The 72,089-nt window shown below is 31.0% G+C and overlaps 2 protein-coding genes across 2 annotated transcripts; both read left to right on the plus strand.

The window, feature by feature from the left end:
* The first annotated feature begins 14,572 nt into the window (after nucleotides 1–14,572).
* Nucleotides 14,573–16,525, plus strand: LOC135961440 (uncharacterized). The gene is made up of 2 exons (XM_065512940.1): nucleotides 14,573–16,017; nucleotides 16,082–16,525. The coding sequence occupies exon 1, from the start codon at nucleotides 14,573–14,575 to the stop codon at nucleotides 15,860–15,862; it is 1,290 nt and encodes a 429-aa protein (XP_065369012.1). The 3' UTR covers nucleotides 15,863–16,017; nucleotides 16,082–16,525.
* On the plus strand, nucleotides 15,906–53,234 carry LOC135961441 (uncharacterized). The gene is made up of 3 exons (XM_065512941.1): nucleotides 15,906–15,979; nucleotides 16,082–17,251; nucleotides 53,000–53,234. The coding sequence occupies exons 1-3, from the start codon at nucleotides 15,906–15,908 to the stop codon at nucleotides 53,232–53,234; spliced, it is 1,479 nt and encodes a 492-aa protein (XP_065369013.1).
* Nucleotides 53,235–72,089: the final 18,855 nt, after the last annotated feature.

The raw sequence follows: 72,089 nt of genomic DNA on the forward strand, positions 1-72,089 counted from the left end.
GATTTTGCAAAAATAAGAGTATCAGAAAAATAATTTGGTCTTTATGTTCCATTCATAGGGTACTATATTTTAAAATAATAAATAGTTCTTTCGAAATATTGTTGTCCAAAATATTGAGCGAAATAAGGGTATATCGTACGTGACATAAAACGGAACTCATTTTTAAGTACATGTAGAAATATGCGAAAAAATAAGAATCGTGAGAGTCGTTATGTTTTCTTTTAATTTCTTACACTAAACGAAATATTTTTCCTTTAAAATCCGTCATATTTAAATAAAAACAATCTTTGGATGATTTTATAATAAATAAAATTTCTCTTCTTTTTCTCTTATAATAAAACAATATATTGTTTTATTATAAGAGAAAACTATTTATAACACTGCATCCCCATCTAGAAAGCTCTTTAACTGTCAAAGTTCGAATATTCTAGATCATACGCCATCTGTGGTGTACTTTCTACAATGTTCTTTAACTGAATATATACAGCGTTGCCAACTTACGATCAAATCAACTGAAAGCTTTTATTTAACAATGCCCACAGAGATGTTACAGCCTGCTATTACAGCACTGTTATTTGAAAGCATTATGCTACTTATAAATCAGCCCTTAAAATCGTTATATTTGAATTCAAGTACAATTTCGTAACAATATATTCCCTAAATGTATGTATACAAAAACTAAAAAAAAATACATTCGGTTTCAATAAACAATTTGGCAATAGCAAAAAAACAATCAGAGTCAAATTCACTTCATACTACAAGCTAATTGGGAGCCTAGTTTTCGCCGCAACTTTAGCCTAAAACATACCTAAAATATTAAAAAATTAAATATAATCACTGATCTAAATACTTTCACATAGTAACATTTTATTATTTTCTTTTATTCAAATCATCTTGAAAAAAGTTTCAAGGGTTTTTGTGTTTTCAGTCGTTGTAGCGGTTCTCCTGGAATTGCCCATATGGACTCCGCTATCTATAATGATCCAGAATATATATACTTTATGGGGTCAACAATTTTTATCATTTCTTTTTTATCACTTCTAAGGATTTCGAATGTCGCGTTCCAGACCTTGTAAATTAATGTAGAATGGTCCATACTGTAATGATTTCATTACAATTTAATATTCTGTTTGCATTTTCTGAACAAATTTTAATTTATTTTGAAGATATTTCCAAATGTTTGTGATTTCCTTGTTTTACTGATTTTAGATATTATAATCGCCCTGTAAGGTGTGATTGTCAAAAACCTAAGTCTGTTGTCAAAAACCTAACTCTTGCAACAACAAAATACATACTAGTCACTGTATTTTGTGTTGTATCAAATCGGAGTGTCTCCTCTCATAATTCATAATTCTCTATGATCCGAAGTGTCTCGTCTCTATGGTTTTCACTATCATATCATTCTTCGTTTTATTGAGTTTGCTGTTTTGTGCTTGTGCTAAAATGTTCATAACAATTTGTAGGAGAAACTTTCCTTATATTAAATTTTGGTTCATAGCTTTTAAACTAAACATCCAACAGTTGTCCACTTTCATATCGTTAGTTTGGTGTGCAAATGCAAATGTATCTTTTCACAAATTTTACAGAAGACACAAAAGACGTTTTAAAATTCTATGTTTTAAAAAAGGCGTTTTATAAGTCAGTTCGATGTGATTTAGCATATCGAGGGCCTATATTCAAAACCCTTTATCTTTGATCTTCACGAAAATTACTTTTTGATGGTAAAATATTTAATAAAACATCCCTCATATATGGTATGAATTTTATAACAAATATGTATGTTTTTTTTTGCTGTTTTATTTGCATTTTTGTTATTTCTCTATCTTACACAAATAATTTCCAAAAAATTTATTTTCTAATATTTTTTTGAAATAATTCCTTCAATCAAACTTCAAACAAATTTACAAAAGCAAAATAAAAACATTTTTTCTATAACTTTTGTTTAATATTGTGTTATTATACGCTATCTTAAGTAAATCAATTTATCTTAAATAAATCACGTTAAAAACTGACAGATGGCATAAATGTAATCAAAACAATCAATTTTTATTAAAGTGCAAAACCCTCTTTCTGATTATTTCATACATACACATTGAATATTTTAGAAAAGCAAAACCCTCTATCTATCATAAAGTCCACAATAATGCAAAATTTTAAAAACCAATCAACAACCAATGTGAGATTAAGAAGGTGCTTTTAAAAAATATTGTAGAATTCCGATTTTTAATAACTCAAGTAATAAGCAAAAAAAAAAACAGTTTTTTGGCCTTCCTGAAAAGCTGTGTTTTTCAAGATAGAGGGTTTTGAATATAGGCCCTCGATATTTTCTATTACTTATTTAATTTTTATAGGTTTAAGTCTGTTATTTGATTTAAAGTCCCTATTGTCAATAAAGTTGCCCTCAAAAGGCTAAGGAGTAACATTTTTGTATCCATATTATCTTTATATTTTATACTTTTATTTCCTTGAAAAAATATAAAATGTTGCAATTTTGACAAGAAAAAGATGGACTTTTCGAATTAATTGTTTTTTGTTTTTTTTTACACAAGCAACTTAAAATTAAACTTTATATTTAACTGAACTTAAAATTTTATGGGAATGAAAAAGTAGTTTTAAACAAGATTGCATAAACTTTACTTTAACAAAATAGCTAGCTAAATTCTAATGTTTATACATATAAAATGTCGCATTAGCTTCTTGTTCTAAATTGAAATGTAAGTTAATTTCAATAATCTTTCGCAAACTTACTTTTATTGGCCTATTTGCCATCAAAATGACCCCATTCATAAAACTGACACAGCGCTAGTGTGTTAAATTGTTATTACTTTTACATTTGTCTGACTATAATATAAAAGAACATGTTTGTACATGTCTGCATTCCATTTTAAGTATGTATATGCATTAGACCGGCCCTTAAAAAATAGATTTGCTTTGGATGGGTCTTAATATGTTTATTAGTAGCTGGGAGGAATTAAAAATTTTCGATTCTACCTTTTCTAAATTTGCTAAGACTTGGAGTACTCATACAAAATTTTAAATTATTACAAAGTTCTAAATTCGCTTTCGTTTGTGTTTCATCAAGGATTAAAGTAAAAATCGATCAACTTCAAATTTGTAACCGCTTATCAAATTTGGACAATATTGGTCTCATAGTATTGCTAATGTAACCTAGTTTCTATATTGAATCAAAATCTATATCTCATAAAAGTATCTTCTATTTCCTGAAAATAAAATATAATTTTTTATGGACCTGCCTAATATGCATGAATATGTGTGTGTTTCTGCGCTTATAAATTATTAAACATTCATCTGTGTGATTATGTATGCTTAAGTATTTATTTCGTCTTCTTTTTTATTTTGTATGCCTTAAAGTATGCTACTAATTTTGTATGTCAGTGAATAAGCAAACTAAGGCGTTCGTGTGTGTATATAAAACTTCCGTTTACAGCCTGGATTTTGTTTTATAATCTTTTTTTCTTGTCTTTTCTGTGCTTTGGTTTTTTCTTTCTTCGTTTTACAACATTATGCATGTAACGAAAAAGTAGAAATAAAAAAGAACACCAAAAGTTTTACGATTTTATTACTTTAGAGATTTATTGAGATTAGTTTAGTAGGTCTTAAAATGAACGGCGATAGGAAAAGCCAGAGTGAGATAAAATATTTCTGCCAACCAAAAACACAACTTATAACACCGCCAACATTTGCCTCTATTTAAAACACCCACTGTTTTTTTTTCCTCCACGTGGCTCATTTAACATGGTAATCATGTTGCTGTTGTTTGTTGGTTGGTAATTTGTATGTAAAAATGTTAAGAAAATGATGTTTAATAACGTTTGGTGGCCTTCAATGTTTCATTTTTTTTTATAACAAAACGAATAAAAAAAATACAAAAATAAAAAAAATTAAATTGAAAAAGATATAACAAAATGTAAGACTAGATATTTTATTTCTACTAGTAGCATTTGAAAAAGCAACACATAAAAAACATTAATAAAAAGTGATAATACTGGCTAGTTCGAATTTTATGTACCCCCTGCATAATTTTGCTTTATGGAGTGTGGCATAGTATTTTTGGTTTATTTTATAGAAGACTTGTTAAGCTGAATATTTTTTTTTATAAAGAAAATGTTTCTTCTATTACCAAGCTTAGCAACAACTAAAATTACCCATTATAGTATTTGGGGGTAACATTTCAAAAAGGTCACTCAAAAGCTACAACTTCAACAGCATACAAAGTAAAAACAAACACAAGACTTCAGTTAGAAAATGAAATTAAACAAAAAATGTACCTGAAAAATGAACAAGAATCGTTGGTTAATGATAAAGTCATCAAACATATAAAGTAGATTTTTCATCATCTTCATCAACAGCATCCTTATCATCATCTGATGTTTCAAGTACAATCTTGAAGCATTTAGTGGTTTGTTTTTCCTTTTGTATATAAAACGTTTATAAAATCTTAATTTTTCAAGGATGTTTGTTTATTTTATGTTTTTTTTTTGTATTTGCTCTTGTTCCTCTTTGAACATAAAGTTTTTTTTAAAAAACAACATCACAATTTCGAGCAGCAGCAAATAGAAATTTATAAAAAAAAACATTAAAAATGTTTAACGATAAATTTAAGAAATTTTAAATTAATATTCTAGCAACATAAGAACGAGAGTATGCACAGAAACATTGTCTAATACATATTTAGAAATCTTAAAAATCCATAGATCCTCTAACATTCTAAAACACACATACTTAGAAATTTTGTATATTCTCATATACAAGTGTAAACAATTGAATCGTGTTTGTGTGGGTGGCAATTAGCGGAAGTTCAAAATAATATGTGGGCAAAACTGGGTGTAATGTTAAATGACTGTTTCGGAAATATTCAGTATTTAAACGTTTAATTACAGTAAGGGAGAAAAGAAAGCAAATTAATCTAAAGGGAACTTCCATTTTAAAATAGACAAAAGCTATGATTTAAACAGAACAAATCAACTACCAAATGGAAACTCTACATACAAAAATAATACATTCTCTCATGAAATAACCCATTAATGCCGAAAAAGAAAAATACCCAAAAATAGTGTAATTTTAGAAAAAATCTAGGAGAGCGATATTAAAAATCTTCTTTTGGATAAAAATAAAGTAAGAATCGAACTATCTAAAATAATTTTTTCTGCAATATTAGGTCATGCCTTGGTGGGGAACTAGTTGGCCAAAGTTGAGCAATTTTACAAAATCACAAAATTCGAAAATAAGTGACTCTAGTAAACGGGGGCAGTGGAAGTCCCCAATGCCCTCCTTTTGTCTAGTAGTCTTTTAAATTTGTTCTACATTTTCCTATTTTATATGAACAATTTTCGGTTAACCCTCCGGGTGAGAAGGTCCCTGGGTACCTTTTTTATTTTCAAACTGAAATTACTCCTTGATGGTCCATGGGAAGTATACCCGCCACCACATGTATTTCAAGGAAATTTTATCTAGAATCGTTTAAAAAAAATCAAAGCGATCCGACCAATAGTTTAGTTTTTATTGAGATTTAAATGTGTTTAAATCTGAAAAGGTGAAAAGGTACCTGGGGACCTTTTTCATTTTCAAACTGAAATTACTGCTTGATGGTCCATGGGAAGTATACCCGCCCCCACATGTATTCCAAGGAAAATTTATCTAGAATCGTTTAAAAAAAATCAAAGCGATCCGACCAATAGTTTAGTTTCTATTGAGATTTAAATGTGTTTAGTACGGGAACGTGTGAAAATATAAATGCCTTGAGTACTGTCTGTATAAAATTTTATCAAAATCGGACAACAGATTCGGCTGTCATTAATGGGCTAATATTCGGCTTTATATACAAATCTCCCTATATTTAGAAATATGTCTCTCTGTACGTATGATTAATATTTGCTGAATTTGATATCGAGTTAAATATTAATCATACGCAGGAGTATTAGACATTTTATATCTGTACGTATGGTTTATGTTTATTGAATTTTATATCATGTTAAATATTAATCATACGCAAGAGTCATGTTAATAGGACTCTTTACCAAAACTTAAATTTAGTTACAGGAAAATGTCAAAAAATTTTAAAAATTTGAAACTGTTTAAATAAAAATTGAAAGAAATTACCAAAAAAACGAGATACATTTTTTTTTAATTGAAAAGTATCCAATATGACCCTGTAGTGCGATTCATTAACTTTTATAGCGATAACACAGGGAAACAAAATCGAAAAAATTTTAGAGGCTTTTTAAAACACTGCACAATTTTGATGGATTGTAATTCTAGTTGTACAAATATGATTCAAATTTAAAATTTTATGCAGTGTTTTTTTTTTTTAATTTTAAGTTTCTCCACATAATTCATGATTACTCAAAAACCGTTAGTCTGATATTATTAAAATAAACTTAGAAAAATTTAAATTTACATAACCTTTGATGCTTTTATATATTGATTTTCAATCGGTTAAGTAGTTACGCAGTTATAACAACAAATTGAAGCAAAAAATAAATTTTGTTCGTGAAAATATCAAATTTTTTTGTTTTAAAAAATCATGAAAAATCGAAAACAGCAGAACTTGTTTAGACTTATTGCTGTATTGCAATGCTACATGTAATAGGAATGAAATGATATACCGATCATGAAAATCGATGAATTCTTTTTGAATTTATACACAATCAAGTGAATTAGCTCATTTTCACAAAATTTTAGTTTTTTGTTTGATATACATAAAATTGAGTAGTTAGAGTTCTTCTTTCGATTGATTGAATTTCGAAAACATTTTCAAAATAATGTGTACAAATTTTCACATTTATATAGCTTTTCAATCGGCTCAATAGTTTCGGAGATATAATATCAAACTGAAGCAAAAAATATATTTTTTACATGAAAATAGCAAATTTTTTTGTTTTAAAAAAATCAAGAAAAATCCAAAACGGCAGAAATTGTTCAGATTTATTACTTCAGCGAAAAGCCACATGTAATAGGAACAAAATGAGATATCGATCATAAAAATCGATGGATTATTTTCGAATTTATTCTTTCATTTTCACTAAATTTTAGTTTTTTGTTTGATATACATAAAATTGAGTATTTAATGTTCTTCTTTCGATTGATTGAATTTTGAAAACATTTTCCCAATGCTATGTATGAATTTTCACTTATATATTGCGTTTCAATCGCCTCAATAGTTTCAGAGTTATAATAACAAAAAAAAACATATATTTTTTACGTAAAATTGTACATTTTTTTGTTTTAAAAAATCATGAAAAATCGAAAACGGTAGAAATTGTTTAGACTTATTAGTTTATCGCAAAGCCACATGTAATAGGAACAAGATGAAATATCGATCATAAAAATCGATGGACTATTTTCGAATTTCTTCACAATCAAGTGAATTCGCTCATATCCGCAAAATTTTAAATTTTATCGATCGAAACTAATAGTTTTCGGACGGGCACGGTCTGAAATAAAAAGCAGGTGAGGAAAAACTTCTTAACCGCTTCATTCTAAATACGTTTTAACAGGCATTGTAACATGTGGCCGAGCGTTGTCATGATGGAATATTACGGTTTTATGTTTGGCCGCATATTCTGGGTGTTTTTCGGTTCCCTGTGATGGGTATGTAATGATCGATTGAAACAATATTTTTTTAAAAGGAATTTATTGGCAATCTTAAAGGATATTAAAGGATACACATTTTAAAGGACATTTTTGATATCTTTTAATCCTTACATGATAAAATAAAGATAATGCAAAATATTTCACAACTCTTCTTGTTCTTTTGACATAAAATTTGTTATTGCTGGATCAGCAGGAGTATTTTTAAATATTTTTTGAAAAATGTACTTCTTTGAAACTTTGAAGTCCTTTAAAAAGGAAATGAAAAACTGAAAACGCAGTTTTTCTCCAATTAATTTATAGTTTCAGACGTAAATAATCCGGTATAACGAACCGGATGATATCGGGTCATACAAAATCGTCTTTCAAAGGTCTCTCGGCATCAGTTCGTATTTTACCCAATTTCTCAGCTTTTGAATGAATCCTGCTGCTCGTAAAAGCTTTGAAATTGCTGCTTGAATAGTTCCCAATGATTTTGCAAGCGCTTATTGAGTTTGAAAACTATCTTCATGGAGTAGTGACTCCAATTTTTGGCCTTCAAACTTTTTGGCTGGTCTGGGCGATTTTTGTCGTCCGTGTCAAAACCACTTTTGAACCGCAGAAACTATCTCTCGCACATTGAAACCATTGGAACACATTCATTATAAGCTTTGGTTAGCAATCGGTGTGCTTCAGCGGCATTTTTTTCCAAATTAAAGTAGTAAAATAATTTATTAAAAACAAAGCCCGCTTTCAAGGAGTATGCCATCTATTGCAAATCCCGCATTACTTTTTGGGTTAGGTAGGCTGATGAAAACAAACTTGTTTTCAATGAATAAACTTGCAATAACTAAACAGTTTTTAATATTAAAAAAGTTTGGTCCTTCACTGTAACTATATTTCCTTGTAGATGCTAATGTGTATAAACAATTGTGTTTGAAAGTGGGAGTGAGTGTATACAATTTGTTGTATAAATACGAAATATATTGGGTTTAATTATACAATACAATACAATCATATACACACGTACATATGTATATTAGAAAGGCCCAAAATTGTATGGTCGAAACAAAATATCAAGCTTCAGGCCGCCGCCCTCCACTGGAATTGCTCTATGGACTGTAAAAATAAGTTTCGGAAAATATTAGGATGATTTGATAAATTTAAATGGTGATTCAACAGCTTCCTAGTATGGAGATTCATTTACAAGGAAGAAAAATATTTTTTTCAGTTTTTCCAAAAAAATTAATTAGTAAGTAATTAATTAATTTTGTACTTTAATGTAAAAGCATCGAAATGTATACAAGTTCAAAAGGGATTTTGACACGGTAGACGAAGATCGCCCAGGCTAGCCAAATAAATTTGAAGACCAAGAATTGGAGGCATTACTCCATGAAGATTGTTGTAGAACTCAACAAGAGCATGCCAAATCATTAGGAGCTACTCAAACAGAAATTTCAAAACGTTTGCGTGGAGCAGGATTCATTCAAAAAGCTTTTCCTCAGCCGCTTTATAGTCCTGACCTTGTCCCGCCCGACTGCTATTTGTTTCGATCAAATCAGAACGCTTTCTCTACGATACGCTTAAATTTGGAACAGAGTTTCCGAAATTGGCTTGATTCATTCTTGGCCTCACGTTCTATGTTGCCAGAAAGAGGGGAAAAATTCATAGTTAATTTATATTGTACAAATGTTTCAAAATAGAAGCTAAAAATTTTAAAAATCCCTCATTTTTAAATGATACACTCAATAGAAATCGAAATAAGTACCATTGTTTAACCGATTGCTCAATTTTCATTCGATTTCCGCTACGAATTCTCGTCATACGATTGCCCTTAAATTTTGAATCAGTTAGTTTTAGAGACTAAAGAGGGGCAGGTCTAATGTAAATTTGCTCATATACATATGTGCGAAATACACATACCATTATATACTTAATGTTAATCCCAGTGTATTAGGGTGTATGTTTGTGTGTTTTTTAATTGCATGGGTGTGCGAAAACTCATTTTTATGAACATTTTACTAGGTTTTTTATACATCCATTAATTGGCTCAATGTTTATTAAAACATTTTGTATTCTAATTTTGTTTTTATTGTTTTGCCTTGTTGCTAATAAATATAAATCGGAAATGATTTTTAGTTTTATTACATTGTATTGTTTATTGGCCAATAATAAACTATTGTTATTTGCACATATGTATACACTCTAATATACATACTTACATACACATATACAGTTGTACATAAATTTCTGTATAAACATTTTATGTAAATTAATTTATCTCTATTTGATGACTAAATACATTTTGCCCATTTAAATTGAAATATTTCAATGCTAGAATACAAATATTTTAATAATAAATGAAAAATTAGCTAAATAATTGTTGAGTTTGGAAAGCAATTGTTGGTGGTAGAGTTTAAAATGGCTAATAAAAGGAATATGATAGAAATTAGAAATATGTAAATTGTTAAAATTAAATGTTTTGTTTAAAATAAATGATTTTGGCGAATAAATTTAATTGATATTTTATATTTATTGTATGTTATATGAAATTTATGAGCAATGTGTAATGAGAGTTTTAAATATTAAATTTTTTAGAAATTTTGAGAGAATTTTCTATATCACAATGAGTTTGAAGTTGCTACAAAGTGTTAATTTGCAAAAATTTCCATTGGCTTTCATATAAATAATAATCATTTTTTGAAACGGCTTTGAATAAAAACAACCATAGTGAGCTGAGTTTGAGCTGGGGTTCCTAATTTCATGAACTTTTTCCATTTCCGTTTATCTATCTATATATATATAAATGAAATGGTCCATGTATGTAATGGCATCACGTGAGAACAGCTGGAGAGATTTGGCTTTTCGATTCGAAAATTCCAGGACATGGTTTGAAAAGAAAAAAAAAATCAAAAATTCCGAGTTAAACTCTAATTAAACTCAACTGTAATAAAAAAGCTCCTTAAATTATGCCGTACAAATTTAGATATTTTATTTGCAAATAAGTAAGAACAGGCAGGTTTATGTGGGTTGGAGAACTTGAAGAACTAACATTAGTAAATGCTACAGGGCGAAGCCGGTGCGGTCAACTAGTAAAATATAAAAATGAGGGATCCACAGCAGATGACGTATCTTTTGAACGCGCCTTTTTGATTTTAATAACTTATATTTAATTTTGAAGGGTACATATCTGTTTAAACAACAACGTTTTTTTTTGCTTCGGAAATTTAAAATTTTCTGACAACATAGCATCATATGCGAGTAGTTTTGCGTCACTTCTTTAATTTCTAAAAAAATGCACCTGAAGCACACCGATTGCTCACCAAAGTTTATGGTGAATGTGTTCCATCGGTTTCAATGTACTAGAGATGGTTTGTGCGGTTCAGAAGTGGTTATTTCGATACGTAAGACAAAGATCTCACAAGCCAGCCAAAAAAGTTTGAAGACCGAGAATTGGAGGCACAACTCCATGAAGATTGCTGTCAGACTCAAAAAGGGCATGCTAAATCAGCAATTTCATCCGGCAGGATTTATCCGAAAACAAAGAAATTTGGTAGCATACGAATTGAAGCCGAGAAACCTTGAAAGACAATTTTATATGTTTGAAATGATGATTGTACGCTATAAAAGAAAATAATTTTTGCACCGAATCATTCCTTGCGATGAAAAATTGATCCAGTACAATAACCCGAATCGTAAGAGGTCGTACATGAACCAGGCCAAACAGCAAAATTGACACTAAAGCCAAATATGCATGACGCTAAAGTAATGCTCTATAATTGGTTTGAGAAAAAGGGTCCTATATATTATGAGCTGCTGGCCAGATCATCACAGGGAGCCTGTACCGAATGCAATTCATTCATTTACAGCGAGAATTGGCCGTAACAAATGTTGAAGACCAAGAATTGGAGGCATTACACCATGAAGATTGTTATCAAATTCAACAATAGCTTGCAAAATCCTTGGGAGCTACTCCAGCAGCAATTTCAAAACGTTTGCGAGCAGAAGAATTCATCCAAAAGCAGGGAAATTGGGTACCATATGAATTGAAGCCGAGAGATCTTGGAAGACGATTTTGCATGTCTAAAATTATGCTTGAAGGGTATAAATGAAAATAATGATTTTTACTTGCGATGAAAAATGGATCCGTTATGATAATCCAAAGTGTAAGATATCGTATGTGAAGCCCGGTCAAACAGTAGAATCGACACCAAATCCAAATATCCATGGCATAAATGTAATGCTCCGTATTTGGTGAAAAAGGGTCCTATCTATTATGAGCTGCTGACATCTGTCCAGAAAATCACAGAGAACCTTTACCGAATGCAACTGATTAAGCGAGCATTGGCCGAAAAAAGCCCCCACATGAAACAGTAATATTCCGTCATGAACACATTTTGCAATACCTTTCAAAAACTGTTTAGAAAGAAGTAGTTGGGAAGTTTTGCCTTACCCGCCTTATAGTTCAGACCTTGCCCCATCCGACTACTATTTATTTCGATCGATGCAGAATGCTCCCTCTCTCTATACTCTCTTAGTTATTGAAAATTATAGTAAAAAACAACAACGTTTTTTGCTTCGAAAATGTCGAATTTTGTGCTAACAAAACGTCATATGTGGGGAGTTTTACTTTACTTATTTAATTTGAAAAAAGTGCCGCTGAAGCACTCTGATTGCTCACCAAAGCGTATAAAAAAAATGTGTTCCATCGGTTCCAATGTCCGGAAAAAGTGATTGAATTCGTGATTTTGACATGGAAGATAAAGATAGTCAAAAAAGTTTGAAGACCAATAATTGGAGGCATTACTCTATGAAGATTGTTGTCAGACTCAGCAAGAGCTAGCAAAATAATTGGGAGCTACTCAAGTAGCCAAATTCACAGAGAGTGTTGTTTCTAGGTAACGATAGATGGCAGCCCCATTATCCTAGACTAGCTACAGCAGACCAATCATCTACTTAGCTGGAACTACAACCGATTAACGAAACTGACACAAGGCAATAATAACAATAGATTGAATCCTTATGGCAACATCATACATGTATCCGAGGACCCGCTATAGCAGGATTTTTGTATCGATTTGTTACATGGATCCAGTACAATACCCCGGAGCGTAAGAGATCGTATGTGAAGCCCGGCCAACCAGCCGAATCGACACCAAAACCAAATATCCATGGCGCTAAGATAATGGTCTGAATTTGGTGGGAGGAAGAAAGTTCTAGGGAATCTGCATCAAACGCAATTGATTCGTTTTAAGGAACAATTGGCCGAAAAATGCAAAACATGAAACCACAATATTCCATCATTTAGAATGAAATGGTTGGGAAGTTTTGTCTCACCCGCTTTATAGTTCAGACCTTGCACAATCCGATTATTATTTGTTTCGATAAATGTAGAAAGCTCTTTCTTTGATACGCTTCACTTTGGAACAGAGTATCCGAAATGGCTTGATTTGTTCTTGGCCTCAAAAGATGAGCACTTCTTTTGGTTCGAAATTAAAAATATAACTTTTAATGTACTTTAAATTATAACATGATTATTTTGTTTGGACTACAATCATAAATCGTATCATAATATGTTGCTATTAGATTATGGTTACCTCAAACATGTTATTTCTCTTCATGTAATGGGAGAACTATAAAACCTAGGTTTATTTGAGGCCATCAGCGCAAAAGTGGTGTAATCCAAAATTTTTTTTGGTTGCTGTTCTGGTGTTACATACATACAGTCCTTACATTACCAATATCAATACAAAAGTATTCTAAGCTACATTTTGGTATTGAAAAGCAGATGGAGCTGAAAAATGTATATTTGCACAGAGCATAATATAACAAAGAATTGTAGCAAAAGTGGTGTAAGTTGGATCGACCACTAAATAAATAGTTTGGGGTTACACCATTTATGCACTGATAGCCTCATTTGATAGATCAGCATAGTTCTAAGAATCGTTATATTCCCCCTAATTCTTAAACATTTTCCTTATAATTATATTGGGTATAGGATATCATATATTAAGCCTTGACTGACTATATCTTTTACTTGTTTTTATTCTGAAAACAATTATTCGTTAAAAGTTTCAATTCGAATACTCCAGTCATTTTGAAATGATCGTTAAACCTAAAGTTTTTTTACTAGTCATTAGTGATTTGAATATAATAAAAAAACCTTTTAATTTATTAAATGCAACTATTGTTTTTCTATGAAATTTACAAAGTTACAAGTTATTTTCGTAAAATACATATATGACACACAGCGCAGTTACAAACTCTAACCGATGCATCGGTTTTTTAAAGTGTGTCAGAATATTGTTGGTTTCATAAAAGCCAGGAAATTGTTTTTAAATGTATGAAAGTTGATGTGTGTTGACATGCTCCTGTTTTGGTCACTTTTCCCAGGTGACATTCACTGTCGCCATTCCTTTCGTTTTTTTTTGTTATTTACTGTTTCTTTCCATTATGATTATGATGATGGTAATGGTTGTGTTTGTGTTTTGTAGTTTTATTTAAATTTGTATTTTATACGAGTACCATGTCCAACATTTACATTTTTGCCTTGGTTTCGGTTTAGTTAAATATGTTTCGTTTTGTTTAATATTTTGTTGCATGTGTAAAGTAGAAACACGTACAGACACATACAAACACATACTTACAAATAGCCATACAAGTACTTATACAAACATATATTCATACACTTGTGTATATATATTTTACTTTCATATGTATGTACATTAGGATGGTGCTGTTTGTCGAATGGTTCTGTTCTCAACTAAAGCAACTTTTATAAAACACCATATGGAATTATTGAAATGTTGTTTCCATTTTTTATATTCGTTACTTTAATAATCAGGCGGAAGCCACAGGTCTGAGTGCCACTGGAGCTACTGTGACTGCGACGAATCAGACGAATACCCCGGGTCTGGTAGTCGGTGATGCTACTGGGGTAAACAAAACGAATAGTTTTTTGACTAGACAGGAAAGAGTGACTATGGACGACAGCGACGACAACCTCTCAGGTCTGAAAGGGTTAAACCTTTATGAGACTGATGAGGAGGACTTACTCATGGTGTCCTCCGAGCCGCTAAAAGCGAATGAAGACGTACATCCGGAGGCCCATGACCCTGCAAAGGGAGACACAGAACAGAAAAACAGGAAACAGGACTCAGAACAGGACGAACGGAAAAGGTTGGCGGGCTACAAACGCTCTCTCCGGTATGTCAGGACGTTGGACTCGCGAGATCCCGCGTCTTTGACCACCAGGGAAAAGCGTTTGCGGCGTAAACATACCTACCACATACAGAAGTATGAGGCCATGCTAAATACTACTGTTGTGGAGGTAAGGCCAGCCAAGACTAAGACCGAACCAAACCAGAGCAGGCAGGTGATCACATCTAAACATGTGCCCCATGCCAGCACTGGACCGAACACGATCGTCGTCTCGGAGGATCTTGACGTACGCCCATCTACATCAAAGAGGGCCACGTCGGGGCCAAAGAGAGGTGATGACCAATGCGGCACGACGAAGTCTGCTAGCACAACACCCAAGGTGCTGTCCGCAATCTCCTCTACTCGAGGAACCGCGATGGCTTCCAAAGGTACAGCAAGCAGGCCTAGTATTAAGCGGCAAAGGTCAGGTGAAACGCAGGTGTCTGAGGGTAAGCGGCTGAAACCATCAACTAGCTTAACATCAGCACCTGAGCTACAAGTAGCCATCATAGATCGTAGTCAACCTGATGGGAAAATGACTACGGACAGATGGCTGCTTCTGGAGGAGAAGATCTTGCGGGCACTAGTGGACGAACTCGCATGCAGTGAGGATGATTCCTTCACTGCATTCGATGGCGCCAAATGGTTAAAGGGTGTCAAGATCATCGGGTGCGGTAACGAGAAGGCCCTAGGCTTTCTCAGTAACTGTATCCGAGGAGTTGGCGAACTCTGGCCCAATGCAAGAATCGAAATCGTCCCACTGGATCAAGTACCTTTTCGTACGACGGTGAGAGTGTGGGTCCCTCCTCCCCTTTTGGAGGACGAAGCCACGCTAACACTTATAAAGCGTCAGAATAAGGAACTTGGTACAGAGGACTGGACGATTGAACGAGGGCGCTCTAGGGACAAAGGAGAAGGCAAGGATCTCTGGATCAAAATTGGTTCAGAATCCCTCCGACTCCTGCGTTCTTCGCAAGGCGTCATCAAATACGGGCTAAACCAACTCCGGTTGATCTTGCCCGCGGTGAAGCGCAATGATGAACCCAAGCGGCCTGAGAGTGGTACAGATTAATCTGCACCACTCCGAAGCAGCATCGGACGATTTGCTGCGCTTCATGGAGAAGGAAGCTATCCACGTGGCCTTAATCCAAGAACCCTGGCTTGTAGCCAGTAAAGTTCGAGGCGTCCGGTCACGAAACTATGTGCTCCTTTCTCCGAACCCTGAAGGTAAAGTAAGGAGCTGTATTTTGGTCAGGAAAGACATTAAGGTTTTCCTTCTATCTAATTACAGTTCTGGTGATTTAACGGTAGTTGCACTAGAGCGACAAGGGTTACCAACCCTAATCATATCATCTGCGTACCTACCATACGACGAAGCTAATCCGCCCTCACGTGCCGTACGCACACTTGTAGACTGGTGTAACACAAGGGGCCATGATCTCATCATAGGATGTGATGCTAATGCCCATCATACTCTGTGGGGGAGCTCGGATATAAATGACAGGGGTGAGTGTTTACTTCAATACCTTCTATCTACTAACCTAAGTGTTTGCAATAGGGGTAATATACCAACGTTCTTCAATAGGATCAGGGAGCAGGTCATTGATATTACTTTGGTAGGGAACACTGACTCAGTTAGAATTCTTGATTGGAGAGTTTCACTCGAGTGCTCATTCTCCGATCACCACAGGATAGTGTTTACGATACAGCTTACACTGGATAGGGAAAAACCCTTTAGAAATCCTAGGAAAACCGACTGGGTCAAATTCTGTAATCTTAGTGACATCATACCACATCCAGCAATGGATAGATTAAATGGTACACGGGACTTGGACGACTCGGTGGATTTTCTATCCAGGTCATTAAGGGAAGCCTACTATGCTTCGTGTAGGGAGCGGCAGGGACCTAGGAAATTCCGGCAACCATGGTGGAATCCTAGACTAATGCAGCTAAGAAAGGAATGTAGAAAACTTTTTAATAAGGCGAAGAGGGACCAAGACTTGTTAAGCTGGGACGATTATCGTCAAAGCTTCAACACTTTCAAGAGGGAAACCAGACGGGCAAAGAGGGAATCTTGGGAGCGTTTCTGTGGGGAACTGGAGAATACCACGGAGGCATCGCGTCTACGAAAGGTACTATCCAAGGATCCTGGTACGCCTGGATTCCTGATGAAACCGGATGGTAACTTTACTGAAAGTAGTATCGAAACTTTGGAACTGCTAATGGAGACACACTTTCCGGGTTGCAGGGATGATGAAAATGAGGTATCCGCTTCGGAGCATCTTGCAGCTTCTCAAATCCACATAAGTGAATTAGTTAGATCCATTGTTAGCGTGGAGAAAATCTCGTGGGCGGTGTCATCTTTCAAGCCCTATAAATCACCAGGGCCAGATGGCATATTCCCAGCGTTACTCCAAAAATCGATTTCAACCATCATGCCATGGCTTATAATGATATTTAGGTACAGCCTGGAAACAGGATACATCCCTAAAGAATGGAGAGAGGTTACAGTGGTATTTATCCCCAAAGCGGGAAAGGTAAACCACAGTACCGCAAAGGACTATAGACCGATCAGTCTGTCATCGTTTTTATTGAAAACACTGGAAAGATTGGTCGATATCCACGTCAGGAACATCCTCTCCCCTGATAATTTCTGTAGGGCACAGCACGCATACCTTAAAGGCAGGTCGGTGGAGACAGCCTTGCATGACGTTGTCGGAACTATAGAGGGGACACTTGACAAGAAGGAATATGTTATGGCATCTTTCTTGGATATAGAGGGTGCGTTTAATAATGTGAACATATCCGCAATAGTTGATGCACTGGGTGACTTATGTGTTGATCAGCGGATAAGGAATTGGACAGAAAATATGCTTAGGAGCAGGGCCATTAACTCTAATATGGGTATTGGTAGGACAAGGAAAGTTGTGACAAGAGGCACACCACAAGGTGGGGTCATCTCTCCACTTCTGTGGAATCTTGTCGTAAATAAAATCCTTTTCAGGCTCAGTAGGATAGGTACCAAAGTAGTCGCATATGCTGACGACGTTGTGCTTCTTATTCAAGGGAAGTTTCTTCCCACAATAAGTGAACTCATGGAATCAGCGCTCAGCGTTCTGCTATCATGGGCCAAGGAAAACGGTTTGGGTGTTAACCCTGCCAAAACCGAACTGGTTCTTTTCACCAGGAGATATAAAACACCAGAATTTAAACCTCCACGACTGGATGGTACTTTTCTGAAGTTTTCAAGCGAAGCCAAATATCTTGGCGTAATTTTGGACTCTAAGCTCTCGTGGAAACGTAATGCTGAGAGTCGAATGAAGAAGGCATTATGTGCCTTCTATATATGCAAGAAAACCTTTGGGAAGAGATGGGGTCTTAAACCATACATTGTACACTGGATGTACACCGCGGTCATAAGACCTATTTTGACCTATGGGGCTCTTGTTTGGTGGAGAGTGGTGGACACTAAGACTCACCTCTCTATTCTAAACAAGGTACAAAGATTAGCATGTCTTGCAATTACTGGCTCTATGAATTCCACACCTCAGGCCAGTCTAGAGACGATGCTGAATATAACTCCCCTTGATATATATATCAAATGCATTTCTGCTAAGTCTGCTCTACGACTCAAACAGTCGAGCGGACTGAAGCACGATCGTATTGGTCATGGCACCATCCTACAAAAGATAGGCAGGCCAATCATAGGGAGGGAAACGGATTATATAATACCCACACCGAATTTTGATAGAACATTTAGGATCAGAATACCGACAAGGGATGATTGGGCCGCGAACTCTGTCCTAAGAGATGACGTGATCTCAATCTATACTGATGGTTCAAAGACAGAAAGAGGCACGGGCTCGGGAATCTTCTCAGATGAGCTGGACCTTTTGATGTCTCTTCGATTACCCGATACCTGCACGGTTTTCCAGGCAGAGATTTATGCTATTGATACAGCCGCGAGAAGAATCCGGGAACTGAATCTCGAAAATTCGACCATACATATCTACTTGGACAGCCTGGCATCAATCAAGGCTCTTAACTCCAACGTGATTAGGTCGAAATGTCTTCTCAATTGTATCAAATCACTGGCACAACTGACACAACATCACGTGGAGTTGATATGGGTTCCAGGACATGCGGGCATCCGGGGAAATGAAGTATCTGATGAGTGCGCAACCAACGGGTCGTCCCTGGACGTATCTCTTGCGCAAAGGGATATTCACACTCCCTTGGTGACAGTATCAAAATTGATAGATGAATGGGCTTTGAGCGAGACGGAACTCAGGTGGTCAAATATCATCACTTGTAGAATATCCAGAATGCTCTGGCCCAATCTGACAGAGGATAGAACTAAGACTCTTTTGTCTCTTAGTAGGAATTCGATTAGACTTCTCACGGGTATAATTACTGGGCACTGCATGATTGGACATATGTCTGAACGTATGGGTTACCCACGTTATGGCTATTGTAGAAGTTGTTTAGATGAAGAGGAGGAGGAATCGGTACAGCACCTTCTATGTGAATGCCCAGCCTTACAAGAGCATAGACTACTACATCTTGGTAGAGCTCTTTTCCATGATCTGGACTGTCTCAGGGATGTGTCACTAGTGAATATGATTGGGTTTATTAGAAGTACCGGCTGGTTCCCATAGGGACCACAGAAATCACATAATAGACGAAACTAGGGAGGGAAACTATTCTCACTTTATGTGTGACATTTTCAGCATAAGGGAATAGTACTTCTAAGGGTACCACAATGGGCCGCAAGGCCTCCGAGTGAACTCGCTAACTTGCGAGCAACCCACGTAACCTAACCTAACCTTAATAATTATGAACGTTTGATTTTTTTTTTGGCTTGATAAGACTGGTGCCAGCCTAATGTATGTACGTATGAATGTAAACGAGTATTTTGAAGCATGTTATGAAATTAACACTCTACGAAATATGATGTTTTTTGTTCTGAGTCTGAGTATTGTGCATACGTAGGCTGGCCCTTATTTAGCACTTTTTCCAGGTAACATTTTTGTCCGTCATTTTAAAACCAAATGCGGACAATTTAAGCAAAATCGTCTAACTTTTAGAGGTTGCAAGTTTAATTTAAAGATTCAAGTTTTGGGTCAAAGCATTCGAAAATTTTTTTAAATTTTTAGCTTTTATTTTGAAACATTTGTACAATATAAATTTATTCAATGTTTGGGCATTGTTAGCTTTGACTCTTTTCCATCTTTGTGGCAACATATGGATTCCGAACCAAAAGAACTGCTCATTTTTTGAGGCCAAGAACGAAACAAGCCAATAATGGATACTCTGTTCCAAAGTGAAGCTGTGGAGAGATCGTTCTACATCGATAGCAACAAGTAATATTCGGACGGAGCAAGGTCTGGACTATAAGGCGGGTGAGGCAAAACTTCCCAATCACTTCATTCTAAATAGTTTTTAACAGGTACAACAACATGTGACCAAGCGTTATTATTATGGAATATTACGGTTTCATGTTTGGCCGAATATTCAGGGCGTTTATTGGCCATTGCTCGCTTCAAACGAATCATCTGCATTCGCTACAGGTTCCCTGTGATGGTCTGTCCAGGTTTCAGCACCTCATAATATATAGAACCATTTTAGTCTCATCAAAATACAAAGCATTACCTTAGCGCCATAGATATGTGGTTTTGGTGTCAATAATTCTGGATGGCCTGGCTTCACATACGACCTCTTAAGGAGTGATGTTGATGATGATGTTTCTAAAGCCAATAAATATAAACATTTTCAAAAGAGCTCTCAACACATCCGATACGAAAGCAGCCCGGTTAGCTCAGTACTCCAACTATTTTGTACGAATAGTTAAAGCCAATGCGTCCACTTATTTTTGGCCCGATTTGGCATCCTGTCTCTATGGTAAGCAACGTCTTGAGTGGTACAACAACAATAATGTGGTATTTGTACAAAAAGAGGAAAATCCTCCAAACTGCCTGCAGGCCAGTGGAGAGTTATACGGCTCTTGTTAAAGAGAATTGAAAGGCACAAAAAAGGTGTGCAAAACTGTGGTAAATTTTAAACGGCTCTTTAAAAAAATGTTCATAAATTCATCACTATTGATCAGAACTATATAAATAATATTTGTTGTAAGTTGTAATAATAATTTCAATCAAATAAAACAAAAACAAAACTGTTGTTTTATTTCATTTATTTTATATATATTTTCGATCTCGCTTTTTTTATTCAGTATCATTTCGGACATGCAAGATCGTCATTCAATTTTCCTGCTTTTAGATGAATCCTGCAGCTCCCAATGATTTTGCAAGCTCTTGTTGAGTTTTACATCAATCCTCATGGAGTAATTCCTCCAATTCTTGGTTGTCAATCTTTTTTGGCTGGCCTGGGCGATCTATGTCTTTGCACAAACCATTTCTCGTTAAAACTGAGGGAACAAATTCACCATAAGTTTCGGAGAGCAGTCGGTATGCTTCAGCGACACTTGTTTTTTCAAATTAGATAAAAACTTTGTTGTTTTTACTATAATGTTCAATAACTATTGACAATAAATGACAGATATATATTCTTCAAAATGACATACAAATGATAGTTAATTGTTCAATATATTTGTACGGTGGTATTTTCATAACTTTATCTGCTACAATTGGATAAGCTGGAGATCCCATTGTATAGTTTTTTTTTATCAATAAGACTATATAATGAAGTTAAACCTCCAAATTGACAACCAAAATTTAACTGTATTTTTCTTATCAATTTCATGGTTTAACTGCCTTGAGTTAAGCATGCAATTTTATGATTTTTTTTGGTATTAAAATATAATGAGTTATCAAAGTCAGTATGGTCAATTCATAAGGTCTCTTATCCTGTCATACTGTCCTAATATTTCACGACTCGGCGGCTCAGCTTAACCGACTCTTAGGCGTTCGGCGCAGGGTTCAGCTGCTTGGTTTCGCTAACACAATAAACATAGCATTCAGAATAGTATTATTTTAGGAAATTTTTTGCTTGAATATCAACATTTTTAAACCTTTGTGAAATATTAGGACATTATGACAATATGACATGATAAGAGACTTTACAAGGTTGGTCAATTAAGTATATTGAAACATCTATGGTAAAATTTAATACAAAACGTATTTTAAATCGAAACTTTTTTCATTATATAATTCTATTTAAATGAAATTCAAATGTTCAGCCTGTAAATGTTATCAGATTTTGCTCAAAATTTCGCATTAGGTGATTAGATGATGTAGAACAATTTTAGAACTTGGGAGCATCGAAAATCCAAAGAGCGCAAAATAAGGCCTACCCTAGTTTACATATGTGTGTGCTGCTCTGTTTACGTATGTGTATACAAACAGCTGCGGTCACACGCAACATGCTAATCGGCCGACAACAAGAACAACAACAAATTTGACACAAACTGAAAAACGTGCATTTTCCCTCAATCATCTACATATATCTATGTTTGCATGAATGTGTGTGTTTGAATTACAGCTTTGCTTGTTTGTATTTATTTTGCCTGTTCATTTTTAAAACGAAAAATGTTCGCTTTAACCTTCGCTTTACCAAAGGTTTTTTATGTTCATGGTTTACCAATACCCACCCGGGTGACTCTACACTTCTATAAATATATGCGACGAACGAAATTTTAAAAAATTTAAAAAACCTTATAAAAAGTTTAAAATATTTCTGTTAAATTCTATAGAACTCTAAAATTTGTTCAGTGAGTACAAATTTCATTTAAATCGAAACAAAATTAAAAAAAATATTAATCCAATAAAAACGATGTGGTCACCCGGGTGGGTATTGGTAAAGCGAAGGTTAACTAAAATTGATTTTTAAATAAAAATTTGTGTGACAAATACTTATGAAAAACATACGTATTTAGTAAACGAGAATTAAGTTAAAAACTAGATTCTCAGTTGGAACTTTATAATTAAAAGGTGATTGAAAAATCAGTTCTAGGAATATCTATCCCGATACCGAAAATCCTGTGATATGGCAAAAATAATAAATCGCGATTTTGTAAATATTTTTTTTCCTTTTCCCCACTTGGGGGCATTTGGCTTTCACAAAGCATCTCCATCTTGGGTTGTTGCAGTTGGGTTTTTCGCGTATTTCCCATGTAGATTGCACTGTCCTAATTATTGGAGTATTGTGCGTCTCCATATACTATGTTGCCATTAGATCCATTGTTAATTTTTTTTTGTATCAGTTTAAACGGTTGTTGTTCCAGCTAAGTAGATGATTGCTCTGCTGTAGCGGGTCCTCGAATACATTTATGATGTCGCCATAAGGATCCAATCAATTATTATTATTGCCTTGTGTCAGTTTCGGTAATCGGTTGTTGTTCCAGCTAAGTAGATGCTGTAGCTGGTCTAGGATAATGGGGCTACCATCTGTCGTTGCCTAGAAACAACGCCCTCTGTGTATTTGGTGTAGTGGTGGGGAACCTTGCTGATATTTGATTCCTACCTTTTTTCTCCCATTATGGATATTTTAAATTATTTAATAATATATTGTACAACGTTATGGATATTTTATATACATAGTTTGAATATTAGATGTGCATTTTCCCGACAAAACACAAACAAAATGTTCGACAAGGCACACAGATTCTTTGGACTCATACAAAATTTTCAATTCGCTTTGGTTTGTCTATATTTGCTGAAATTAGTCTACTAAATCTTTTTATCAAATTATATTCTTACTTCTTTAATTAAAAGCCTAGGAAGAATATGTAATTCTATTAAATATTTTCGAGAAAAACTATTTTTTTCAATTAAATTAAATTCTTATGCATATACATACTCATAAATTGACACAAGCTTCAGGTCAGTTTAGTTACATTAGAAACTATTAAATTTAATATTATTGTGTTTGTGTAAATAGGTTTGTGTGTCGCTGGTATTTGACTCCAAAGCATTTAACAACTGAAGCGCACTCACGTGTAAAACTTAATTATGAAAACTATTAAATTTCCGTATGAAATACAACAGAAATGATATACAAAACTATATGCAACAACACACAACAACATACTTTTATATATACATACATAAATACACAGCTAAATACATACATATAAACAAATCAAATTTATAGGTGTATGTATAAGGATGTTTGTTTCTGTTTGTGTGTACAATAGACCAGCTCTAAAAATATAGAACAAAATTTTTAAATTTTTTTTATTTTGCTCTTTAGTAATTAAAATAAATTTGAGGCCAATAGTAAGAAAAGAATTCGTGCTGGAATCGATTGAACAATTGTTTTACAACATTAACTGTTATGGAAATAGAACATTCTAGTTTTTTCCGTTAGATAATTCATGAAACTACTAGAAGTTAAATAGAAAGAGTAAGTTGCAGATCAGTCAAGATGTCGAAGACGCTGTTAACATAAACTGTATTAGACAGTGTATTCTTGTAAATTATAAAGTGTGTGTATGAAAATAGGATGTCTGTTTAAATTGTTGTATTAATTTCAATAAATAAAGAGTTGTTACAATTATTAAACTACTGATCACTTTTATTTGCAGTTAAAATAATAAAATTTATTTAAAGGAAATATCTTACAGCTTTTAAAAATAGCTAATTTTATTAAGAAATCAAATCATTGTTTAACTGATATCACAACATCCGTCACGGGTTCTCGTTATCACATTAGCTTTAGTCAGTTTTAGCTACTAAGGCACAAGCAAATAACCATCCACAGCAAATCTAGTTATTAAGAGCAGGTCTAGTGTCCATTCATATTTTAGTGGCTTACTTTAATGTGTATGTTTTTAAGGATATTTTTTGGTAGAAACGTCTGTTTTGCTCATAAACATATGTATATAAGTGTAAAAACATACACATGCAACCATAGGTGATTTTTTGTATTTATGCCCAGCAGGAAAAATAGCTTGGTCTGCTTTTACACAGGGCAAGTTTTCTTGCCGCAAGTCTGAGTTTATCGGAGAGAGAGTGGCACTTGCTTGTATCTTCAAATCTCTTATGTTTTCTCATTTTCACAATGGCGTCCATTAGGTTTTGATATATAAAATTGAACACAGACTTGCTGTGTGTTAACAGACGAGTAAGTTTAAAAGAGAATCGAAGAGACTTGTCAATCCACTTGGATGGATTGTTTTAGAGGGGGGTTAATTTAAAAAACTCGAAAACCATGATGAACATTTTTCGTCCTCTGCAAGGGATCGAACCTGGGGTGCTTGGTTTTGTAGGCAAGCACTTTAACCACGACACCATGCCGCCACTCACTACACCATGCCGCCACAGAGAAAAAATATAGTTGTGCATATTTACTGTAACCATTTCAATATTGTTATAAGTTTTTTAATAATATTATCGTCACAGTAACTATTTACACGATTGTGGTAACCATAATATGGTTAATTTACTATTCACATGATTGTTTTAAAATAACTAGTTATGTAGCTAGGTGGTTAAGTAACTATAGGTAGCTAGTAAGGTAACTGACTATATGCAACCGGTATGTGAATCATATAAGTTGATTACTTTGCACCAGCTATCGGACAGTCTCATTGTAATCAAAAGGGTCAATAAATGTAACTAGTTGTTACTCTAAATGATATGTACAATCAGTAGTTCGGGATAGTTTCCCAGAACTGATGGGAATATACATTAGTTTGGCCCCTAAATTGCACTTTTACGATTTTATATGCTATATTTTTCTCAGTATTTACTTTGACGGAACTGTTTCACTTAATTAATTTTTGGAAGTCGTATTCAAAATTCATCAATGTAAATTTGTTTTGTAAAACTTGTCTAGATCATTATTTTGAATTGAAAACAATCGTAATATTGTTCATTTATATAAGTTATTATACGCCTCGCCATGAGTGGCAAGGGTATATATAAGTTTGTCATTCCGTTTGTAATTTCTACATTTGTCATTTGCGACCCCACAAATTATATATATTCCGGATCTTTATAGATAGCAAAGTCTATATAGACATGTCCGTCTGTCCGTCTGTATGGTGAAATCAACTTTCCGTAGCCACCAAATAACTTAAATACAAGATTCATACATCAATATGTGGGGAATAAATGGCTGAGATATAAGGAAAAAACCGGGACAACCTCGATTTTTGCCCTATTTTTGATCTATATCTGGATTACTAAGTCATTAATATAGACAATATGGATATCTAATGATACATATTTCAAAGTCCATTGCAACGATGTCTATAAGGCTATAGTAAGTTGGACCTACAATGGGTCAAAATCGGGAAAAATATTTTTTAATCCGAAATTGAAAAAAACTTTTTTTTAATTTGAAAAAAAAAATTTTAAAAATTATTAAAAACAATATTTAAAAATATATTTTGTTTAAATAAAAATATTTAAAAAAAAACTATTTTAAAGTATAATTTTATTTCATTCATTCCTTTTTATTTTATGGCAGCCTATTTAATGTTTTATCACATTTCTCTTGTGTTTTTTTATCTGTCCAGGTAATGCTTTAAGGCTTTAAATTTCAATATATGACTCAGAGTTTCTTTATAATTTGTTCCGGTATATGTAGTTGTTTGGTGTTTTTTCTGTCAGATTTTATTCGTAAATAATATAGGTGTAAATATTTATTTATTATATTTTTTTATACCCTTCACTATGAGTGGCAAGGGTATATAAGTCTGTTATTCCGTTTGTAATTCCTACATTTTTCATTTGCGACCCCACAAAGTATATATATTCTGGATCATTATAAATAGCGAAGTCGATACAGCCATGTCCGTATATCTGTCTGTATGTTGAAATCAACTTTCCGTAGCCCCCAAATAACTTACAAACAGGATTGATACATCAATATATCTCGAATTCCTTTGGCTCGGTTGCTATTTAAAATCGAGAAAATTGGCCCACTAATGGCTGAGATATAAGGAAAAACTGGGACAACCTCGATTTTTATCCTATTTTTGATCTATATCTGGATTACTAAGTAATTCAAAGTCCATTGTAACGATGTATATAAGGCTATAGTAATTTGGAACTTCAATGGGTCATCATCGGGAAAAAATTTTTGAACCCGAATTTTTTTTTACCAACTAAATTTTTTTGTCATAATTTTTTTCTTTCAGTAATTAATTTAAATTTTTTTTGAAAAAAAAATTTCGAAAAAAAATAAAAAAACAATTTCAAAATTTTTTTTTTAAATTTTTGTTAATTAATCGAACTTTTTTATTTTATATAATTTGAAAGTAAATTTTTAATTAAGTTTAAGTTCATTTCATTATAATTTATTTGTAATAATTCAAAGAATATCACTGAATATTAAAATTTTGGACAATTGGCAAATTGGAATACATTTTCTACCCTGCCATGGGCATGACGCCCATGGCAGGATAGAAAATGCTATCTTAATTGTCAAGATCTATTGTAAATATCATCTATTTAACTTACTATTATTAGAAACTAGTTGACCTCCCCGGCTTCGCCCGGTAGCTATTTATTAATATTAGTTCTTCAAGTTTCTCCAACCCACATACACCTGCCTGTTCTTAATTATTTGCAAATAAAATATCTAAATTTGTACTGCATACTTTAGGGGGATTTTTTTTATTACAGTTGACTGGACTAAAACAAAAAAATTCCGAGTTTTAACCGGAATTTTGAATATTTTTTTTCTTACAAACCAAAATAAAAAAAAAAATCAGCCAAATCGCTCCAGCCGTTTTCACGTGATGCCATTACCATTTCATTTATATATACATATATAGAAGATTAGAATATGGGAAGCCAATAATAATTTTTTTTTTAAAAATAATTTTGAAAAAAAAAATTTAAAATTTTGTTTACCTAAAAATATTTAAAATTTGTATTTTAAGGTTTAATTCGGTGAAGTGTATATAAGATACGACACAGTCGAATATAGCCATCTTACTTGTTTTTACTCCAATTTGTTTTTACCAACATTTTTTGTTACAAAAAGTTTTTTTCACCAAAAATAGTTTTTAATGCACTCTTACTTGTTTTATATTTTATTTATCCAAAAAGAAAAAAAAGGATTAATTTCACTCGAAAAAAGTATTAAATAAATATTCGTTTTTATGTTAAAATTTTATGTGTTCATTTGAAATTCTTATTTTTATTTTGTAAATAAAATTTATAAAAATTTGATTAATATTTTTGTCACGTTTGAGTTAAAGTGCTACAAACAAAAAGGAATATTATGAAAGCATTTTTTTTATTTAAATTTTTGTGAATAAAAACTACTGATGGTGCATGGTAGTTTGTAAAAAAAATTAAAAAAACTATAAAACACATAAATTAAAGCGGTTGGATGCACGTAATATTTATAAATGTTTAAATTTTTTGTTGGTACTATGGTTTCCCATTGGCCCTTGGTATTTGCCTACAAAGTATTGTATATTCTTGTATAAATTCATAATATTAACCAGGTCATCTACATGTTATAATTATTTTAAGGTTTACTTTAAATAGTTTTTTTTCATTATTATAAGTCCTCATAATATGGAGAGAATTTAATGAAATTCTTCAAGTTTCACCAACCCACATACACCTGTCTGTTCTTATTTATTTGCAAATAAAATATCTAAATTTGTACTGCATACTTTAGGGAGCTTTTTTATTACAGTCGACGGAATTAAAAAAAAAATTCCGAGTTTTACCCGGAATTTTTGTATTTTTTTCTTTACAAACCATCTCTTGAAAATTTAGCTCCAGCCGTTCTCAAGTGATAACATTTCATACATGGACCATTTCATATTTATATACACATATAGATTAAAAAAAAATATTTAGAAATATTAGATTGACGTTAATAAATCATACAGTACAATTTAATGACAATGAAGAACTGATTTTTCTAGTTTAAAACACAATTAAGAAAGTATAGTGTAAAAGACCGCCCATATTATACCCTGCATTTAATTTAATATAATTTATGTCCACCTTATTCATTTCTAAATAATTTTTATTTATTTCCTTTATCCTTAATCTGCTTTTGCTGTCGATTTATATTTCAATAGAAAAACACACAGTTCTTTGTATATTTACATTTATTTATTCTTAGCTAAATCAAATACTTATATGTACTTAAATTTATTTTGAAAATTGCCCAAAAAATCACGTAATATTTAATTTAAGCTTTTCACATTTGCCTGAGCAGTTAAATAACGAACGTGCACTACTATTTATAGAGTTTTTTTTTCTTTTTCATTTTCATACATTTACAATATTAAATAAAGTCCATTTTGATGGTTGGCTTTAAGCCATAACAGGACATTATTTGCAATTAAAATATAAAATATGAAAACGAAATATGGAATCATCAACAACCGTGACAGACGGAGCGAGACAACAGAACAAATATATAGAAATACACTGGCAAACAAAAATTAGCATACACTTTGAGAAATAAATTAGTTTAATGTGTTATTCATTTGTAGAAGCTTAAATATTCTAAATGTGAGAGGATCTTTTTAAAATACATATATTAGTATAAGAATTAAATATTTGTTTGTATATTTTTTTTAGTTTAGTTAGTTTTAGTTTTTTTTTTTTTTTTTCAAAAATACTTGAATTTTGTTCTACATTAATTTAGTTGTTAAAACAAAAGTGTGTGTGTTTTTCCAGTGTAACAAGGAAAAAAGTTATGACCAGTTGTTATATTTAGTACGAGTAATAATTTATAAATCATAAACATTTAAAAACAAAATAAAACTGAAAACAAGTCTTTACAAACAAAGTACACGCAAAGTACCCGAAAAATACATTATAAATTGCACTGGAGCATGACATGCTACTTTAACTATGAAAACACACACACTCATATAAACCTACATACACATCCTTATTTACTATGAACATTAGGAGAGCACCTAGTTTGCATTTATTCAATATTTAATGTTCCCTAGGTCTACAAATTGTTCTTTGTTCATCTAGAAATTAAATGCTGAGAAGTTGAGCACGATCGGTTAACGTTTAGTGTTTGCTCATTTTATTTGAATTAACTACAATATTACCAAAAATACAAATAAAGAGCTTTTTCGAGGATTGGTGCTTTGTGTTTTTAGATTTTTTTTATACAATTTTTTACATTTTTAAAAAAAAAAAACTGGCCAAGTATTGGGCTGTGGTGGTTATCTCTGTTCTTTTTCCGGATCATATAAAAATATATAGTCCCAAAAAAAATCTGTTTCTAAAAAAGATAAAAATACAAGGTCTTTTTTGGGAAAAATCTTAAAATAATTTTTACATATTCCAATTTTGGATGCGTGTAACTTTTTATAAGGACGAGATAACTGTTAGAAAGCTTTTTATTTTATTCAGAATTTCGTCGAAAATATAGCTGATTTGACCCCCTTACGCCTTATTAAAATAAATAGCTCTTAAACTAAAAGATATAACCTACACATGTAATGTGCTTTTGTAGATATTTTCAAATTTATATAATTTTTTTTTTAAAAAATGTGAAAACCAATGGGACCTGCTTTGAGTGGCCACCCACCTACGAAGCTGAACAAGTGTAAATCAACTCGAAATCTCTCAACTCTCCATTAGTACCCGAGATACCGAATTATTTAAAAGAAAACATCTTTCTAAACCACTGTGCATCGGTTATAGATAATCAGCCTAACTACAAAAGCCTTAAAGTCGATTTTAAGTCCATAAAGTTAACTATTATTTTAAATTTCGTACTATAAAACAAATTTCAAATATAATTTAAATTGTTGTTTTGTTATTTCAAAAAAAAGCTTTTTGTTTTGAACTTTTATGTACATTTTGTTTTTTTTTAATTTTTTGAAATTTCTTTTTATTATTTACATTCATTGAAAAATATTTTCAATTATCTGAATGTATATGTTGGAAAAAGTTTTGAAGCTTTTTTCAAATAAAAACAAAAGTTCTATTTTAAAATAAAGTCGACTTTAACAAAAATTAAATTTAAAATTTCTTTCATAGTTAGGGTGAATGTTTTTTAAGCCAGATAGAAATTGAAATTTTAAAAAATAACATAAAAATGTAAATTTGAATCCAAACATTTTTTTTTATTCGAAAGATCAATACATGCCGCGGCTTTTCTTAACGAAGGACATTCCGGACTTTTTCGAGTATTGCTGTCCGTATGACACGAAAAATGCAATATTTTTGAAGGGCGGAGTTTTAAAGTGGAATATTTTTGAATCTAATTGAGAATATAGAATTTTGTAAGACCAAAAATTAACTTATTTAAACAAAACAAGTAAGAGAGCTGTATTTGGCTGTGCCGAATCTTAAATACCCTTCACCAAATTATACATAAAAATATTTTTTTTCCATATTTTTATTTAAACAAAATTAAATTTATTTTTATTTGTCTAATTTTTTTAAAAAAAAATTTTTTTTTTCAAATTGTTTTTAAATTTTTGGTTTAATTTTTAAAAAAAAATTTTTTTGGAAAAATAATTTATGACAAAAAATATTTAGATGATAAAAAAATCGGGTTTTAATAATATTTTTCCCGATTTTGACCCATTGTAGGTTCAACTTAATATAGCCTTATATACATCGCTGAAATGGACTTTAAAATATCTATCATTATATATCCATATTGTCTATATTAATGACTTACTAATCCAGACATAGATCAAAAATAGTGCAAAAATCGAAATTGTGAAGGTTTTTTACTTATATCTCAGCCATTTATGGACCGATTTTGTCGATTTTAAATAGCAACCCAGCCGGAAGAATTCCCGACATATTGATGTATGAATCATGTATTTAAGTTATTAGGGGTCTACGGAAAGTTTATTTCATCATACAGACGGACACGATTATATCGACTTCGCTATCTACAACGATCCAGAATATATATATAATTTGTGGAGTCGCAAATGAAAAATGTAGAAATTACAAACGGAATGATAAACTTATATATACCCTTGCCACTCATGGGTAAAAAAAATATTTCGGAATAAATGTGGATCAAATTGTTCCTAATATTTGCAATCCTATTAAAATTTTGATACACATTTTAGTTTTAGAAACTCAATAAATATGTAATTAAATCGTTAGTTATTAACAATACTCAATGAAATTTTTAACGTTTTTTTTTAAATTTGTCATTCTACATAACAAAGTGTAAAAACACTTATCAAAAGGTCAAATGGAATCCGGCAATTCCTAAAAATTGGAGCGAAAATCCCAAAAATGGTATTTTTTACAATTTTGCCCATAAGGCCCACATTCCCTTCGGTGTTGGGATAATACTTCGGGCATAAATAGGGAACACATCAAGGTTTCCAAAGCTGCTTTCCGTTTTCTGATCCTAGCTTTGAGATTTGGCCCAAATTGTAATTTTTTAAAATATATGTCAAATTCCGAAGGTATTAGGGCATATTCGAAAAATAGGACATGTTTTTATACCAAAATGTTCTCCGGAAAAATATCTTACAGAAAAACATAAAATTGTTATATGATTAAGGAAATGTTTTTAATAAAAAAATAATTATGTCACCTTTTCGTCCAAAACAGCAAAAATCTACTATTACTTTAATTTTTAAATTGAAAGTCATTTACTTTTTTGGACTCATAATAGATATTGGTCTGGAATTGAGCCCATTCGGTTCAAAAGTACACCCTATATTTTTAAAAAAGCGTACCAAGGTATGACAAAATTTTAAAACTTCAATTTTAAATTATAAAAGATAACTAGCAACTTATCAAGACCTAGCCGAGCGCTTTCCAAAAATATAAAATTCATTGAAATTGTATGGTTAACAAAAATGGCACGTGTTTAAAAATTTTACATGTCGAAGGTACACTAATTTGAGCCGCCATAGCGCCGCCCCTGGGGCATTTGTAGCGCCCATTTTAATAACTTAAACTCGAATACTTCTTGGCTATGCCCACGTCAATTTTGATTCGTGAAATTATAAAACTGAAGTAAACACATAGCAATTTATTGCTAAATTTAATAAAATCAATTGAATCAATCTATTTTCATGTTGTGCCAAAGTCAGAGAAATCTAAATTTTATTTCGCTTTTTCTAAATTATATCTAAGAGTATCATCAAATAAAAAAAAACATGAAAATATTAATTTTAAAACTTTCGTATATATATGTGTGTAACTTAAATGTTAAATACTGTCTCCATATCGAGAGAAACAGAAAAAATGCCTTAAAGAAATTACAGTTAAGCCGAATGATATTTCTATTTCGATAAAAATATGAGAAAAATCTTTATAGATTTTCAAAATAAAACGACATGTTAATGCACATTTATGGTATAAATTAATATTTTGGACATATTTATCATTACATTATGGTACATTATTTAATTTATTAATCTATATATGGGGCATTTCATGTCAAGTGAATCAACTTTTGAAATCGATGTCTTCCGATCGGGATGAAATATTCACCAAGGTAGTTCTATTGGATAGTAACTCACACAGAATTTTTCAACAAGATCGGTTGAGAACTCTCTGAGCTAAATTTTAAAATTTGTCATTTTGGCCAAGCAGGTGTTTTTACTTATCCATATAACTTATTACCTATTGTTCTTAGCAAAATGTGTCCTAAATAATTTAGATAGCTCTTTCTTTAATCTTTCGAAAAAAATATTTAAAAAAAAAAATTTAATATTGTTTTTCCGAAATCAAAAACTTCTTTGATTTTTTTTTTTAAAAATGGGCTCTTTTTTTCTTAAAATAAAGCTTAGATATTTTCTTTGAATTTTTAACTTTTTTTTTTGCTAAATCGAACTTTTTTCAATATGGGCACTTTTTTCCAAAATTTTTTTCTTGGATCAACACTCATGGGATGACCCCTTCACATGCAAATCATTGTGTTGGAACTAGGAAAATAGGTTGTGGAAAGGAGGATAGAATGAGTAGTGTTTGCGGACATTAGATTTGAATTTTCCTATATTGAAAGAGACAGGAAAGAATTCAGCAGGAAGCTTATTCCACATACGGACAGTACGGCTAAAGAACGAATTTTCTCTGTAATGTGTTGTGCGACCACTTGTCCAGTCGACAACGAATTGATGAGCCCTTGCCGAAGAACGTGTGTTGCGTAAAAAACTACGGGTTTCGGGAACTAGTTCCCTAATTTCTGCAGAGCACATACCATTGTAGTATCGGTAGAACAGTGAAACACAACCCACATTGCGATGATGTTCCAGTGAGTCAATAGAGCTGGATACCATACTGTCACCGATAAACACCTTCGCCCTCTCCTGTACGCGGTCGAGTAACTGCAAAATAGACTTCGAAGCACCGGCCCACACATGAGAGTTGTATTCCATTTTAGGTCGGATATAAGTGGTGTAAATAGTAAGGAGATCAGATGGAGTGAAGTAATTCTTACACCGTTTTAGAAAACCAAGGCACTTGAATGCTTCCTTCGACACTCGAAAAATGTGTTTTGTCCAGCGGACATCGCACTGAATTCTCATGCCTAGAACATCAAGAGCTTCTGATTCCATAATATTTACACCACCCATGAAAACAGAGCAACATGATCTGTTGTGCGTTTGTGTGTTAACATGAGTCTTCCGTGCGTTGAAATCGACTCTATTCGCACAACCCCATTCAGAGATTGTCACAAGATATTGGTTAAGCGTATCATTCATGTTTTGCCTCATTGCCCCAATCTCCGAAAGGCTTGGTCTATAATTGAATGCATAGGAATGGCAAATGTTGCTGTCATCTGCAAAAGAGTAGAGCCTTGCGGTACCCCTGAATTGATCTTGAACTCGTTTGATGAGATTCCATCTATAACAACTCGTATAGTGCGATCTCTGAGAAAGCTCGATATAAATCGAGAGAAGCTATTACCGACACCAAAGAAAGCTTAGGTCTTTTCATATTTGGTCGCTTAGTGGGATGCGAGTGGGATATCTATCAAAATAAATATTTTGTAACGTAATTTTTTAATTTTTTTTTGCAAAATCGATTTTTTTTTCTCAAATATGGGCCCTTTTTTAACAATTTTTTTTTCTCAAAAGAAAGCTTAGTTCTTTTCCTTTAAGATCTATATTGTCACTTAGTGGGATATGCAATTTCGAAATTTCGAAACGAATAAAAAAAAAATCAGTCGAATCGCTCCAGCCGTTCTTACGTAATACCATTACATAAAAGGACCATTTTATTTTTATATATATAGATATACAATAGAAATTGAGAGATTCCATATCGTTCTTATTGAAAAATATTACTCCCTATAGTATTATTTAAAAAAAATTTATAAAATTTTATGTTAGGACCCTTTTGTACATTTGAATGTGTGAAGAGTGTTTATTTGCATGTGTGTGAGTGTTTTGTGGTTGTTTATGTAGCTTAAGGTATAAACTATAAAGTCAGTAGTTTTGTTGTAGTTGGATATTAAAATCAACAACAACGACAGCGACCAACAACATCATCATCATCAGCATGCTTCAAATACATTTAAATACGCATACACACACATATACATTCTCTTACTTCCGTAGTGGCAATGGAATTTGGTGAAATAATGAAGACTAATGTACGGTTGATTGTAGAAAGAGAGAAAGAGTGAGAAGGAGAGAGTAAAGGCTAATAAAATCAAATGTGGTTCAGGGTATGAGCATTTTTTCGTGTATTACCACTACTGCTTCTGCTTCTTTTTCATTACTCTGTATGTGACGGTGTGTGTGCTTGTTTTTTGTTGTTTGTCGCATAGCAGCAGGATTTTTATTTAGGCCAAAACTCATCATGATGCATGCAGGCATGCATGAATTAACTAACAATGCAAGAACTAAAAATAGTGGACAAAACAAAAACAAAAAAACAACAACATATCAGAGAAATGTTAAAACAATAATCTTTTTGTTTGCAAAATTGTAACAGTAATCTAGACTAAAATATAAACATGGACTAAAACCAAACAACTGCACACAAACACGCTACAATTCATGCATGCATGTCATACAAGAATTGTCAAAAACAGAAGGGTCAACTAGTGAAAACAACGTACCAACATACTACATACAACTTTAAAAATATTTTTGTGCAAATGTTTACGATTGCAGGCTGGAAATTCTTTTTGGAGTACTGAAAATGCTATATCAGTTCAAGTTGAATTAAGTTTCGACCCCCATTCCCCTATTGTATTGACAAAGAAATATTGGAAGCATGATAAATACACATAGATCGGAAACTCTCCTGACAAAAACCTAACTCAGTTGTGAAAAATTTAAGTGGTGAGATTATTAAAAAAATAAATATGTGAAAACAAAAACATCACTCGTATGAATGATTAAATTTCAGTTTTTTTCCAGCTTCCGCTCTATGTCGATTTCTCTATGGTACTTTGGTGGACTGTGAAAAAAGTTTTCGCACTACCCTCCTATCATATAGCACGTATCATTCACATGTGTATTCATGCTCGTGTAACTGTGAACGTTTTACTAGAGAAACAATTGTTGTAAAATGTTTGTATGAAATGTATATAAATACAACACATACTTGCACATCGACTACTAACACACTTGCAAATGTTGCTACATATTTGATCAAATGCATAAATTAGCATATTTTAACCCTTTTAAGCAGAGAGATTCAGCGACAACACAACAATTAATACCAAAAGCAATATTTTGATTTGCATGAAAGATTTTAATTTGACAGAATGTGGCCCAGTTTTTTTTTTTGCGCCTATGGTAAGAACAGTAATTACACGAGGAAAGAGTGGTAGCAGAGAAAAAATTTACTAAATATAAATTTGGAGTTTTCCTTACATTACGAATAGATATAAACTGTAATATCTACTTTCTTGCTATTTAAAAAAAAGTTACATGGATATCAAACAATCTATTGTGTCCTAAAAATAAAACTGCAACAAAAAGGTTTTTTAATTGCCGCTGTTTTAAATTAAACAAATTATTCCATTACTGTAAGGTGTTATGATAATTCTATTTAAATTTTGAAAGTCGAATTTATTTAATGCTCCAATATCCATTGCAATTTTTTACCAAAAAATTACATACTCTCTCCATAGAGTTTTTGAAACATAGTTCAAATGATAAAAAGGGATATTTAAAGCTGTAAGTAGAAGAGAAACATTTCTAGAAAATTTTACAGACTGTCCCTCAGATCTTATAAACAGTCCCTACTGATCCTATAAACATTGGGTCACATTAATTGTGAATTTAAAATATAATGCCAATAATTACTAAAAAAAAGTTTAAGTATTATGCATTTTAAAAGATGAGACAAATCAACAACACGGTGCTACGATGGAAAAAAACTTGGAAAACGACCTAGCGTGGGTTATAGGGCTTACCGAGTACACTAGAAAATGTGTCATAAAATTTCAGAAACACCCTCAAAATCAGAATTTATTCTGAAAAAACCGTTTTCGGTGATGTTCGTCAACTTATCGATTTGTAACTCAGTCAGTCTCTGTCCGACTTTAAATTTTAAAACGGGGTTGGAAAGAAAACTGAATGCGCTTCAAAATGACGTGCAGTCTTTGATACATTTGTAAGTCATAAGTATTGTTTTTGTTAAGAATGTCTAAAAGAAAAGCAAAATTTATCAACTTTTCTAATTTTGGTCGCTTTTCATTGCTTATTTTGATATGGAAGCTTATAAAAGTGTATAACAATATATAAAGAAAATTTAGTTCTTAACAATCCATCGTTTTAATTAATCAAATCGGATGAAAATTGTAAAAGTTATTAATTTTTTCATTAACACCTTTTTTAGTATTTTCTCAAAAAAAAAATACAAAAAAATATTTGTACAATTTTTAATTTACAGGGTCAAATTTTTTCGAAAAAGTTTAATAACTTTGCAAGTATAAACCGATTTTAATAAGTAATGTCTCATTTTTGTCTATATAAAATTGTCTTTAAAAAGCTTTGCAAAGAAAAATAGGTTTTCATAGAAAAAAATTAAAATAACTATTGTTGAATTTGAAAAATTACGATAAAAATAAAAAAGAAAGCGAAACTATTTATATAAACTTACATAATTTCTAGGAATATAGATTTTATGCATACATATTATGAAATTTTAATTAATTAATTTTTTATCTATCTTTAATTGTTTCAAATTTTGAAATCGGTCTAAAAATGTGTGAGTTAGAGTTAATAAAGTACTACAACCTACTCTAAAACTGTTTTTTCAAAATATCTCAAAATTTTGAGGGTGTTTCAAAATCTTTGAAAACGGTTTTAGTATGTCCTCACCTAGGCCTACAAACTACATTAGGTGGTTTTTCAAGTTCTGACAGAAAGTCTCATTTTGTAGCAGAGTGTAATTGATTAAGATTGTCTATAAAACTCTAGGGAAATCTAAAACAAAGATTTAGTTTGAATATAAACTAAAGAGAAGGATATATATAAGCTTGTCATTCCGTTTGTAATTTCCGCAATATAATTTTCCGACCCTAAAAAGTATATATATTCTGGATCCTTCTAGATAGCGGAGTCGATTAAGCCATGTCCATCTGTCTGTCCGTCTGTCTGTCTGTCAGACATGCTTTTGAGAAGTTTCCTATTTAAAATCAGCAAAATCGGTCCACATATGGCTGAGATATGAGGAAAAAAAAAGGACAGCCTCGATTTTTTACCTATTTTTTACCCATATCTGGATTACTAAGTCATTAGTATAGACAATATGGATATGTAATGATAGATATTTCAAAGACCTTTGCAACGACGTATATAAGACCATAGTAAGTAGGACCTACAATGTATCAAAATCGGAAAACAAATTTTAAACCAAATTTAAAAAACAAAAAAAAATTTTAAAATTTAAAAAAAAAAATTAAATAAGAATTCGAAAAAATTAACAAAATAAAAAAAACAACTTTGGAAAAAAAACAAGTAAGAGAGCTATATTCGTGCCGAATCTTAATACCCTTCACCAAATTATACTTTAAAATTAATTTTTTTAAATATTTTTAGGTAAACAAAATTAATTTTTTTTTTGTAATTGTTTTTTAATTTTTTTAAAAATTTTTTTTTTAACATTTTTTTTTTTAGTTTAAAAAAATTTTTTCATGAAAAAAAATTCGGGTTAAAAAATATTTTTCCCGATTTTGACCCATTGTAGGTCCAACTTACATCGTTGTAATGGACTTTTAAATATCTATCATTAGATATCCATATTGTCTATATTAATGACTTAGTAATCCAGATAAAGATCAAAAATAGGCCAAAAATCGAGGTTGTCCCGGTTTTTTGCTCATATCTCCGTTATTTATGGACCGATATTGCTGATTTTAAATAGCAAACTTCTCGAAAGCATGTCTGACAGAATTATTGAAGATTTGGGTCCCGAAGATATCTGGGGTCTTCAGAAAATTGATTTCAACAAACGGAATGACAAACTTATACCCTTCTCACGAAGGTGAAGGGTATAAAAATTTGTTTACCTAAAAATATTTAGAATTTGTATTTTGAAGTATAATTTGGTGAAGCCGCACAGTACAGACTTTAATTTTTGGATAAATGAAAAATTACGTGTTTTTAAATATTCGTATCTTATGAAAATACTGACAGATTTTATTGATTTAGGATTCATTTGAAAGACAATTATGTCCTCTTTAGACATATAATGAACTTTTTGGATACACTTTTATCTTAAAAAGTGTTAAATTGACTAAAGAACTAAAAAGTTTTTTTTCATAATACCACTATTGCGAGTGTGACTTAAAAATGAGGGATTCTTTCAATTGTTTAGCTTTTATTTTGAAACATACAATATATATTTATTCAAAGTTTTGGCAATTGTTAGCTAGGCCTTTTCCCATCTTTCTGGCAACATATGGATTTCGAGACAAAAAAAAACTGCTCAAGAACGGCCAAGAACGAATCAATCCAATATCGCAAACTCTGTTCCAAAGTAAAGCGTTTCGCAGAGACTCGCTTTTTATCGAATCAGGTTCGGTACAGGTCATCTGTGATGGTCTGCTCAGATTTCAGTATCTCATAATATATAGGATCCTATCCTCCCACAAATACGGAGAATTACCTATAATGAGTAATGATTCGGTGCAAAAATGATTTTCTTGCAAGGTCTCTTGGCTTCAATACGGATGATAAACAATTTCTATGTTTTTGGATGGCTTGAGCAAGCAGCAATTCTTGGTCTCTCAACTTTTTTGTCTTCCGTGTCAAAAACATAACTTCTGTACCGAACAAGCCATCTCTTGCATATTGAAACCGATGGAACTCATTCACCATAAGCTTTGGTGAGCAACTGTTGTGCTTTAGCGGCACTTTTTTGCAAATTAAAGAAGTTAAGCAAAACTTCCCGCATATGGCGTTTTGTTGGCACAAAGTTTAACATTTTCAAATCAAAAAAACCTTGTTGATTACACTATAATGTTCAATAACTAATTAAAAACAAGTAAGATAGCTGTGCCGAATCTTATATACCCTTCACCAAATTATACTTTAAAATAAAATTTTTTAAATATTTTTAGGTAAACAAAATTTAATTTTTTTAAATTGTTTTTTTCCTTTTTTTTTTTTTAAATAGTTTTTTAATTTTTTTTTTAAATTTTTTTATTTTTTTTGGAAAAAAATGTATGACAAAAAAAAATTTTTGATGAAAAAAAAATTCGGGTTAAAAAATATTTTTCCCGATTTTGACCCATTGTAGGTCCAACTTACTATGCCTTATCTACATCGTTGCAATGGACTTTGAAATATCTATCATTAGATATCCATATTGTCTATATTAATGACTTAATAATACAGATATAGATCAAAAATAGGTCAAAAATCGAGGTTGTCCCGGTTTTTTGCTCATATCTCTGTCATTTATGGACCGATTTTGCTGACTTTAAATAGCAAACTTCTCGAAAGCATGAGAAGTTTGAAGACCCCGAAGATATCTGGGGTCTTCATAAAATTGATTTCAACAGACAGACAGACGGACATGGCTTAATCGACTCAGCTATTTATAAGGATCCAGTATATATACACTTTATAGGGTCGGAAATGAAAAATGTAGAAATTACAAACGGAATGACAATCTTATATATACCCTTGAAGGTGAAGGGTATAATAAATGGTAGGCATGTAGCCTTCAAAATTACGTAAATTATTAAAAACAAAAACCGCGTTCAAAAGTTATGCCATCTAATCCAACATTTTTAAGTCATACATCCAGTATTAAAATCCATGTCAATTTTCTTGATTTTTTTAGAAAATTAAAATCATAATTTTTTCTTAATTTGAATGAATAGAAATTAAAATACCCAAAGGACTCCACATATACTTTGTGTTTATTTAATGTAGTCAAATTCAGAAGAACCGTGTTTGAAAACTTGTATTTTTATGTGCTCTTTGGTGAAATTAATGCGTTGGCCCATAATTGGTCATAGCACCTACATAAATATCAGCATCGAATCAACATTTAATTCTTATCAGTTATAAGTATGCAAAAATCATACCAATGGATTTTGTAAATAAGTGTTTCCAACAAATATCGATATCGTGATAAAATTCAACATAAATAAGTTTCCTTTATGCCGCAATAATACTACAGGATTTTGAGACCACCAATCCATATTTTGCCATAGTTATCATATAGAGATTATAACAAACACTAAATATGGATATTTTAATATTTATACCAGTATAGTTCTTTTAATTCTCATTATATTTTGGTTAAGGGAATTTATGATTCGGCACAGCCGAATATAGCAATCTAACTTGCTCCAGTTCTAACTGAGTTTTTGGAGATTTTCGTACAATATTGTAGGCTAGATGTGACCAACCTATTCAGGCCGGCCACTAGCCTCCATTCCAACTACGAATACTTGTCAGTACTAAACGTAAAGGTCTCCAGAATAAAATGTGTGCTGCTTTAAACAGAAAAATACTTAATATGCAACTCTCTTAAAATATTTTATTAATAAAGAGCTATAAATAAACATAAGTGTAAGTAAGCAGTTGCAGGTAAAATATAAATAAAATATAAAACTGTTGAAGCCCTAGAAAATAAGCAAATTGAGGCCACAGATAATAAAACACATTTTCTACATTACTTTCAGTTAAGTAGCAGTCTAAGCAGTTGCACAGCATCATCGTCTTAAACTTAATTCTATTTTTTTTAATATTTTTTCCTCATTTTTCCTGGTATTCACACTCATATTTACTTAAATTATTTATTTATAACATCAGTTTATATTTTTATATCTTTGTGCTGGTGTTCTGGTATCTGTGTATCTATCTATACCCAGCAGTTAAGCAAGTAGTCAATGTATCTTTTATATACAATAGTTTTCACTAATGTCTGTTCACTTGGCTGACTTCAATTTATATATTTTGGGTGATTTGACATGTATGTGCTCTTTGTAGTGTGCAGAGAGAAATCATTGATTACTTTATACATCCCATATCAGCTTGTGTGAAGACAATTGACACTTAAGTGTCTCTATGTAATCTAGAGTGTAGTCACATTAAAAGTTTATTTTGCACTAAATTTTCTTGTGCGTAATTTGTGACTTGACTATTTTGTACTAGCTATCGAACCGTCTCATTTTAATCCAAAACCTTCAATTTACCCCTTGCTTAGTTACGTAGCTGGTTATGTAACTATTTGTCACCCTAAGTCATAGGTAAAATCAGTTGTTCGTGTCAGCATCTACTAGAACTGCTGGGTAGACAGTATTTACTATTTATATGTATATTGTATGTTTGTCATTATACTGTTGCACTTGTCAGCCAAGTTGAAATTTTGAACCATAATAGTGGCAACATCAACATCAACAACAACAATTTCAACTATTATATTGACCTAAAAACAATATAAAAAAAGAATATGAACATAAACAACAACAACATTAATAATATCAACAATACTGAATTATTATTCTGACACTTAAATGTATAAATAAACCTAAATACACACATACTGAATATATGTATGTACCTCAGCTTCTGGCTTTGTTACAGAAAAAGTTATAAAACTGTATTTAGTAGTCTTGGTTTGTCAATAACAAAAAAAGTGGGGTATAAAAAAGGTCAAAACTACAAGAAAAAGGTATTCAATACTCAGACACGTTATTTGCAGCCGGGGCTACAACTCTTTAGGGAAAGGATTACATAGTATAAAAGATACGAACAAAAAAGTGACAATGTAAATAAAAATTATCTTGAGCATCATGACAGCCCTAATTTTTCAAACTTTTATGGGTTTAGTTGTGGCGAAAACAAACAAAGAAAAACATGGAAAAATTCTTAAGTACATTTTTGATGCTAAGAATTAGCTTAAGATGCTGGTATATAATATATGGGGTATTTTATATTTAGACAATATTTCTGATTTATTTAGATTGTATGGGAAATGTAAAATTTATTCAATTTTACTATAACGACCTATTGTAATTTTCAGTACGATTTTCATAGCAACGCCTAAAAGTATGTGATGAAAAAAATAACATTGTAAATACTGTTCTATGTAGTAGTTCTTTGTAATAGTAGGGGGGCCATTTTTTAAGGACAAAAATTTGTCGATATTGTGCCTTCGATAGCTTTAGGCATGAGGAAAATAAGTTTCACTACGACACACTGTGGGAGAAATCAACAATTTAGTGGCGCAAAATAAAAAAAATAAAACTTTCGCATATTTGATTTATTGTTATGTAGTTTCAATCTATAGTTGTTGATGTACTTAAAAATATTTAACATTTATTAATAACTTCAGTGGTTTGGTCTTGACTTGATTTAAATGTAAAAATTTTTTCAGAAATTTTTTTTATGAAGAATTGGTTACAAAGTTGTTGTTAAGCTGGATAGTACAAGGTTTTCTTTAAGTTGTATTTTTACTTTTTTTTTATGTAGATGGAATATGAGGCTTGGTAAATCAGAAAAATAAAAATATATTTTCCGCTATTTGTGATAACCAATGGCCATATTCTTATAGAATTTTTTTTTTTAACTTTTTGAATTTTCGGAAGGTTGCCAGTTACTAATGCTGTGAGATGCAGTCCTAATTTGTTTACCAATATCAAGGCTATATTATAGACTACATATGCTGAAAAATTTAGATGCGAAAAAGTGCGAGGTGAATTTATATAATTTTTTTAAGAAATTATTATCGTTGGGACGATGTAAAATCTCGTACTAAATTTGTTCTTTATTTTTTTAAGATTGTATATAAGAGGTGCTATTGGTAATTACATTATATAAAAATGAAATGTATGTAATGCTAACTACTTACAAGTTGCTAAAAACAAATGCCCATATACCAAATTTGACTTAAAATTATGAGTCCTTTTAAATATGATAGTGCTTTATATAGATTAAAAATATAACATTTGCAAAGCGTTTTATGTAGAGATGCCAAATGGGGAATCCCGTTTCTGAAAATCCCGGGGTTTTCGGGATTTCCTAAATCCCGAAGGCCGGGATTTTATAATTTTAAATCCCGGAGTTTTCGGGATTTTCCAAATCCCGTTTTTCATAAATAAATAAGGTAAATTGTAGTTTTATGTAAATATTAATATATTTGTTTTAACGCTTTGTTATATCAACATTGTCCAGAACTTCATCTGCAAGCTATAAAAAAGTGGAACCGTTATCGAAAGATGTTAGGCAACTTTTGTTGGATCCATTACTTCCTAGTGATTCATTAGACTCTGAAGACGACTAATTTAAATAAATTTTAAAAACCTCATAATAAAAATTCACAAAATTGTAACAAGTGTTAGTTAGCTTAATTACTATTTATTTCATTGTTTAATTATAACTAAATTATTTATAATAATGAAATAAAATCATTTCATATCTAATAATTGTTATTCGTTTTTAAAAATAAACTTATTAATAAAACTAAAAAAAGTTTAATTTTATATGAATATTTCGACCTATGCCGGCAATAGGGTAAATGTCCAAAATCTATAGATTTAAATAGTTACTTGCTATAAATAAAATTACTTATATAATTTAAATTTTTTGAAAGATATATTAAAATAATTTCTTACAATTGAAAATAGTATAGAATTTCTTCCGAGGTAGTATAGTTTAGCAGCCACTACCGCTCATTCTACTGAAGTAGCAGTACCCATTTTGCATTACTTTATTAGCTTACCTCCTTGCCTGCAATATTTCCATATAAATGAAATTAATTTGGCCAAGCGTTTAGAAGATACGAATTTAGTTCCACTAAATTAGGGTTTTCTCCCACTGTGCGACATATTAAAAATCATTTTCGAGGCGCCCAAATTTCATTTTTTTACTTTTTCTCAACTTTTATTTTTAAGGTTTTTCGAGTAGGTAATAAAAAAAATCAGCTGATTTATTTTTTTTAAACATTATAGGTGAAATTGTTTAAAATTTATATCCTATCCAAGGTAAAATTGTACGCATAAAACTCGTTCAAAATATTTTTTTTAGAAAACCTGTATCACCATCGCCTTAAATGTGCGAATTTCTTTAGAAATGAGCTATTTGATACTGGAGAAAACTGAAAAAAGATTGGGAGGAGCCTTAAAAATAACGAAAAAGAAAATTATATCTTCATCGTTTTAAGCGTACAAATTTAACTTTGATGGGATATATTAAAAAAAAACATTAAAAATTTAGACAAAAACTCGTCCAAAACCTTTTTTTTGGAAAAACTGCTATCGCCATTGTTTTTAGCGTACAGTTTTATCTTGGAAAGGTAGTATTTCAAAAAATTAAATCAGCCGTTTTATTTTTATTACCGACTAAGAAAACCCTTAAAAATAAAAGTTGAAAAAAAATGTTTTTCACTACAAAAAGGTATCGAGAAATCGATAGCACAATATCGATTGCTAAATTGACCCATCCTAATGTAAACAGTTCCATCTTCAAGTAGTTTCATGAATTATCTAACGGACAAAACTAGAATGTTCTATTTGCACTTAGAGCTTTTAACAGCTTTAATGTTAATGATAGCAGCTTTCATAGCACAGTGCAACAGTGAAAAAAACACAAGATCATGACAGTATAGGTTCGACTCTACTACCAAAGGGTAGTAAAACCCTATACTCAGTTTGTCCATTTTGGTGACCAATTTTTTTTCATGGGCCCTCAAATTTTCTGAAAATCAGTGGGGCCTCTAAAAAAGGTGTCATCAGTTTTTGGTTAACAGCTAATTCAGACTTCGCGATACGGCTTAACTTTATATGGCAATAATATAGCTAAGAGTCCGCCAAATAAATGTTGTTTAAATTTTTTTTCCCAAAAAATAGCTTTTTCGTGCACTTTTGTTGAAAAAATATAGGAAGAAAATTTTTTTTTTTTACTTTTTTTAGAATTATTTCCAGGGTCTCCTAATTTTTCATTAACAATGTTTAGCAAATTTGAAGCTACGGTAAAGTTGAACAATTCTAGAGATCATATCAATGCATTATGAACGTGTCTAGTCACTCTAAATAGCACATAAAGATCACTTTGTACCTTAACAATTTTCGTTTCTACTATTTTTTGACGCTAAAACAAAGATTTTTTGTTAAAATAGTATGATCAAGTCCACACTTCTATGTTGTGCTGTATTATTTACTCGGCTGAGGTGTTCGGAATGGGGATCAGTGGATGGACCCTCAATGTCACACATTTAAAAAAAATCGCCAAAAATCCATTTATGCTCCGAATGAGCTGAAATTTAAAATATAGATAGTCCTTGAGAAGCTCTACAAAAAATATGAAATAAATTAAAAATATTGTATAGCCCTATATGTTGTTTATATACATATAAAACATTTTTACTATCATACTGTAAATAACGTCAAAGTGGGCTATTTTCTAAAAAAAACTCAGTTTTTGGAACACATTTTCCCCGTTTTAGGAATTTCTATGTTTGAAAACAAAGAATGGCAACATTAGTGACGCCAATGACTTAAGAACATTTAGATCTATATTACTTCCAAACTTTATTGTGATGTCTGTAACTGTTCAAATTTTACATTAATTCAAAGTTTTTATTTTTCTTGATGGAAAATCACTATTTTAAAATATTGTTAATTTTTAAGGTAAATGATGTCCGAAAAAACACAAAATAAATTCATTTCACTAAAATGTCAATCTCCAAGTCATAAGGTTTCCACCGATATCAAAAACTTATATAAAAAGCTTATATTTACTCTGATGCGTCCGGATCATACCGATAATTATTTGACTTGTTAAAATCGGTTTATATTTGCAAAAGTTATTAAACTTTTTCTAAAAAATTTACTATGTAAATTAATAATTGTACAAAAAATTATTTTTTTTTATTTTTTTGTATTCATATGCGCTGAGGGAGAAAATACTATAAAATGTGTTAATGAAAAGTTGAATAACTTTTACAATTTTCATCCGATTAAAAAAGTTAAAACACTGCTTTGTTAAGAACTGAATTTACTTTATATGTAGTTATTAATTTTTATACGCTATCATAGCAAAATAAGTAATGAAAAGCAACTAAAATCAAAAAAGTTGATAATTTTTTTTCTTAAATTTCTGAGTTGCTCCACCTATTTCATGCCATTTCTTTATAGGCACCAAAAGGCAGCTAATTTTGATATATCTTTTAGATAATAAGTTAAACTTTAATTCAATGTTAAAACTAGATCAGCGGTAAACGGTGCCAATAGTTAAAATCCTAGTAAAAGTTGCGTAGGTAAGCCAAACAACATTATATATTTTAAATGAATAAATTTCAAATCTGCTAGCAATATGTACAAAACTCATTACAAAGATAGAATATGGACAAGATACCCTTTCCAACAAGGTATAACAATTCTGAAAAAAAATAATTATAAATATTAAAAATACGCCCTTGAATATGATATAATTTTAACTCCCCAAATCTTTGAAGTAGAGTGTTCTGTCGCCATTTTCGAATACTTCTGTTGACATACATAATAACTATAATTATTGCTTGATATCTAAACTTTACGATACAAGTTAGTTATGGTTAATTTCAATCATTTGCAAAAATCATTTATGAGATACACCTTATATAATCCACTGTGCAGTGCTTAGTTACTGATGGATATTTGGTAATTTTTACCTGTGTCAAGTAACCTTATAGGTAAATTTATATGCTGGGTATTTTACACTTGTTGATATTACTGGTATTAATATGGTTTTGTGAAAAATTGCTTCAAAGCTTTAACAAAGGCAACGTATTTAGCAAGAATTTAATAAAAAAAAGTTTTTTTCATGGAATGCATAGCAAACAATATAAATTGTTGCTATCCAATTTATATTCCCAAACAAGATAATAAACACTTTAGTGAACATTTGCCAATCGACAACCAAAATATAGTTCTTGGAAATCAAGATCAAAAATATCTAAAAGCGACGCAAATGTTTTTGAATGGTTTTACTAAGAATTATTTTATTTAAACCAGCATAATTGCTAGTTAAATTGAGAATTCGCAGAACTGTATATACAAATAATTGCGTGATAATTAATAATGAAACCCATTGCTTTACATACCGCATTAAAGGAATCACGTATTCTTCAATGTTAATGCTCCATTGTAAACTAAAAATTGTGAACCAAATATCACAAATAGTAGCTGGTTATGCATTGGATAATATTAGGTTTATATGTTTTCCATGGCCATACAAAATTTAAAGTTCTTCAGAATTCTGAAATTAGCTTTAGTTTTTTTTTTTTTAAACAAACTGCGAAGTGTTTTGCTTGTCTACAGATACACCCAGAGTCTATGGCGGCAATTGAACCCGCAACCCCTAGAGTGATAGTCAATCACACTAGCGTCTAGTCTATCGGGGCACCCTAAGGTTCTAATTAAGCCAAAATATCTTGAAAGATTTGATTTTGCATCCGGTAGGAAAGCAATCCGGTTAGCTCTGTACTCAGACTATTTGGCACAAAAACTTAAAGCCAATGCAGGTTTAAAAACATAAAAGGCTCAAAATGTTCCTGACAGGAACTCTGCTAAACATTTAGAGGCCAAAGACTGAGCACTGAAATTGAAGTCAAATTTTATAAAAAAAAAATGGATGACGAAACGTATGTTCTGGAAATTTTTTCGCAGCTTCCGGGTGAATATTTTTATGTTGCTGATGCTCGAGGGAATGATGAAGAAATGTTTAGGACCCAGAAATTTTTCTCAAAAAGTTCTTGGTATGGCAAGACATACTCAGTTGCGGCAAAAGAAGCTAAACATTTGTTACAGTGCTTTATAAATATCGAAATGTACATCAAGGAATGTTTACAAAAAAGGATGCTTCAATTCAATGTGTCCACTTATTTTTGGCCTTATTTGTTATCCTGTCACTATGGTAAGCAAGGTCATGAGTGGTACAAGAGCGGAAAATTCTCCAAACTATCTGGAGCTAAGACCAGTTAAGAGAAATTGGGCTCTTGTTAAAAGAGAAGTGAAGAAAACAAAAAAGGTGTCCAAAAGTGAGGTAGATTTTAAACGGATATGGTTCGAACAAAGTGACAGAAAGCTCTACAAAAACCTAATGGAAGAGTTTCCGGAAAAGGTTCATAAATTCATCACAATTGATTAGAACCATAAAAATAATATTTTCTTTAAGTTGTAATAACAATTTCAATCATATAAAAAAAATCAAAACTGTAGGTTTAGTGGTTTCTTTTTTTATTAACATTTATTTTTATGTTAAGATTTTTTCGAACTCACTCCTAATAATTTATAAAATTAGTGAAGTTGTAACTTTAATTTTGTTTCACTAAAATGAAGTGATCAAAAAACTTAAAGTATTTTCGTGAACTATGAGGTCCAACACAGTGGAATTGGTGGATGATAACCCGGCATATTTTTTTTGGTTTACTTTTGTGTAGTTTTTCATTGCGCGAAAAATTTGTGTTGGTTTAAAGTTAAATATTTAAAAAATTCGTTAAAATAAAGCTGTTACTTAATTTGAAAAAAACGCAGTTTAGTTAAAAAATTACGATGCATTATAAAATATGTAATAAAATTAGAGATGCTAAACGGGGAATACCGTTCCCGAAAATCGCTGTGTTTTCGGGATTTCCTAAATTTGTTATTTTTGTGTGCCTTTTTCATGTATTTTGACATTCTACATGCCCGAATATTGCAAAGTGATGTTCAGCAAAGTTGTTAAGCTCAACTTCTTCTACAATATAGTTTTGGTTTTCCTTGAGTGGGGCTCTAGAAAATCAATTCTTCACCTTTTGTTTTAAGTTGTCTAAAAAAACTCAACTTAAATCCTCTTCAAATGAAACTGATTTTATCTCAGATGAGGAGCTCGAACTAAATGAAAATATTTCGATTGCAAAAAGGCTAAAAGATAAAGTACTGTTTTTTATCAGTATGTACATTAGAGTTCATTTGTGACCAGGTCACTTCATTTGTTTTTCGGGTATCATAATTTTTCTGAAGGTTTTTGCGTAAATAAAAATAATAGCGTCCATTTTTTTGGAAAATGTTCACTCCTTGTGGTGGTTCAACGCTCCTAAAGACGCAGATTTTGAGCTTAAAATGCCTTTTCATCGTGCATGTTTAAAAAAAACATAAGGTAGACATGTTATATATCAAAGTCTGCTTTTACACAGGGCAATTTTTCTTGCGCAAGTCTAGAGTTTATAGGAGAGAGAGGCAAGAAGAAAGAAGAGGGGTACACACTTGCTTGTACTGGCAAGTCTCTTCAAATTTCTTTTGTTTTCTCATTTTCAATATGGCGTCTATTAGGTTTTGCCATACAAAATTGCTCACAGACTTGCTGTGTGTAAACAGACGAGCAAGTTAAAAAGGAAATCGGCGAGACTTGCTTCAAGTAAACTTGCCCTGTGTAAAAGCAGACAATGGATAGAGGATTTTGTCTACTTTTCAAAAATGTATATACCTTTTAACAATTAAAACTTCATGGAATACTTTTTTGAAAAATATGACAAAAAATGCTTTTTATTGAATTTTGCATAGATACAAATTTTTTAAATTGAAATAAAATTTTTATTTACGAATATTTTTTAATGAAAATTCACAGTTATGTAGATTTTTCTATTTAAAATGGAAAAATAAAAACATATTTTGAAATTTGTTATCAAGTATCCCGCAATTTCCAAAAAAATCTTGAAAAATCCCAAAAATGGGATTTTTTCGTTTTTTGGCTATAATATCCATTATAGGGGCGGGGTTATCGGAACCCTTTACAAGATAGTTAAGAACTTATTGGGCCATATAAAATAGGTTACTATATTTTGATATCGAGTATGCGATTTGAGAATTTTTGCCCTAAAGTTGAATTTTACATAAAAAATAAGCATTTTTTGAATGGACCTGATCCCGTCGGTATCAAAAATTATAAATATTTTTTTCATTTAGAATATTTGGCGTAAAGTTAGCTTTTCAAAAAGTACAAATTCATTATACATCCTCTTAGAAAATTTTTAGATAAATTAAAAAGAATAAAAGTACTTTTTTCCCAAAAAAATGCGAAAAATCGCCTTTTTTAATTTTGTTATATTCAAATGCATGTAACTTTGGACACAGTCATGATTTTTAAACACTTATTTCTTTATTTGATATATAGATCTATTGTTAATCCTATAAAAGAAAAATCGGGGAATTTTTGGAACCGCGGTCATCAAAAAACTGGAGTAGGGTGGGTAAAAATGTTGAAAATTTAATTTTCAAATGCGAATATCTCCTAAGCTATAAGAGATAATTAATTAGGTTTTATGTAGAGCTCGACGAGAAGATTCCATATACGTAATTTTTTTGAAATTGGAACACAAACGAAGAAATAGGATCATTTTTAAAATTGAACATACCCGAGGTGTCCTGTCCATGGGCCCGCTCCTGGTGGGCCCATGAGGTCCAAGTTTAAAACTTGTGAAATTTCGCATGTGAAATTTCATTCAAGTCGGTCTAAGCGTTTAGAAGTTACAGATTTATTTCCATCTTTTTTTTTCTCATATCACTGTGCGCCATTCAAATTTTTGAAATTAACTCTAATGTACTCTAATTTACTTTATTGTTATTTCTTGTTATATAATGTACTTATGCAAGTATTTTATGCTTTTTAGTGTCTAATAAAAATTATTTGCTAAATAAAAAAATTTACTTTCAATTGTAAAGACATAATTATGTACGTTTCTTTCTTAAATCCCGACCCGGAAAATCTTTACCAAATCCCGAACCCCGGGATTTTCAAAAACCAGTCCCGATTAGCATATCTAAATAAAATACAGTATACTTTGAGCCCAATAATTATATGGACAGACAGACGGACGGACATTATTTAATTGAAATCTAAGAAGATTAGTATACCTGGAATATGATCAATATTTTGGAATGAATAAATGTAAAATATGCTTAAATATATTTACTGAGTAAAAGTAATGAAAAACAAATATAATGGTAGTAAACGTGTAATATAATATTAATCATAAGCCTTGTATTTAATGCACAATAGAATGACATTCGAAATATAATATAACGAATCTTATTAAATGGAATTAAAATCAGTAATAAGTTCTTTATTTATTAAAAATTACACAAATTCCATTTAAATTACCCACTTGAATTATGTGGAAATTTGAGAAGAATTCTCTTAAACTTACTAAAACCATTCATTCATCTTATTTAAATTATAATAGGACCCTGTTACTAACTATACTCCTACATATTTTATGTAATATTCACAAATGAAAAGAATTCCAAAGAAACATATTTAAACAACCTGAAGCTTTGCAACGCCCATCCATTTACCTTTAAAAACATTAGTTAAAGAAAATCATGTTGACCCTTTTATGTTTGAAATTTATAGTTTCCTGCCACCATTCATCCATCCATCCATTCATTCATTGTGTAGATTTTGCATTTGTAGTAAATGTGAAACTATATGTAAAAATGTCTGTTTGGGTATTTATTTAGAGCTGTGTAAGTCTTTATAATATAAAATTCCCATTAAACCAAAACGACACTGTGGTCCCTGAATTTTTACTTAATAAAAAAATAAGCAAAACAAAACAAACAAAACCCAGTACATTCGGTTGCGACGAATCTTATATACCTTTCACCAAAAATAAATATTAAAAACAATTCTTTGTACAAAAAAATTTTTTTGAAAGAAATTTGTTGGTTTGTGATTATTTAAATAGCAACCTAAGATGAACTATCGCCGATATATCGATGTATCAATCATGTGTGAAAGCTATTTAGTGGCTTTGGAAATTTGATTTGAACTATCTATCTATAACGATCCAGAATATATATACTTTATGGGGTCGCAAATGGAATGACAAACTTATTTATATCCTTGTCACTCATGGTGAAGGGTATTACAAAAGGAGAAAACGCAAATAGAAAAGGACATCAATTGTAAAATAACAAGAGAACAACATGATGATGTTGTTTACAATGAGAAAAACAGCAACAACGAAAACAATAATAACTTGAGCACAACAGCTACAACAATGTTGGACTATGATGATGCTGATGATTATGATAATAATAATGATGATGATGATGAGGATGATGTTGATAAAGCCTGTCATAAAATATGTTCTTAAGTTACAACAAAAACAATGACATCAAGATAAAAATAAGATGTTGTTGTTAGGCCTTTTTCTCTCTATCAGTGCCACTCGTGTTTGTTTTGATGACATTTTTGTGAAGCAAGTGTGCAAGTGTCTATTTGTATGTTTGGTTTAGTGTGTAGATTTGTTGGTTGTTTATTCCCAGCGGGAAAAATATGCTGTTAAGAGGCCTTCCTGCAGGCCTTATTTAGCAGACACAAGGACAACCAGCCGATTTGCAAAATCGTTTCAATTTTACATGGCATGTCATTGAGAGCCAATGCCTTTCATAGTCGCTTCTGTTAGAGGGCTGATAGAAGGCCTACCTAAAAAGGAATACTGGAAGGTACTCCGTTGAAGACATGTAAGAAGTTCTGCCTCATATAATTGAATGTCTGCTGAAGCTAGGAAAACATTCATAATAAATTCAGCATAAAACCTAAAGAATGGACTTTAAAGAATCACGTATGTTGTTTTGTAAATAAAAAAAATACTTCACGCGAACTTCACAATATGAAATTTTATAAAAGACTAAATTTCTTGAAGATTTTGTACCTTCTTTTGATTTCAAGTTACGATTTATAATTAAGGGAACAAAATCAATTATACAATATATTGGAATAATTGCAGAACCAATCATATTTGAATTTTATATAAAGTTTTGTTAGGCCTTATTTTGCAATGCAATTTTGAATTTGTTTGTATTTTTTTTTTTAGAAAGATTAGCAAAGTTCTTCTAAGTAGAACATGGTCTGCTATAAAGCAGAGTGGAATGAGTATCACAACTACAGAATGTGTGGATTATAGGCATTTTCATCTGATTTGTATACCCTTCACCATGAGTGGCAAGGGTATATATTAGGATGGCCCTTAATAAACGAAAGTTGGATTTTGGCCATTCTCACCCCCCAGTTTGTAATTTTAAAAAATCATCCTGAAACAATTTTAGGTAAATCGGTTGGGGTTAAGACGTGCCGCAGTCCCCTGAAGTTTTTATATGCATTTGCAAGGGGAAAAAAATGCATTTTTTCAGCTTTTGTAAAAATTTTGCCATTAAAAAATTACTTCTGCAATTTAATTTAAAAGAATATAAATGTGTACGTAATTCTAGTTCCAATGAGACATAGAAAACTGAAATTGGTTAAAAAATTTTAAAGTTATTAAAAATTCGCCAGGCCATTAACATGTCTCAGGCAACTAGAACAAGAAAGGTAGGAACAAAATTAACATATTTTGATAAATATTAAAATAAAAGCTCATTTTTACTTAAAATATGTCCATATTTACTTGTATATGAGTTTTTGTCTTCGTAGGATACCGTTAACCTATTCGCAGGTATGACCAAAAAAATTGAATTTTTTAACGGCATTTTGAAACTTTATTTTCAAATTTTTAAAAATTTTTTTAAATAAATTTCGGAATTTTTTGATCATCTCATTGGGATTTATTGAAAATATAATAGGGAATAAAAATATGAAAAAGTTATGAACATGTCTCTTATAGTTTTTGCGTACCTGTGATTTAAATTTTGAAATTTTCGAGAAAAACCAATTATTTGGCGAATGAGCTCTATTTCCATACAGTTACGAATTTTAAGATTCATCATAGTCCTGGTAATTCTTAATATACTCTGAAAGTTTTACTAAAATTGGAAAACGTTAAACCTTAAATCGTGAAGGTCAAATGTCAAATTTTTCAATATTTGGAATTTCTCTTGGAAAGATAGCGAAATGTTGTATATTTTTGGACCGATTTTGATGAAACTGAACAAAAATATAACACAAAGCCTAGTTTTTACAAAAACAGCAGAAAAATTAAAATTAACCATATACAGTGTGAGACAAAAATGTGTAAATGATGGTCATATATTTACACTTTGTGACACCATTTTTAAAGTGCAATGTTTATAAAGAAACGTTTTGTGTTTTTTTAAACAATATTTATTAAGGATATTTTAGGACTAAATAAATAAAATATTTCCTTAATTATATTCCAGTAATCTAAAAAAAAATAACTGCAACCCATTTACACACTTTTGGCGCAGATTACTAAAGTAACTTTTTTAGTACTTCGAATAACCTGCTTTCGCGTCAATGACAGCCTGAATTCTGGAGGGCATACTCTCCACCAGTTTGCGACACTCTTCTTGCATTATAGATCCCTACATATCATGGGAGCGCTCCTAGAGCTGAGTTGTGTTTCTAAATGCATTTTGATAATCATAAACGCGACGTTTTAGAATTCGCACCAAATTCTCAATCGGATTTAAATTCTGAGATTGTGGGAGTCAATCTAGCAATGTAATTTTGGCGGTTTTTAAAAAATTAAGGGTCTTTTTAGACTTATGTTTGTTGTCGTTATCTTGTAGTATCACAGTGTTTTCAATTTGTCCACGCTAATCATTCAGACTATCCACATCTGTTGTCTTGATAATGTCTATATACATTTCTGCATTCATATTACTACCAATTTTATGAAGTCTTCCTACACCTTTCACAGAAAAACAACCACAAAATGGCAATATTCCACCACCATATTTCATAGTCGTCATAAAATCACGGTCTTTTAAAGGCGCATTTCGTTTTTGGTAGTCATATTTTGGTCCATCAGTTCCAAAATGGTTAATTTTCGATTCATCTGTACAGATAACTTTTTCCCAATCATCAAAGGTCCATTTCTTAAAAAAATTTACAAATGTTAGTCGAAGAGACTTGTGTCTTTCAGTTAAACGAGGTTTTTTAACAATCTTTATTGCATAAAAACCACATCTTTTGATTTCTCTAAGAGATGCACGTTTTGAAATCTTAATTTGGTAGCATGAAGATAGTTTTGGTTGTACCTCACGGGGACTATTTTCTTCTCCTGATGCAACTAGACGTTATACAGTGAGACCATCTTTTAACAATAGAATTGAATTCCGTCCACAAATTGGTGCTGGAAAAGCCAAACCACATATATTCGCTATGTTCTCAACAGATTAAAAGAAATATTGAATTTGGTGGATATTTTTCGATAGGAGATACCATTTTTCAGCTGCTCGGTAACAGAATTTGCAACTTCGGTGATAATCTTCTTCATATTCAATATTCCTTAAAGAATTGTAAATTGTTAACTAGTAACATGTTTTAACTAACTGTCATTAATGAAATTGATTAAAATTGTTCTTTTTCTAAATAATAATAGTTTATTTAACTTTAAAGAAAATGCGACAAAATTGTGTAATTCAGTTTTTAACTTTTTGATATCCTGGTATTTAAATGCCATTACTTCACATTAATTTTTTTGTATTGCTATACTTCACTAATCATGATCTTCATATTGTGTAAAAAATATTGTCAGATTGGTAAATGTTAAGCATAAAAATTCAAATTATAGATATTTCCAAATTTATTTACACATTTGTGTCTCGTACTGTATATCACTTGGGGTTAAGATGACCCAAACTTCTAAAACCATAAACAAAATTTATAATTCTAATCTAAAAGTTTGGTAGATATATGATAGATAGATAGATGATAGATATTTCAAAGTCCATTGCAACGATGTATATAAGGCTATAGTAAGTTGGACCTACGATGATTATTCATGCGACTTCTAGAAGATGGCGCTGTGAATATAAATAGTAAAAACGAGTTGTAAGTGAGTCAGTATATTGTAGGCGATTATAAAGTGTGTATTCTTGTAGATTATAAACATAATGAATATTTAAATTGTTGTGTTAATTTAAATACTACTGATCGCTTTTACTTGCAATTAAAGGAATACGATTTATTTAAAGGATAAAAACCAACGTTTTTAAAAGGTAAAAATGTAACAATATTAAAAAGAAAATTTTCATAAAAAATTTATTTTGGTAAAAACAATATTGGTGAGAAAAATATTGGGTAACATATTTTTTTGTGAAAATAATCGAGAAAAACCACTACAAGTTTTTTTTTGCTTATTGGTGAAAAAAAATTGTTTTACAAAAATGTTTGGAGAAGAAATCGAGGTTTGTTATTTTAAATATCCACCAACGTTGGAATGTAGCGGATATATTCAATCAATTATGTCTGTAGGATATTTGTGGACTTCGGAAAATTGATTTAAACCAAAAGACGTATAGACGGAAATGGCTATATCGAATTCGCTATCTATAACGAATATATGTATTCAAAATTTGACCTTTGGGACAAAATAAGAAACATTAGAATTCATTTTAGAGGTATGGTTCCTTGGGCAAAGTTTCTTATTTTCATACCTAGAGTACGATTTTCCTTGTCCTTTTCATTTGTTATTCCTTTAAGGAATAACAAATGAATAATGTACAAATTACAAAAGCAATGACAAACTTATACATATATATTACGGGTATAAAAGCGGTTTCCCATCTAATTAGAGTTGTGTTGTTCATGAACGAACAAGTTCAATTGAACAATTCAGTCATGTGAACATTATGAAGTTGTTCAGTATTTTTATTCTTTATTGTTCTTTTTATTCACTTTATTCTTTATATTCGTTTGACTTTACTGAAATTTATATTTTGAAAAACTGTTTTAAATGGTATTAAAGTTGTTTGCGTTTTATTAAATCACATTCTTAGTTTTCTTCATTATTAAAAATCCATTATTAAAAATTTGTTTGCAAAACAGTTGTCACCTGTTCGTTTTGGACACTATCTGCAAATACATTTACAGAAAAATCTTTCAATCACTTAGTTCAGTCAAACACTGTGAATAAAAATGAACAATTGAACTAAAAGAACAAACTTGTTCATTTATTTGTTCTGAGCAAAAGTGAGCAATCAGAACAAAAGCACGATTATGCAAAACTTTACTGCTAATAATTATATTATTAAGTATACTTGTTATGATTGATAAATATTACACATACGCTCAGTTGGTTTAGTTGGCAAAAAATAAAAAAGTAAAGAATATTAATAATTTTGAAAATTTATCTTAAACAACGACTCCACAACAATTTCAACTGAAGTCAACTTAGTTAAACTAGAAATACTTTGTAAAATTTAACAATATTACTCATACGCTGACAAGAGAAAAATATAAGATTAACTGTTCTTTTCTATTTCCGGTTTAAACATTATTAAGAAAAACTAAAATATTTAAAAATGTTCGGCTATTTTTAAACTAAAAGTTTAATATTTTTATGAATTTTGTATATCTTATTACGAAACACAAATACAATAAAATTATTAAACTGCTAGATTTTTGTAGTAATGGACTTATTTATTTTTACAAAACTTATTTATTTTAAAAATTTTACAAAAGCGTAAAAGTGTACCAACCTAAGGCAATAGTTTTATATTTATTATTATTTAATATTTTGCATAAAGCTTAGAGCCTAGTTTTTTCTGACAATTTTATTTTTTGTTTTTTTTTGTTGTTTTGTGCAAGAATCAAAACATAATAAATTGTTTGTGAAATAATGAAAATGAACATAGAAATAAATGCAAAAATATCATGAATATAAATGAGTGCATATGAGTGGATTGAAATGGGTCATAAAAACAAAAACATTTCCTGAATAAGTATTTCACTTATTAATGGAGAAATATTTGGAAACAAATTATAGATATATATTAGATATGCCCTTAATTGTAAGGAAAATGTTTAAAATTTATTTATTTCTACACTAAAAAATAACAAATTTAGATGAAATTGAGCTACATTATATTATCTCCCCCTATAACAAAATTAAATCATATTTTATTTTTAAATTCCACAAAAAAAATTCTTTAATAACTTCTCAAATCACTCATAAATCTATACGTTATTATTGTTGGCTTTGTTATTGTATAAAACTGTTGTAAATATTGTTATATATTTTCCTGAAATTTATATCACACGTTTATGGCGCATAAAATAAATGACATTTAAATCTCTACAAAATTATCACAATTTATATGCACATTATTGTTTGTATCAGTAGATGTAGTGTATGGGTATTCTTATGTAAATATGTATCTACAGTAACCCATATACTTTATATATATTGCTATATTTATGTACTTAACTGTTCATTTATTCATGTGTACATGTACGAGGAGAGTGTGCAAGTACTTAAGTAGAATAAAAATGTTATAGTTCATCATTGGAATTTTGTTTCTTTTTCTTTTAAAGAAATATGCATGTATAGATATTTACACCTCCTTTATATGTTCTGCTTTTCTTCTTGCTATACGAGTATTATTTCCATTATTATGTACACATGTATATTAATATGTAAAACACCCACAATTACCACATGTATGTATACCATGTTGGTGTATTTATTAGACTGCTACAAAATAAGTGGGTTTTTGTGAAAATCTATCTTGGGTCGCTCCCACTGTTGTGCAAAATCATCGCCATGCGTTTGATAAGAGAAATCATGAATTCAATATGGCAGTTTTTGAATTTACTAAATTTATGAATCTACAAAGGCGAAATTAGTTATGAAACTCATGGCGTTTTTTTTTCTGACACATAATGTTACCAACATATTTATGAAAGGTACGATTGAACAAAAATCATTACCATTTAAGCAATTTTCTTTTATATAGCTTCTAAATATTCTAAAACTAGACTTTTTGCTTCAATTTTAACACTTTTAATAAAAACAAGTAAGAAAGCATGGTCGGTCAAGCCCGACCATATAATACCCTACACCAAGTAAATGAGTAAAAATATTTTTCTTTTAAAATATCAATAATTTATATTTTTGAGTGATTTTCGGAAGTGGGCCTTATATGGGAGCTATGACCAATTATGGACCGATCACCATGTGTGATTTATGTCTATATTAAAGTTAACTATGTTGAATTTTGTGTGTATACCAACATTTTTAAGCGATTTATGCAGTTTAAAGTGATTTTCGGAAGCGGGTCTATATGGGAGCTATGACTAATTATGGACCGATCGTAACAAAATTTGGTGACAAGAATTTTGTATATATAAAACTTATTTGGAGCGAAATTTGTATAGATACATAGATAAATTAAACATTTATGACCGATAAAGTCCAATTTCGAGGGGACATTTGTATGGGGGCTAGGTGAAATAATGGACCGATTTCAGCCAGTTTCAATAGGCTTGGTCCTTGGGCCGAAAAAGTAATATGTACCAAATTTGATCGAAATATCTTCAAAATTGCGACCTGTACTCTGCGCACAAGGTTTACATGGACAGCCAGCCAGCCAGCCAGCCAGCCAGCCAGCCAGCCAGCCAACCAGACGGACGGACGGACGGACGGACATCGTTTAATCCACTCAGAAAGTGATTCTAAGTCGATCGGTATACTTTAAGGTTGGTGTTAGACTAATATTTTTGGGCGTTACAAACATCTGCACAAACGCATAATACCCTCCCCACTATGGTGGTGTAGGGTATAAAAATACAAAAACTATTTCATTAACACAAGCAAACTTAAAAATAACAACAAGAAAAGCTGTTTAAAAATTGGTGTCTGAAAAATGTAGCATACTTTCGGGGTTTTATTTTATACGCATTTTAAACTGTACTCTTTTCAGAAAAGAACAAAAGGGTAATGGGCAAATTAAATTCATCATTTATGCCAGAAAATCGAACGTACAGGCAAATCCCGGTATAACGAAACTCACTTTAACGAAAATCCGATTTAACGCACGGTCATTGACCACCTTATATAACGAACGTTTCAAAAATTATATTCTCGATATAACGAATGTTGAGAAAAAACAAACAAAATCAAACAAACTACCAAATTTTTAACATTGACAACCTTATATAGCGAATATTTCGAAAATTGTACGCTCAATATAACGAACAGATAGTATAAAAAACAAAAGTAGTAAAGAATGTAAAAATAAGAAAATAAGTCGTTATAGTACCATTTTCAATGGTTAATTTCTTTAATAATAGGTGCTTCGCATTCTAAGCGAAAGAAAACTGATTCGTTCACATTAACATGAAGTTATGGAATCCAAAATCAGCTTTCTTCCGCTTAGAATGCGAACGATATCTTTCATTCGATATTGTGAAAGAGGCTATAATTCACGTGAAATAAATATGGGAAACGGTAAAAGAAACTCATTGAACGAAAAACTAAAAATTTAGATGAATGAATGAAATATGGAATAACAAAATTATCAACATGTATTTTGAAGAAAATTTATAAAAACAACATTTTAACGTGACTAAGTTTATCCTCTAAATTATCTTTACACAAATTAAGTGGAATCTAGAATCTTCAAAATCTGTTTATTTTTAATGTTTGTCCCTGGTTGAATCATTTTCAGAATCGAAATCCCTTACAATGAAGGCTTTATTAATCGTGGATAATGCACTAATCCATCCTCCAGTAGAACAATTAGTAGAAACTACTAAATATATACAGATTTGGACGCCTCCTAATGTCAAACCGCTCATCCAACCTAGGGATCAAAACGACATACGTTTAGTTAAATTCTAAATTGAAAAAGTTGTCCAAAATTAAAAAAAAACATCTCGATATAACGAATTTTTCATTTTAAGGAATGGGCCTTGCAACATATCGTTCGTTTTACCGAAATTTGCCTGTACTATTTATTCTTTACACAAAAAAAATTCTTATTAATTTTTTTCAAATACAATTTTATTTCATTAAAATTGATAAAAAATTTTTGAAAAAATTCAAAAGGCAAAAACAATTTTACAGAAAAAATAAATTCATAATTGGAAAATTAAACATTTATGACCGATAAAGTCCAATTTCGGAAGGAAATTTGTATGGGGGCTAGGTAAAATAATGGACCGATTTCAGCCAGTGTCAATAGGCTTGGTCCTTGGGCCGAAAAAATAATATCTGATCGAAATATCTTCAAAATTGTGACCTGTACTCTGCGCACAAGGTTTACATGGACAGCCAGCCAACCAGACGGACGGACATCGTTTAATCGACTCAGAAAGTGATTCTAAGTCGATCGGTATACTTTAAGGTTGGTGTTAGACTAATATTTTTGGGCGTTACAATCATCTGCACAAACGCATAATACCCTCCCCACTATGGTGGTGTACGGTATAAAAACGGTTTCTCTGCTAAGTAAAATACATTTCCTAATAATAAATTTATTATTACGTATACTTGTTATGACTGATAAATATTACTCATACGCTTACTGGGTACATGCAAACAATTTAAAAAATAAATCATAATTTTAAATAGTAATTATTTTGAAAATTTATTTTGAACAACGATAATTTCCACAGTAGTCAACTTAGCTGAACTAGAAACAAACTTTGTAAAATATATCTATATTACTCATACGTTCATGGTTTAAGCGAAAAATGCAACTAAGATTTTTTTCTGTTTATAGTTTAAACAACACATTATTAAGGAAAACTAAAAAAAGTAATAAATTTTCGGACATTTTGAAACTCAAAGTTTGATATTTTATTATATGGCGTTGTCATGATAGAATATTATAAGAATATTTTGGGAGTTTTTCGACAAATGTTGACTTCAAACGAATACGATGCCACCAATACAGGTTCCCTGTGATGGTCTTACCAGATTTTAGCAGCTCATAAGAGATATGATCCTTTTGGTCCCACCAAACATAGAGCATTACCTTAGCACAATGGGAATTTGGCTTTGGTGTCGATTCGGCTGGTCACATTCGATCTCTTAAGCTTCGGGTTATCGTAATGGATCCATTTTTCATCGCAAGTAATGATTCGGTGCAAAACAGATTTTCTTTTATAGCGTTCAAGTAGCATTTCAGACACACAAAATCGTCTTAAGGTCTCTCGGCTTCTATTCAGTACCCAACTTCCCTGTTTTTGGATGAATCCTGCTGCTTGAAAACATTTTGAAATTGCTAATTTAGTTGCTCCCAGTGATTTTGCAAGCTGTTGTTGAGTTTGTCAACAATCTGCATGGTGTAATGCCTCCAATTCTGGGTCTTCAAACTGTTTTGGATTGTCTGGTCTATTTTGTATGCCGTGTCAAAATCACCACCTCACAAACCATCTCTCGCACATTGAAACAGATGAAACATATTCACCATAAGCGTTGAAGTGTTTTAGCGGCATTTTTTTCAAATTAAAGAAATAAAGCAAAACTTCCCGCATATGACGTTGGTACAAAATTCGATATTTTTTTTAATTTATTTGCGAAAAATTTATGACAAAAATATTTTTTTTAAATTTCTTTTTGATTTTTTTTTTAAATTTATTAGTGAAATAACTTTTATAAAAAAAATTTTTTTGGTGAAAAAAAATTCGTGTTAATAAAATTTTTTGGCGATTTTGACCCATTGTAGGTCCGACTTAGTTTGCCCTTATAGGTCTTTGAAATATCTATTATTGGATATACATATTATCTCCATTAATGACTTAATAATCCAGGTATAGATCAAAAATCAGGGTTGTCCTGGTTTTTTTTATATCTCAGCCATGTGTGGGCCGATTGTCTCGATTTTAAATAACAAGTGAACCATGCAAACAGTGTTGCCAGGAGCTGTCGACAAAAGAAGCTATATTGGCTTCAAAAAAAGGCCAGAAAAAGCTAAACCGCTTTAGAAAAAAAGCCAAAAAAGCTAAAATATTATAAATTAAGAATTTTGGTTTATATTTATTTTTAAATAAAAAATTAGAAAATATGTTCATAAAATTCATCTGCTTTACTTAAAGGAAGTACTAAAAAGTTAAATACTAGATTAACAATGTCAGAAAATGGACATTGTTGGTTCTATATTTGTCCATTTGTAGTTTAATATATTCTGCCCCTGAGCCTTAAGCTTCGTAATTTTATTAGCACTTTAATTTTTCACTATCAATATGACATAATATATTTTTTTTGGCTTTACTACTTTACTACTACGATAATGGATCAAATTCCTTGAATTTTAAATCAGAAAACAGCAAATGATTTATTTACTTTTTGTACTTTGTGCAATACTGGTTTTAAAAAAAGATGGTACGCCAAATTATATTCAGTGTATTAATTACTTAAAAGTTTGGCTTTTTAGAATTGCTGGTTTGACGAAATTAAAACAAAATGGGTTTTAACTCGAAGCATAGATCCACAAGACGTTTAACGGCTATTGATCGCCATCGAGTATCACAAGCCTTCAAGAGTTTGTGGGGCTCTTGTCCATTATATAATGATGAATATAATGTGTAATAACAATTTTGTCTTGAAAGAGAATTTGCTAGACATTTAAGCTTTCAGATATAAAATACTCTATTTCATTTTAAACCACTTGATATTGGCAATTGTTATTTGTTTATTTAATACTGCACAATTCTTGAGTATGTTGAAAAGCTAAATGAAAATCAGTAATGAATTAAAATGAAAATGGTTCACAAATATAAATTTAGCCTTTTTATTTACTCTTTAGTCTCGAAATTTTTAGCCTTTTTTAATTTCAAAAAAGGCTATTTTGAAATTAAGAAAAGGCTAGAAAATAGCCACGAAGCTAAAACCAAAATTTCGAGGCTAAAGAGTAAATAAAAAGGCTAAATTTAGCCTCAAAAAGGCTAAACTGGCAACACTGCATGCAAATTCCCGATATATTGATGTATGTAAGTTATTTGTGGGCTACGAAAAGTAGATTTAAACATACAGATGGAAAGACGGACATGGCTATGTCGTTTGTGGTGTCGCAAATGAAAAGTTGAAATTATAAATGGAATGGAAATTAGAAATGGGTATAAAAATTGTTGGTTAAAAGTTAATGATCACAGATTTATCATTATTTGTCCATTTGGACCACTATTTACCGACTTATAGCTACGTTCATATCTCAAAAATCTATTTTTATTTGAAAACAAGTAAGAAAGTATGGTCGGTCAAGTCCGACCATTTACACTAAGTAAAAGAGCAAAAACATTTTTCTTTTAAAATTTCAATAATTTATATTTTTGAGTGATTTTCGGAAGTTTGCCTTAAAGTTAAATATGTTGAATTTTGTGTGTATACCAATATTTTTAAGCGATTTATGCTCGTTAAAGTTATTTTCGGAAGCGGGTCTATATGGGAGCTATGATTAATTATGGACCGATCGTAATAAAATTTGGTGATATGAATTTTGTATATATAAAACTTATTTGGAGCTGAATTTGTGGAGATACATATGTAAATTAAACATGTATGACCGATAAAGTCCAATTTTGGAAGGACATTTGTATGGGGGCTAGGTGAAATAATTAACCGATTTCAGCCAGTTTCAATACGCTTGGTCCTTGGGCCGAAAATATAATATGTACCAAATTTGATCGAATTATCTTTAAAATTGCGACCTGTACTCTGCGCAAAAGGTTTACATTGACAGCTAGCCGACCAGCCAGCTAACCAGACTGACGGACATCGTTTAATCGACTCAGAAAGTGATTCTAAGTTGATCGGTATACTTTAAGGTGGGTGTTAGACTAACATTTTTGGGCGTTACAAACATCTGCACAAACGCATTATACCCTCCCCACTATGGTGGTGTAGGGTATTACAAATTTATCATTCTTTTTCCATTTGGTTCACTATTTACCGAATTTTAGCCACGTTCATGTCTCATAAATAGATTTTTGGTCACAGATTTATCATTATTTTGCTTATTGCTTGTGCTTTATTTATTTTTCAGTTTATTTTATTTTACTACGATTGGATGGCGAAGCGCACCGGGTCGGCTAGTAATTATCAGCCGAATTATGAAAAAAAACTCCCTGGGAGTTTTTTACCTTTTCTCATTCTCATTTTCCTATTCAAATTCTATGTTAAAAAACGAAAAGGGAAAAAAATCCCGGGTAATTTTTTTTCATAATTGGGCTGTATATAAAAAATATGGGCATAATAAATCAAATTGAAACATACCATTTTGGAGCAGTCTAATGTAAATATTTCCCTCTAAGTTAACAGGGATGAAAAAGTTGGTACTAAATATTGGTACTTGTATTTGAAAAATTCGAAAAGTATAAGTTACAAAAAGTACTTTTAAAGCATAATTATAAACCTCAGGCGAGAATATTGACAAAATGTATTTAATTTTTTACATGGTTTAGTTATATTTTTTTTAGGTTTAAACAATACCCAAAGTGTAATTTGCTAGACTCAAGGCAATAATTTATTATTAGTATTTAAAACGCTTTTTCTACACGTTTCGGTACTTTTCTTTAAATATTTTTTTCTGGTACTTCATATTTGTATACATATGTATGTATATGTAGTAAGTTTGCAAGAGTGTTAAGTTTATTTGCCAGTGTGTCTGTATATGCTGATAAAGATTTACACTTGATTTATTTACATACTTATTTTCTGCTTCATTTACTCTTTGTATTTCATTTCATTTATTTTTTTTCTATAAAATGAAAGAAGAAAATAACTTTTCATTTTCCTATCCTATTAGATCTAGATCTAATCTTATATATTGTGGGTGCTTTATTCATAGGAAAAATAGGTTTTTTTGTTCGCATTTTATTTTGAAATTTATAATATTCTGCCTGCATTCATGTCTACAAGTAACTCTTGCTTTAGTTTTCTTATATTTATTATTCGATTCCATTATTACTTGTGTCTATTTCACTCATTCGTAACACATTTACATTTTAGGTACGTGTTTGGTATTTAAATCTATACACAAGTAAATATGCTTACATACATATGTATATATATATTTGTTTTCATATCTTTATGTATATGAGACTATCTTTCATTTCAATGAATCTGTGTTGCAACATCTTTTGTCTGAGTTTGTCATAAATGTTTACATCAAAAAACAATTTACCCAAAAACAAAAAACAAGAAAAAAACCAGAGGGAGAATGGGAAACGGAAGGATATGGTATGAATTTAAGGTATGTACAAGTATTTCCGCATTTATCAAAAAACAATCAAGTATAATGGGGAGCAAAAAGTATTCATGTTTAGTATTTAAGTATGAGTACATTATATAATGTTTGTGGTTGTACGAGTATGTTTCTATGTGGTTTAGTGGTAAAATGAAACTTCAACTAAATATTTAATATTATCTACACTTATGGAAAATTGTTTGGTGGCTTTACTTATATATATAATAGAGTCTTTCACAAATGAGAGGGAGATTGTAAACTCATTTATTTTATATTAAAAGTAGTAAAAAAAAGTTGTTAGTATATAGTAACGCTTTTAAGAATTTTAGATTTAAAAAAGATTTGAATCATAAAAGTAATAATTTTAACCTTGTAAGATTTAAGACATTAACTGTATATTACTTTATTTAGAAACTAGCAACTCCTATCGTAAAAAATAAATAAAGTATGAAATGATTTTATAAAAAATTAAACGAATTTATTTAATAACAAAAATTATATAATGATGAGAGACTTCCTAACTTTGATAGTTGATAGCGGCCATACTGCTGAAGCTACATCTGCCGAATTGACTGTAATTTATTCAGTTTCTTTCTGGCAAATCAATATGGATGGGTATAGCATTCAACAAGACGTGTAAATGATAAAATTACACAGTGCAACACGAAAGCTGCATTTTCTTCATTTTCATTTTGACGATTTTATCAAACAACTCCCTACAGAATCCGATGTGTAAGGAGAACGGTTTCACTAAAGCACAATGCCCATGGAAAAACGGTACAAAGGCACTCGGTGCATTGCTTGCAGACATAATATCAATTTTATTGATGCATTATTTTGCATTCCTTTTTTGATTTCTTTTCTAAATCATTTCAGGTATGTTGGTGGTGTCACAAGATCACCCTGTATGATGTTAATGAAGTATTTGAAGAAGAACAAGTAAGAGAGCTATATTCGGCTGTACCGAATCTTATATACCCTTCACCAAATTATACTTAAAAATTATTTTTTTTAATATTTTTATTTAAACAAAATTAATTTTAGTTTGAAATTTTTTTTCCAAATTGTTTTTTTAATTTTTTTAAAAAAAGTTTTTTCCAAATTTTTTAAAATTTTTTTTTTATTTTTTTTGGGAAAATAATTTATGAAATAAAAATTTGATGACAAAAAAAAATCGGGTTAACAAATATTTTACCGATTTTGACCCATTGTAGGTCCAACTTACTATAGCCTTATATACATTGTAGCAATGGACTTCTATTGAATTGCATATCTATCATTAGATATCCATATTGTAGATAAAAAATAGGGCAAAAATCGAGGTTTCTTCCTTATATCTCAGCCATTTATGGACCGCTTTTGTCGATTTTAAATATCAACCGAGCAGGAAGTATTCCCGATATATTGATGTATGAATCTTGTGTTTAAGTTATTTTTGGGCTACGGAAAGTTGATTTCAACATACAGACGGACATAGCTATATCGACTGCGCTATCTATAACGATCCAGAATATATTACAAACGGAATGACAAACTTATATATACCCTTGCCACTCATGGCGAAGTGTATAAAAAGCTGATGATGGAGGGCATTCTGGAAGTGCCTGTGGACATCATATGTTCTGAATCAGAGTCAGATTCGGACGACGATTTTAATCCACAACTTAAGAGAGTGCGATTTGCAAGTCCATGGCCATCAGCACTATAAACATAATACGGATATTTTTTTTATTATTTTTGTAACATATAGCATTGCTTCTCAATCTTGAAGTAAAGAAAAAACAAATAATGACAAATAAAAAACTTTCGGGGTATGTTTCACTATTTTGGCTACGTAAGCGCATTCTTAGCGAGTATGTTCTTAGAAGTTGTTTATTAAGATCTTAGGTACATTTTTGTGGTTGATTGTTTCCTTTAATTTTGAACGGTTTGCTACCTATGGCCCTGAACAGGGGGAAAAAGGTAAAAAAATCGATTTTTTTAATGTTTTTTTTGCGATTTTGATCTTGAAGATGAAGTTTTTTTTGATTTTGTATGTTCACAATTTTTGTTCTAAAAGAGCTATAACTTTACCTTAGAGATTAAATCAAAACTAGCATAACCCGGTGCACTTCGCTACCCCTAACCTAGTAAAATTAAAAAAAATATGAATGGAAATACGAAAATAAGAATCTCTCAATTACAGTTCACTTGATATTCGAAAATAACTAACTAATTTTGTATGGGAGATACCACTCCACTGCTCTGATCACACCGATTTTTAAACCTTTTATGTAAATATCAAGCTTAGCTGAACTTCGAACAGGGAACAGGGAATAAATTCGTTTTTAGCTAACCTCCGTAGAATGAATAAATTGATTGATACAGAGTTTAAATTTTTTGAATTATAAATAGTTCTCCAGATATTCAAAATTAATTATTTACTTTGTGCCACAACCACTAATGCAATCCCGACCATTTTCAGCCAATCTGTGTAAAATGGTAAGAGAGCTATGCAGACAAAATTTGAAGAACCTTGCAATTTTTACTTTGTATTTAATTATCCTTTTCCGACCCGTCCTATTTTGGGTGCTATGCCCTCTAACCTAATTCCGTCTATATTCAGCTAAACTCTGCACAGTAATAAGAAATTAATTCGCTAAAAGTTTAAACACTTTTACAATTATAGTTCTACAGATATTCGAAAGTAATTATATACTTTGTATAGGGTGTGCCCCGCCCACTATTCCAATCCCGAACAATTTCAGCGAAACTATGCAAAATTATAAAATATCCATTTAGACTAAGTTTGAAGAATCTTGCAATTATAGTTCACAAAATATTTAGAAATAACTACTATGTACTTTGTATGGGAGACCACTCACCATTTTTTCCGACCCGTCCCATTTTCGATTAAAATTCATGCAGTGAGAAGTAATTGATTCGTATAAAGTTTGAAAACCGTCACAATTAAATATAGTTCTGCACATATTATAAAATAACTATTTACTTGTATGTACAATTACATATTTAACTCCATATGCATAAACAGTTTTTAAATTTATAGAAGGTTTAAAAAACAAATTTTGAATGGAAATTTTGTTTTATAAACCTTTGATAGTTAGAAAATACAAAAAATACCTTCAAAATATATTTTTTAAGGTGACTTTAAATTACTAAGGTCTTCTGCTTTGTTTGCTATAACAACTCTCTCAATACTGTTTAATTGTTTCTCTTATTTATTTACAACAACAAATTGGACAAACATGCATTGCTTTGTTTACTTTTTAGCTTAAGGTTCAAATGTACACGTTTTTGCATATGGGTTAGTAACATCTTTAAACGCTTATAACTCCTAAAAAACTGAACCGATTTCAATAAAATATATATTCTGCACTTCTGTGAATAAATCCCTTTAAAATGGTATATAACTTGCCGAAATTGAATGTATAATGTGAGCGTAAAAGGGGTCTAAAGAAATCGACTTGCCTATTAATATTATGATGATGATTCCGAAAGGTTTGAAAGGTATTAGCTAGGGTATTCATTCGACTAATGATCGTTCGATTAATCGAATAATTTCTTACGAATAATTATTCGAACAATTTAAAAATGGCCATTTTCGAATAACGAATAATTCGAACAATTTTATGTAGAATAATCGAATAAAACGAATAATATTTAAATTAATTAAATTGCTTAAAATTTTTCATAATTTCAAATTTAAATAAGTAATAATGACTCACAAAAATTGTATTGTTTCTGAAATTCGACAAATAACTAAAGACAAAGGGACTTTCGATCACCGTAGATGAGTGTTCCGATAGCTCCTTCTATAAATATATAAATATTACTGCAAGAAGTTACAATTCTAAAATCAAATCTTTCAAAATTTTTAACTTAGGACTTGAACCAATGAAAATAAAAGGTACGGAATAAAATATTTGTTATTTAGCTGGCGAAATATTAGAAGAATCGCAATTAATAATCAAAATTTTTACTTAGATTAAAGTGGAGTTGAATGTGACGGAGAATGTGATTTTGAAACGGTCGTCGAAAGTGATATTGAGGATGACATTTATAATGATTACATTGAAATAGATGAAGGCCATGATCATAAAATATATGTATATAAGTGATGTTATTAACCGCATACGTAAGTGTTGCAAAATATTTAATAAATCGAATGATAAACAGAAATATTGCAAACAAACGTTTTGTTGCAAGAAAAGCATGGAGTTCGTCTTATACATGATTTTGAACATCGTTGAACATCTTTCTCTAACAGGGTAATAAACTTTTTTCGTATTTGTAAATGCGTCAAACATGCACTACCTGACTTCAAATTAGCCACGTTCACTGACAATGATATCAAACTTTGCACAGATTCCCTTTATTGTGTAATTCCCCAAGACCACTTTATTAAGCAAAGATTCGGCAACGTTGATAGAGCTTTATGTATAATACAATTTGTTATAAATAATTTAGAAATAGTGAATAATTAATTCACTAAAGAATTAGTTACTCAATTTAAAATCCGAATTAATAAACGACATAATAAAGTTCTTAATACGTTTATATTATATTTGAATTCAGGATCAATGTCCAACTAGTTCAAATTTTTTAAAGCATAGCTCCAAAACGGAAACTAAAGGGTTTGCTAGTCAATTCTTTTGTAGATTGTTCGGGAGTTAATCTGATCACAATATTTCTGTTGAAAATTTAATGATGGCTTTTGTTTTTGAATGTTTTTAACTTTATTTTTTGTTTTTCTTTAACTATAAAATATTAAAAAACCGACATCAAAACTTCATTCATTCCTTTTTTAAAAAAATTTAAATTATTCGAATAATTCGATTAATTTTAAACGTGTGATCGAATTATTCGAACAAGTTAAAATCTCTTATTCGAATTATTCGTTTTATTCGAATAAGAGAAAAATCGATTAATTCGAATACCCTAGTATTAGCCTGAGAAAATGATAATTTTTTGCAAAAATGACACCGAGGCCCCAAATCTTTGAGGGCCCATAAAAAAAGTTCATGACTTTAGGCACGTAGTGGTGTCCGTATATGGTTATATTTCTATGACTT

Source organism: Calliphora vicina, chromosome 5 (assembly GCF_958450345.1).
Source record: "Calliphora vicina chromosome 5, idCalVici1.1, whole genome shotgun sequence".
Classification (NCBI taxonomy): Eukaryota; Metazoa; Arthropoda; class Insecta; order Diptera; family Calliphoridae; genus Calliphora; species Calliphora vicina.

Bases quoted from the DNA above. Each gene is read 5' to 3' on its own strand.
- LOC135961441 (XM_065512941.1), top strand. From the start codon at position 15,906: ATGGAGAAGGAAGCTATCCACGTGGCCTTAATCCAAGAACCCTGGCTT. The intron at 15,980-16,081 runs GTCACGAAACTA...ATCTAATTACAG, and splicing joins AGTAAAGTTCGAGGCGTCCG to TTCTGGTGATTTAACGGTAG. The intron at 17,252-52,999 runs GTACAGCCTGGA...CTCATGGTGAAG, and splicing joins TGGCTTATAATGATATTTAG to GGTATTACAAAAGGAGAAAA.
- LOC135961440 (XM_065512940.1), top strand. From the start codon at position 14,573: ATGGACGACAGCGACGACAACCTCTCAGGTCTGAAAGGGTTAAACCTT.